The sequence below is a fragment of the Toxorhynchites rutilus genome, chromosome 1 (genome assembly GCF_029784135.1).
Source record: "Toxorhynchites rutilus septentrionalis strain SRP chromosome 1, ASM2978413v1, whole genome shotgun sequence".
Taxonomy (NCBI): Eukaryota; Metazoa; Arthropoda; class Insecta; order Diptera; family Culicidae; genus Toxorhynchites; species Toxorhynchites rutilus.
The window spans coordinates 120,627,732-120,699,820 of NC_073744.1; the positions used below are offsets into that span (position 1 = coordinate 120,627,732).

At 38.1% G+C, this 72,089-nt stretch overlaps 1 protein-coding gene across 2 annotated transcripts; it reads right to left on the reverse strand.

Annotated features, from left to right (window-relative positions):
• Positions 1–1,304: 1,304 nt before the first annotated feature.
• LOC129762968 (protein TsetseEP) lies at positions 1,305–52,799 on the reverse strand. Of its 2 annotated transcripts, none has more exons than XM_055761608.1 (5): positions 52,525–52,799; positions 16,650–16,789; positions 2,256–2,529; positions 1,789–2,190; positions 1,305–1,730 (listed from the first exon to the last, which is right to left on the reverse strand). In XM_055761608.1, the coding sequence occupies exons 1-5, from the start codon at positions 52,540–52,542 to the stop codon at positions 1,542–1,544; spliced, it is 1,023 nt and encodes a 340-aa protein (XP_055617583.1). In that variant the 5' UTR covers positions 52,543–52,799; the 3' UTR covers positions 1,305–1,541. The 2 variants fall into 2 exon arrangements, with proteins under 2 accessions (XP_055617583.1, XP_055617582.1); XM_055761607.1 differs by having other exon boundaries at positions 1,789–2,193.
• Positions 52,800–72,089: the final 19,290 nt, after the last annotated feature.

Genomic DNA, 72,089 nt, shown 5'->3' on the forward strand with positions numbered 1-72,089 from the left:
AAATTAAAAAAAAATTAAAATTTCTGAATTTTATTCACTCAAGAATATACCCTGAGAAGAATATTTCGAAATCTTTATAATTTATCGAGTTTTAGCCATTTCAATGACGCTGTAATCAATCCGGTGCACCCTTGACTCAAAACTTTCAACGCTTTTTCTCGAGACTACTTTTTCAAACCAGCAGATACGATATCTCAAGTTCTATTGAATCGATTTATTTCAATACAACTTCATGAATCTCTCTATCGCATGAACAACAAAAATTTTTTTTTCCGATTTTGCTATTTTTAAAAAAAGACGGGGAAAATGTCGGAGGTGTAATCGAACAGACGTTGGACTACACCAAGGGCTGTGAATGAAAATTAACTTATCAAATATCCAAGTAGTTCTTCTGTATCTTTTAGAAAAATTACATCTCCAACGCTCCGAAAAACACAATTCCCAAAGAAACTACCCACAAATTTTATTATGCAGCACTTTTCGCAGAACGGCAACAGCAAATCCGACATCGACAGTGGAACGAATTTTTACTTCATTACCTATAAACACGGCTCTTACTGTTGGGGAAATTCTTCTTGCCATCCGGCTTCAAATGTGTTGTGCTTTGACGCCATTTTCAACCAGGAAACAATGCACGAATTCGCAAAAATTGAATGGTCGATCGGAAAGTCACTAACCATCAACACACCCAAAAACACATCTGAATTTACACAAGCTCTCCCTCCAGCAGCCGCTCCTGGAAAACAGGAGCAATTAGTGAAGTGTATACATAGATAAACTCTGTCCAACTGAATTTGTTTTGATACTTCTTGCTTCTTGGTCTTCAAATTGAGTCTCTTCATAATTCGCTGGATCATTCTGATGCTGGTACCAAATTTCTTGACTAAGTCACGGATAGAGGCAGAACGATGCTTACGAATATAATTCATGACTTTCTGAGCCAGCTTGGGTTCAGTTTTTTGGCAGATCCTCCAGAGACACTCATTGCCAAACTTTTCAATTATTCGTTTAACATTCCTCAGACAAATATTGGTCTTTTTCGCAGATTTTTCATTTTACAGTGCACCAAATATGCACAACTTTTTTGTTCTCTTCAATTCGATTCGCAGCATCATGAAAACAACTTTGCAAACGTAAACAAGTGACTTGCTGTTATGTTTTTGACAACTAAACAAAACATGCTGTGAATACACTCCCAGAAAATATGCACTCGTTTGTGAGTTATAACGTATAGAATGTTTGAGATTTCATTTCGAAAAACTTCTTAGGAAATCACCAAGTTCTACCATTAAAGATACTCAAACTTATTTGTTTACTGTCTCTTTTTTATTAAAATTATAATAATCAGTTCTATATCACGATTCAGTATTACAAAATTCATTCAATTAGGATCGATTACAAGAAAACTTTCAAAAGGCAAATCTTTCATTTTATACACAATGGCAAAATTTTCTTATTTTTTGGCAAGCTGAGCTACCCGAGGTCTAACTGAGAAGCGGTTGGCTGTTCTTCTCCAACCCTGCTTCCCCTGGAGATTTTTTTCAATAGTATCCGAACGTAATATCGTGCAGCGGAGCGGATCCACCTTGGGGCAGTGCGTAGTCCTTGGCCAGTTGATCCAGGACACTGGTGCTACGTCCCTGGGCAGGCCGTGGTTGGTACGCAGCAGGAGCGGGCCGGGGTTGTGGCGCAAAGGCGGGCTGTGGGGCGTAGGCAGGCTGTGGTGCGGGCTGTAACGAAATATGACAATTGTTATCTAGTTCGGAATCGAATTTTATGTTTTTTTACGGCTGGTTTAGGAAGAGGCGCTGGAGCAGCTCCGGCGAAGGATGGTGCAGAGAAACGAATTTTTGTTTCTGGAGCTGGAGCAGCATTTGGGAAAGTTTGTGGTCTGGTATCGAAACCAATCTCAGGACGAGCTGGGCGTTGCTTTGGCGAGTATACTACATCAAGTGGGGCTCCTCCAGACAGGGCAGCTGAACCGAAGTGAGACTGCTGAACGTACTGAGCTTGTGGGGCAATATTTTGTGGCTGGTATTTTGGCTGTGGTTGCGGGCGGAACTGAGGCTGGGGCTGTGGCTGCGGCTGTTGCTGAGGTTGCTCATCTTCGTAGTCGTAGTACTGTGGCTGAGGACGCGGCTGGGGACGTGGCTGAGGAATATCCTGGAATCGTGGCTTCGATGGACGAAGCTTCTGAAAAATAGAACCGTAAAATAATCGCGCGGTAAACTACTGCTCTACCTCGAGAATCATACCTGTGGTCTCGGAGCAGGGACGTTATCCTCGTAGTCCAACAAGGCATCCTTACCAGTAGTTTCGTCGACTAGGGTTGGAGGTGGCACAGTGATACCTTCGCCGGATGGCTGGAATCCGTACTTGTTGGCTCCGTACTCGACTACTTTAACTTTGCCGCTTTCGTCGACGTATCCATACTTGCCTTTCACTTCACCGGTGGCCAGTTTGGTTTCGATCTTAAATGATCCATCAGCTCCTTCGTAACCGTAAGTGTAAGATCCGTCTTCATTGTGCCTGTAAAACACATGTATTTATTGATTCAATATGAATGTCGTGAAATAATTATTTCGTAGAAACACTATGTCATTACTATCAAAGCAGCAGAAAGAGAATAAATAGAATGGTACTACCACGTGTCTGAACAAGTACTAACAAGTAATAAGTCAAATGTAGACGAGAAAAAAATGTGATAAAATCAAGCCGTTTTCTTTTGGCGGAAGCGGCATCCGGTCTATGATGAATATGATTAGTAATACTTGTTGTTTTAATGTACGTTTATGTAGTTCATTCGTCTTCTCAATATTACTGACGTGTCTTCCTCAATGTGCATTATACGTAATTATTAAACGGTTTTATTTTGCTTGCCCTGTAATCTGTTTGTGTAATATGTTTGTATGTTTGTCTGTAGCGCTGACCCACATTAATAGAAATTTGACCCCGTTCCTGTTGACCGATTGATCTAAAATTTGGAACACACCTTTATCTCTGTAGTCATTATAAAACTGCGTATTTCATGATCTTGAAAATCCAAGATGGCGGTCGCTACAAAATGGCGGATCATATATTTTCTCAAAACCTCATCAATATGGGTATCAAATGAAAGGACTTGATTAGTAGAACACGGTTATTTATGATAAATGTGAATCCAAGATGGCTGCCACTACAAAATGGCGGACTAGATATTTTCTCAAAACCCTATTATTATGGGTATGAAATGAAAGGGCTTGACTAGTAGAACACGGTTATTCATAAAAAATGCAAATCCATCAAAATCCTACCAAATGGCTGACTACATATTATGTCAAAACCCCATTAATATGGGTATCAATTGAAAGGACTTGACTAGTAGAACACAGTTATTTATGAAAAATGCAAATCTATGATGGTTTCCACTATCAAATGACGGGCTGCATATTTTCTCAAAACCCGATTAATATGGGTATCAAATGAAAGGGCTTGAATAGTAGATCACGGTAGATCATGAAAAATCCAAATCAAAGATGACCGTAATCACAAAACAGCAAATTACTTTATTAAACGGTTTAAGACTAAAATAAAATCGTGGAGCACGTTGGATTTCCATTATCCACAATTAGCGACTTCATCATATGTCCCACGATTTTATTTTAGTCTTATCAATGCCCTAGACTAATGAAGGAGAGATGTGATAACTGCTAACTGCTACTTGCCTAATTATTTTCTAGCTTTTAGTACATTATTATGTTTAATCACAATTAAACCGTTTACCTTAAAAAGTTTTTTTTTTACTTATTTTATTTTTCACATCAGCTGCCAAATACAGGAACAATCAAAACACAACCATCAGAATGTGTTTCATCAGTGAGTGCGCCATTTCAGTCAGGCGGGAAATATTCTTCTATTGAAAAGGGCTTGAAGAATATTTCTCTAATGCAAGTTGATCGCGGTCTCGAGCAATCGACCGGGTTTTATTTTTATGCTGGCCTTTGTTCCTAGGAGGCTTCCAAAGGATGAGAGTATTTCCCGAGGAGAAATGACTATGCATCCGTTTTCCTTGTGCTGCTGCTGCCTTGGTGATATACCCTTTTCTGTGCACAAAGACAGGGAAGATTTATGTTGAACAGTCAAATCCAAACGAGGTCAGGTTTTCATTCTTTTATTGCTTCTTCTCTTCGATTTGGCACTTCTCCGGTTTTGAGAAAGCTTAGCGAACCGATCGAATGCTTCAGATAATTTTCTACGATGCTTTGGATGCCTTTCAGCTTGCTAAATGGGAGCGTTCATGATGCTAAGTAAGTGCCTGTGGGAAATCGATATTTTAATTCCCCCTGGGTACCCTTTTTATCCGCTACTCCGCTCGCTTCCTTTATGGCTCGAATTGACCATTGAGACCAGCGGAATTGAAACAATAGAAATTATGTTGCTAATGCTAATACTGGGAGTGTTTGTGTGCTGGCAATCGAACTTGCAATGTAATGTTAGATTTGAAATATACTCTGCAATTCCATCAGGATCAATAAACACAATAGCACATTATTGAATGGAAGGAAAAAATCCTTCGCATGTGTACTGAAATAACATAGGAATAATAAATCTGTAGAAATTCATCAACTATTTTTTTCAATTTCATTCCATCATTTCCAGATGATTAAAAAGACCATTTGATTCAAATTCTACAATAATAAAAAATCTGCTATAGAAAGGCAAACAAACGATTATGTACCTGAATTCTATAAACCTTATAAGACGGGTTATGTTGCTAACATTCTCGTATTTGTCCATGTTCTAATCTAGAGTACTGAAATCCTCATACGATTTAGGATATATAGGTCATCAGTCTTCCCGTGGCCGAGTGGTTAGCGTCAAAACCTAACATGCCGGGGGTTCGGGTTCGATTCCCGTTCTGGTCTGGGGAATTTTTCGTAAAAGAACTTTCCTTCGACTTGCACTGTGGTCACGCGTATTCTAGAGCTTGCCACTCAGAATGCATTCAAGGCGTGTTATTTGGCATAGAAATCTCAACTAAGTACTAATAAAAATGACGCAAGTAATATTACGTTGAGACGGCGAAGTTCCTCTAGGAACGTTGGTGCCATTTAAGAAGAAGAAGAAGGTCATCAGTCTTGACTATAATTATATGATCTTGAATTTTCGCATATGCCTTCAATCTGATACTACAGCTTCTTAAAAAAATACATGGGTCTATCCAACATAGTGTATTATGTATGTATTATGTATAATGTAAATAAAGTCAGTTCCTACAGTCATTCTTTCAAATTGAAAACGTGATTTGAGAGGTTCAAGAACATGTGTCATGGATTTTTTGAGCTAGTTCATTGTCAACTTGTCGTAGCATGTCGTTTTCAGAATTTCACCCAAAAAGTCTTTCCGAAGATTAAATTATTTCCTTATTTAGAATTTTAGTCAGTTCAACCATTGATCGATGTTCCTGACAAACCAGACAAATTAGAACCTCGAAACCATTACACAATGTTGCAGGAAACGCATCTAAGTGGAAATTTTCAACTAGAGATTGTAAGTTAGCCTCTAGACAAAAATTGGCTGCGACAAAATGGTTACATAGGATGGAACACCCATTATCATGTTGTGAAAAATAGGATGGCCAAAGTTTTAGGTGAAATAAAAAATCTTTCTAAATACAATATTATAGCCCCAGTTATCTTTGCAACTTGTAGAAATAGCTTTCTTATATTTTTCAATACAACTTATTTAGCGCTTTTTTTCCTATGGTGTATTTCATGCCAGCTCGTCTTAAGAGTTAGCTTTGTACCTTATCGAACAAAAATTAGACTACTTTATGAAAAGGGACAATTTATTTTTCTTTGTTTAAAAAAAATATTACTCAAAAACTATAATATCTACAAAATTCTGGTCAAAGGATGAAATGTAGGAAATTGTTTTCATAACAAATACCAAAAATTTTTCAAAGAAAAATTGCACTAAAAAAAAAATATTTTAAAAATTAAAACCATTTTTTCCCAAAAACGTGTTTTTTTAAATTCTCAAAAAAAAAATGTAAACAGCCCTTACAGTTTCCAACAAATCATCTGTATATCGAAAGATGGACGTTTTTACAGGGAAAATGTTTTTCCAATAACAATTTTTTCATGTTTTCTTTAAAAAAAAATCAGTGTAACTTTTCTTTAAAACATTTTTGGATTTTTGTTTTATAATTTCAACAATTTCCTATATTTCATCCCTCAATAAGGATTTGGTAGATATTATAATTTTTGAGTCATATTTTTTTGTAAAATACAGAAAAAAATTTTTTTTCCTTTTCAGAAAGTACTCTCATTCTTTTTCGAAGATTTCAATCATACTATGTTGCTTAAATGACCAATGTCTTTACACCCACAACGTTTTACTGCAATCTGAGATGTTTCTGACAATGGTCAGTGGAGTTGACATTTTTCGTCCTATGTTACATTAGGGTCGGACAACGTTTATATCTTATATTTTGCGACGCAGAGCTTATCAAAGCTATTCAAAGTTATGCACATTTTTCCCAAAGAATATGCCCTATTAATTTTGTTGTCGTTCTTCCTGGAGCAAACATAAAAATTGTTTATTGACTGCATTTAAAAGCATTTAAAAGCTCTACATAGCACATTTTGCTCTACATAAAATTTCTAAAATATGTTATTTTTTATTTGAGTGAACTTAACTTATTATCATGAGTTTTTTTGGTAAAGAAAACATCAATAACTTTGAGTAGGATTGAGATATTAACAAATACTGCATGAGAAATGTTTGTTTTGATAAGCTCCAATAGTCGTCCAAAGACAGTTTTGATATTGCATTTGAAATATAAAATTCGTAACTCTGAGCATCGATCGGAAGGAGAACTGCGGTTAGAAAGGATGTTCAATCCATTTGCTGAATAACGTATTTAGTATGATTCCTTGCTGTAGTGGCTGAGAGCAGACAAAAGCAGACCGCAAGAGCTCTTAGCGATCAGGATCACACGCGTGTCGTGAAAGCGTTTTAGTGGAGTCCTAATTCTTCTGTGGACCGAAAAATTGAATCTGTTCAAGTCTTTCGTTCAGAGAGCCAAGTACCGGGAGGAATTGCATACGTACAAAGTGCAGAAGGCTCCAAATCGCGATGGACGGCAAAATACGGTGGAAATGTCACGGGCTCGGAAACTGTACACCCAGATGCTGACGAAGCCTCATTGTATCATCTTGGGTAATGAGACTTACGTCAAGGCGGGCCTGGACTGTAAACGAACAGATCTACCTCGAGGAGTGTCTACAGAAGCGTCTCCTTCCTGTGTTGAAGCAATACAAGCCGGGACGATTTTCTGGCCGGGTCTAGCTTTGTGCCACTATTCAAAGGCTGCTATTTTGCTAGTCGATGCTGCTGTCATTCATTTGACGTCTAACAAACTTACAACTGTGTTCATTCATATTCATTCTGTGCAAGACGGGTCTATGGTACTAGGTGAGGCCGTTTCGTCACTAAGTTGGTTAGGGAAGCGGTATATGAAAACAGTACGGAAGAAAGCAGAAGGGGAGCATGAAAGAGACAGACTGATCACGAGCGAGCTTCGGCACTAGTGTATTGTGTTTTGTTTACAAACAAAGCACAGCAGACTTCCAAGATGGCTGAAGAGAGGTTTTAGCAAGTTGGCCCACCTTAGGATATACTTCTACGCGCCTTGATTCTGTGCTATCTGAGCTTTCGTTAAAGCTCGAGTCATGAGAATTCATTCACATTTATTCATTTCCATTGAAATGTCAGGAATGTTGTGACTGTTCATTTTCAATATCCCGATAAGTGTGTGATTTTCTCATTGAGACAGTGCCTTGCTTATTCAGTTACTTTTGAAATTACTCCGAAATGGCAACGCGAATCGGTGGTGCAAGCGGAAATGCAAACAAAATATTTACTAAGGGTTAAGGGTTTCATATGCTTGAACGGCGGGGTAGCATTCTGAATAATAGATCCGAGTAGCAAGTGCACCCGTGGTCGAGTGGTTAGCATCTCACATTATCATGCCGGGTGTGCGGGTTCGATTCCCGTTCTGGCCGGGGGATTTTTCGTCAGAGAAATTTCCTTCGCTTGCACTGTGGTCACACGTATTCTAGAGCTTGCCCCTCGGAATACATTCAAGGCGTGTTATTTGGCTTAAGAAATCTCAACTAAGTATTAATAAATGACGCTAGTTAATGCATACGTTGAGACGGCAAAAGTTCCACAGGGAACGTTAACGCCATTCAAGAGATCCGAGTAGCGAATTTAAGCTCCGTCAGTTAAAACTGGATGTTGGCATTTTCATCCGCCATTAATATAGCACTGTTTATCCCGTCTGCGAAAAAAGCTTTAATTATTTAAAATGCGGTCGTGTGTTGGACACCACTCTTCTATTCAAATTTTGTTTTGTTCGCGATCTTGCAGCTCTGGTTTTTTTTAACCATTTTGCTGTTGAAATTCCATCATAGAACAAAATATACCTATACCGTTTCCACTCATTTTCCGAACACTCCAAAAAATCATTTCATCAATGAACATCAATGTAATAAATAATTGAATTATGTTGACGATGTGAAGTGCATACCAATTGCATACAATTCATTCCGTTTTCACCGTGAAGTGACGTTCGTGATCAGGCCCATTGTCGACTCCACCACACTCCGCAACGCTATCCTAATCTGTTGCCACTATTATGAATTTTCTGTGCTTCCGTATCTTCCTCAACGAATTTCACCGTTTCGTCAGTGTCTGAGAACGATGTTGATATTGAATGAACTGGTATATTTGTCAATGAACGACATAACTAGGGATATTTCTTTTGCTCACATTCCGTGAACGCAGTGCAAAATGAAAGAGAGAACGAAAGAAAACTGAATGAATGCACTGTGAGTGGCTTGCTGTGATTGCGAGGCTTGGCGTTGGTTCATTTTCGGTAGCCCGAATGCAATGGTGGTCATGAATTTCAGCTGAAAAGACTGATGTGAAACAGATATTTCCAAGCACTGGCAGGGAATGTTTGACAGGCGATTACAAACCGTTTTCAAATGTTTTCTTTTGACGTAGGATTACGTCTTTCGGGAACATATTGGGGTACAAATTGAAAATCGAAAATCGAGGACATCGTGAAAATTGTCCAATTTCAAACGCTTATTGCTCAGTCATTTCATGAAGGATTGATGAAATTTTTGCGTCAATCAATTTCGGCACTCCATAACAATTTTGTATATTGAAGAAAATACTATATGTCATAAAATTAACTATTGAACAATTGAAAAATGTCAACCCCTATCCTAACGGAAATACCCACTTCTGATTGGTCGAAATTGACGACACATGCGGCAGGTCCCTAACAGAGACATCAAAACAAAGCTGCCTGGGGGAAATCGGCATTGCAAATACATAAAAGTAGGGGGAACTTTTGTTCCTAACGAAATGTGTTCCCTAACAGAGACATCAAAAGCAAGCTGCCTGGGGGAAATCGGCATTGCAAATATATGCAAGTCGGGGGCATTTCTGATACGATAAATTCTAGCAAATAAAATTTAAATTTGGACCTTTAATGTTACTTGCTTCGTGAAATTTTATATCAATGACCGATCGTGTATTGTGAAAAATTTAGCACAAGTGTAAGTGTAAAATTGTATATGGTAGCAGTTGTGTTAAAAATGACTTGATATATGACACGATTTATTTCAATTTTCATAAATAAAATCCAAGGTGTATTCCCGCTCGAGAACGGGTCATTTGGTTTATGTCTGTTTTGTTGAGTTCATTTCACCCAAGCAAAATGTATATGGCGAGAATAATTGGAAAAGCGAAGAAATTCTAGAAAAAAGATTCCCCATATGATCTACACACAGTATTAGGTGTTATTAGTCCAATTAAAATTCACATTGGGTAACACCCAGAAAGTAAAAATTATAAAATAACATTACCTTTTCCATTTCAAATATGTTTTCTCCATATTAAAGTAACATGTTTTTACTGACGAGAAAAATTAATAATTTTGTTAATAATTATAATTATCTTATATTGGTGAGTTTTTTTTTATTTCATCCACAGGAGCATCTCGTCTAGGATCACAAAGGGCGGTTTTCGTCATATCTCGTGTCTTTTATATGATACGCACCATCCAACGACTGTTTACCATCCTTCTGTCATCATCACTCGGTAAACACTGGTGGAGACAACACCAACAACCCAACAACCAAACAAAACGGCAATTTTCAGGGCCACCAAATCATTATCAAAGAGTTTAACGATGTAATTCTTAAAACATATTCTAAATCAACAGATAGCCTAACGGAATCCTACGTCAACTATGCGGTCGTGTCTCAGACACAACCCTCCTATGACTTTTTTCAACAATGGACAATGCTCCTCCACACAATGCACTATCCGATAATTCTAACTGGTGATATATTGCTTGATTAATCGCGTTCAATATCCTTTCTAATCAATGTTATATTTCAATACGCATCAGAACAGGTTGCTTCAGAGCAACATGAAGTCGCACCCAAGAACTCTTCTAGCGTAATTCAGAACACTGTAATAACTTCGTAATTCTTCGCTTCCCCGATCAATGGAACTGAATTTGATACTCAGGATGAAGAAAGTAAATGCAATGAAAACAATCGAGAGAACCAATGTACAGTGGAAGTTATTCTGAGAGTCAAGTCGACATAAGTGAGATTTTGCCATTCGGGGTTATATGACAATTCTTACCGAATTCTAAGAGTCAGGCGAATCGGAAGTACAATGACAAAAGAACAGAGTGCAGTCATTGTACCTATCATTTTTTTTATTTGCACTGATTCTCTGAGTACCGACATGTGCGCGAATAGAATGTCACATCGTGAAGCGACTCTTGGAATAGATTCCAGTAAATCGGTTCTATTTCGAGACGTCAACTAAGGAACTAACTAAGAAGAACCTGAGATGATAATGTATATATGGTATGCTTACTTTTTGTTCCGTAACACATCACAGATGTAAATCTCTCAACTTTTATATATTTGCATGTATAAAACACTATTCTTTCTCTAACTTATCAGGTGAGAGATCAGGATTTATCAATGGAAACTGGAAAAAGACACATAAGCTTTTAGATATACAAGTACATCGTACGGAACCACATATGTATACCGCTTAGTCCACAAGTTTTAAATTATTCTGGACATTGTTCCATGAACATGTTGTCTTGGCGTTGTCATGCTGTAAAATCACCTTGTTATCTGTTCTCCCATTCCGTTCGTCCTACAGAGCTTAGTTCAAACGTAATAATTGTAGTTGGTAATAAATACTAGTGATAATTTCAGATGGTGAGTGCTCTCAGTTGTGTCTTGAAGTTTTTCGGTGGCTTTACATGTTTTATCATCCAAATCAAAATCATTAATTATGAATCGTTTAGATCAGGTTAAGTATAAACCATGTTTCAGTTCCAATTTGATCGCATAAAGTAGGACATTTCTCTGCATAGAAATGACGCACAAACAAGGAAAAGATGTCATTTTGTAGGTTTTCTAATGAACTTTAAAGAAAAAATACATGAAAATTATTCGTTAGCTGTTCTGATGTGTTCTGGCCTGACTTGGCAAGCTGCCATTATAGCCGTGATGCCGTCAAGTGGTATAAGAATCGAGAGATATTGGACAATTATCGAAGGCAAACTGAAGAAATCCGACAGAACCATAAAAAACCAGCTCAAATGGAAAAGTGGTGAAACAAGATAGAAAATACCATCCATATCGGTTAAAACATCGCGTTAATTAGAAAATCCGCGTAAAAAACCTGGTTGTATATGATTCGTCTCATTGTACTGGTCTGTGATCTACGAGCGAGCGAGAATATAATAATGCGTGCGGTTCAAAGCAGTATGCAACCATTACTAATAATAATCATGATGATGGTCCCACCACATTACCCTACAATGATTTGAGCGGGACGAGTTATCTTATTGAATTACTGTATTTCTTTATTACATCATACTAATCAGTGCGCACACTAAATTCAAAGGAAACGAACTGGTTATCCCACAGACATAGATTACCAATCGAAAGAACAACTTAAGCCTTTTTTTTTTATTTATCCCTTTTGTTTATTTTAGGCTCATTGGCATTTTAGTTGTAACAGAGCCGAATTTTAATCGTGTACATGTCACATATTTATCATATCTATAATTAGCACATTACACAGTTGCCATTTTTCGGCGTAAGAGTATTCCCTTCTATACCATTGCAAATGGTACAAATTTACACAGTAGCCATTTAGGCGTAAGAGTTTTCTATCTGTTCTTCCATTATCCAGTTAAGACTGGACAGCGGAGACAGTCGTTGATCCATTGTTGAGTTATTTATAGAACAGCAGCCCGATGTTTCTTGCAGAGCAGAGCAGTTGTATGGATGAATCGATCTTATTTCGACCGTGGATCGATCTCCATCGCTGATGATTGTTGCGTGGACGTAGTTATTCTGTAACAACACAAAGATGGTCAATGGGGGCCCTGAGTTTTGAACTCACGATCGATCGCTTACTAAGCGAACGCGCAACCAATGTGGCTACGGAGACCCCCCTAAGCCTTTATCCAAAGTATTTATTCCATGGCATGTCGAGAGAATCTCCAACCCGGGAAGACCTTATCCCGATCGGGGTTTGAACCCAATGTCTATGTCAGTATGAGCCATGAATTTACAAGAGAAATATCGCTTTATCAGATCCCCAGCAACGGCTCAAGCTCAAGTTATTGCAATCTACAGGTTTCGTTTATTCACTTGGTGTAACAAAATGAATACCCCCATTCGTTCACGTGTCTGCATCATTCATTTATGTTCAGTAATATATTCGTGACTAGTAAGTAGCATGACACATTGTGGCTCATTGGATATTGACGATTTTCCGAACACTGCCGCTCGCTAGCTGTATGTTCATAATAAAATCTATACAGATAACAGGTTTTGTTCGTTTTAGACGGCAAAACTAGGGGAACAAAGGCCGCTCAGAACGTCGTATCTTTGTTTAGATGAGGTTTGATATTTTACAATCGTTCGATGTCTTGTTTCAATATTAATTATATTAAATGGAACTAACGATCCCAGAGGAACTTTTGCCATCTAAACGTGGGTATTATTTGCGTCATTTTTTATAAATACACAATTGAGATTTCTTATGTCAAATAATAGCGAAAGCTTTTGGAAATTCATGGTGACTTTTCACCATCAGATAGATTTGGTGATAAAATTGATCATTGAAAATGATTGATGAAATGATGATTCAAAAGTGATTTTAGATTGATTAGAATGATTGTGATTTTTTTAGGGTTTCATCCTCTATGAGCTGATAAAACCTGGTCATACGGTCAATGGAGACTTCTACAGTCAACAATTGGTCATCTCAGAATACGCGACCAGACACGAGTCGATAGTATTCCATCATGACAACGCTCAGTTTCATATTGCTGTTCGAGTTAAAAAGCATTTGGAAAATAGCGGATGATAAATTCTGGCCCATCAGCCTTAAGGCGCGTCCACATTATGTTGAATGGTACCGATCGGCCTGAGCCAGGCGGCATATTCCGTTCGTTATGTAATGTGGACGCCCCATCGGATGCATGAAGCCGAAGACCCATCGGGTGCACGAAGCCGTCACGAACACACGAAGCACAATTGCGTCAACGCGAATTTACTTCGTTTTGTTTTGGTTCGACTTTATTTGATCCGGATGCGAATTATGCCGAACCCGGTTGGGTTCGGCATAATTCGGCACGTCAGCAAGCCCGGGCGCAGGGTTGCCATTCATATTTTTCAATAAACTGATAGATTGCTCTTATAAAAACTGGAAGAAAACTGGATCCTGTAAAACCTTTTTATTCTAAAAAGTTAGGTTTTGATTTATCTAAAATGATTTTTTACCTATTCCAATGCTTGAGAAAAGGACTTACTGTGTAGCTTCGTGTAGTATTTATATGTAGTTCATAGAATTGCGAAATAAACCATTCATCAACCGTTCGAGCAAATCAAAATAACATTTCCCACCACTCGAACATTACTGTGAAACAATATTTCATAGGGTTTTATTTTGATAAAACTTGAAAAATATCATATTTATTGCTCGACAATGAAGGTGCATGGCCAAACCAATCCTCAATCCTTTGTTTTTTTCCTTCAAACTCGAATTTTAACATTTCTGTAGTATTTGTTTTGACAACTTCATTGTTATGTTTTTCGCATTTACGAAGAATGTGAAATGAAAAAAACTCCACCTGACGGATCTCTATAGAAGCATGCCAAAACAACTTGAAACTATTGAGAACCAGAGCAGGAGGTCGAAAGCCCCTAAGGTGGACGGTTTTAATAGTTGTTATTTTTAGCTATTACGCAAAAAAAGATAACTCTCCGCCGTCGCGATTGAAGTTCGATATAGATGGATAACGGAATATATCGAAGGTCCGATTGGTTTTAGAGTTTTTCCGGTTATCTTTTGAGATTTCCCAAAGAGAACTTTCCGTCGTCACGAATTGAGTACTATAAAGGTCTCAGGTTTCCCACAATAAACTTTCCACCGTCGTGATTAGATTTCGATTGAAAAAATGCGATAAATAATGGAATATATAGCTGGTCCTATTAATTATACAGGATTATACAGGCCGCTACATGTTGTGACACATGAGATTTTCGGGTTTTCATTTCGTCGAATGGTCGATTAATGTAAATGAACGTAAACAGAAGCAAGATTACTTAGGTTTTATATTCATATCAATTAATGTCAATGGAACACATTGACCATTGACTAAACTTTAGAATGATTTAGAGGACCTAGGGAAAATAATATTTATATAAACTCAAAGACAATGTAGCACGTTGTTACATGGGTTAGCAATGCGCGCTAACCGTATTGAATTTGGAAGTGTAAGCAGAAGAAAAATAACACTGAGAGTGTGCAAGAAAAGAATAATCGATCCAAGGTGAATATACCTTGGATCGATCGAACGAAAGTGTCAAAAAATAAAAATTTGTCAAGGAAGAGTGAACGAAGAATAATATTTATGCATTGTGAATTTATTTTACATAAAATTAGTGAAACTGAAGCACACAAATGAAAAAAACTGGATAAAACTGGACAATATTTAAAAAAAAACTGGAATATTTTAAGACTTAACCGTTTGACTGGATCGAGGAAAAAAATTGGCAAAATCCACTTTAAACTGGAACATCGGCAACGCTGTCCGGTCGGCACGTCCACACTTATTTGGCTTTACCGGGCGGCCAAGGCCGATTGGCGTAATGTGGACGCATCTATATATCCCCAGCCTCACCAGCCTTATATTTCAATCGATGCAGGACGCTTTGAGTTGAAAACGCCTTACTTCAGAACATGGTATCAAAAATTGACTGAATTGGTATTCGTATAAAAAGCCATTACACAAAAGTATGCGAGAAATTCGTAGATTCGAATTACGTTTTAAGATGGAAAGATTGTTTATAGCGATCGTAAATGCCACAATCTACTTTTTTCCTCAATTTAATTTCGATTTAAAATTTGCTCTTCCGGAAGATACTTAATCAGGACGAGTATGAGTATTTCATTAATCGTTAGTATACTGAGGGAAATATAGAAAATGTGTGTTCCCACATTGTAAACATAATCCTAGATACAAAGACAACAACGCACCCATGACACTTACCATGCTCAAATTACTAAGAAATGATAAAATTTAAAATGGAACCAAAAATGATATCATGAATAATTTGTGAAGTAATTGAAAAAATAAAATGAGAACCGGAAATAAATATTCAGTTTTGTTAGAATGTTTGTGGTTGTATAATCATTACTAGATAAAAATGCAACAATTTCTAAATTACTCTTAAACTTAACACTGCACATGAACACAACAGTTAATTCTTTTTAAACAACTTCTTAGGCTTAACCAAATTCGCCGAAGATCCGCTGCTAACACTTCCTCCTCCGTTCTGATTCCGAGCCTGCTGTTGAAGCTGCTCCTGCTGCTGATACTGTGCCTGTTGATTTCCATTGGCTCCATTGGCACCGAAATTCAACGCTTTCGGGTTGTATTTCGAGCGAATTTTCTCACCCGAACGCAGTTTGCAGTTGTTCCGAGCTGCCGTGAAACAGCGCTTCCGATAGTACCCCTCACGGTCACTTTCGGTTGAAGGATGGTATCGAAAATGGAGGTAAGAGAACAGAAAAAAGTTGAGTTTAGGCAGCGGCAGCCGATGAATCGAACCATATTGCCCACTTAAGGTATTTCGGAACCGAGATTAGTGTTGTTGGTGTGATTCGTGCAAACAAACCGAACCAGAACATAATTGTATCCATCGAGATTTGTGAGAAAGGGAGGAGGAGGAGTGTCAGCAAGCGGGCTCGACATGCAATGAAAAGGTTAGACAGACCTGCGAATTCAAACTGAAGATTCAATTAAGATATATATACATTGTATAACTTGGTGGAAGAATTCTCGTGTTTCCTCTCTGTTCGCTCACATTGCAAATAATCATATCAATCTGCACAATGGAGCCGGGTAATTAATCTATTCCGTTGGATAAAGCATAATTATTCACGTTTAGTGGTCAAAGTGTGTTGATTAGGCGTGCCACCACCGGGAGATCCAACAAAAAAAGGATACCACAATGTTCATTAATTACCTATTGATCTGCTTGAGAATGGGGATCGGAGTTGGTTTGACCTCCGCCGCATTCGTTCCGATTCTTAGTGGTGCCGGGCGATATTCCTGCTGGTAGTCCTGCTGACCAAGCGCGACTCCTATCAGACACGCTACCGAGAGCTGCGGAATAATGAAAAAAGAGAGATGGTGAGGAAACTTCAAGTTGTGGAACTGTAGAATTCGTAACATGATACGATGAGGAGTGGATGTAGAAATGCACGGACATGGTACTGAGAAATTAATGGGAGCGAGAGCACTGCGAATTGATTACTTGTATAAATTCAATCGTTGTTTGTGGAATGAAAACTATGAATATTGATATCGATTGATCTGGTGTAAATTTATTCGCAGCCTATAAAGTACAGAATGCATCCATTGTGGATGTTACTGACCATCCCAAAGAACATTCGGAATCAGTGGTGTACTCTGTCGACAAATTGACAAGATGACATTATACAACGAGTACCAACTAAGTTACGGAAAACTATATCTTAGCGGCCAGGTGTGTCAGGTATGGAATTTTCCCACCTGACTAAACGGTTACTGGATGACATTTTCCCAGAGTTTTATAGCATTTGATGACCAAAATTCAGAAAGTTGGGCTCTTCTACATGAAAATGCGCGTAGTCACAAGTCACTGATTGTGCGTCAATTATGTGATTGGAATCACTGTCTGTTTCCTAATTAATTCATCGTATTCTCATGATTTGGTTCCTGTGACTGTTATTTTTTTTTCCAAAACTTAAGGCAAAATTAAAACGAAATTATTGACGATTCAAGGGCCATTCCATTAGAGTGGATTATTCAAAAGTTCATTTTAGCTACCAGTCCTGGAACTGGGATGATAAGCTGTGTGCATCAATATAAAAACATCAAAGCTTCATTGTGTTTCGATACGCTTACCATCTTTATGTAATAATCAAGTTAGAATATCAATAAGTTGGAACCAATCTAAAATCACTAAACATCTTTAAAATTGCTCTACTCGACCGACCATGAGTGTATAAATAACACCCTTCGAGTGAATATAATCGAACACGAAAGGATAGAATCGATCTGATTTTGAAATAATTATTCCATGTCCATCCATACCCACCAAGAGAGAGAGGGACATAGAGGGATGAAAACACTCATAAATTATTCATGAGTTTGCTATCGCATAAATTTATTGTAACACAAAGGAGAGCAGTTTGTACTATTTATGTCGGTTACCAGATGTGAACTGTTGGGTATAACTTTAACGTTATTGTTCGCTGGCATTCCTGGGATGAAGGGAACCTGCGCCCAAGTGCTTCCTACATCGTTTATGATTGTCAACATCACACGGCCGTAATCAATCACCGAGCTGACTGTATCAAAAGTTCTATCGTAACTCCAGCAGACAGTGGCATGTATTAATCAGTGAGCGTTATATATTTTATTCTGCAGATTTTTTGTGCAAAATATAAATTGGAAACCGATACATGAATGTTTCATAAAACGGTAGTAAGTGACACTCTCAACGACTTGATAACATAACGAGATTCAGAGCGACTCGGAAGCCGAAAACTGTCACAAGGACCGACTCCACTTTGCGCTCACCACTGAAAACTTCCGGGAAACGGTGGAACTTTTCTCGTGACACAATAATTTGCATAATTGTCACGAGGGGCTGTCCATCGCCAGTTCGCTGATCCACTCTTCATTAGGAGAGACAAGGGGCGAAAACGAAGGATTTCGGTGCGATTAGATGCGCCAAGTCTTGCAATCGCTAGCGAGTTGTCACAGTTATGACACCATCCAGATTAAGGGATTTATCTCAATGGCCCGTGATGATAAACTGGACTTGAATCTGAATTTTGCTCGGTTGAACTTTTTGTGGTGTGCTTGGTTTGGATGCTGCCGGTGAATAAGAGGCAGTAATCAAGAGTTGTATTATTTTTTCAAAAACGTCTTCCGTGACCAAGTGGTCATCGGCATCAATGTTATTAAAATCTTAGGAGAAGAATCAGGTTCGATATACGTTCAAACGAGCGTGTAGTTTTCAACATTCCACTCGAATATACAATAAAGTCAAACGAATCTCAGTCAAATTCTTATAAGAAGGTTTGTGCTATTTAGGAAAACGAGTTCGGTTTGGCATGGAATGGCTGTTTTATTACTTGGATATGTCTTTGGAACGCATCGTATTGTATTGCAAATAACTTTTAACAACCCTTTTGTGAAAGGTTTGGTGGTTCTGAAAAGTGCCAGTGAATCTATCTCTTTTCTCGCGATGGCGAAATTTATGTTGTCATTTTGACAATGCACTTCCACACATCATCAATGTGTGCTGGATCGATTACACGAATTGGAGGAGCACAAATTGGACCAACCAAAATGAGACGCAATGGACAATGCTTAACACTCTCAAACGATGTATTAAGAAATGCTCGAGTTATAAGCGTTTGAAATATTTCATTTTTTACTCGTTCAGTGCCTAGATTTCCTTTTTACCCCCATATCTTTCGGTTAGACGTAGTTCTCACGTAGGGGAACCGCGGGTAACACGGACAGTGGGGGTAATATGGACAGGTGGTCGATTTGTATAGTTACATTTTGAATTTCCGATTTCTGTTTATGAGAACACCTTCTACATGTTACTCTATAATATTTAAGCCACCCTATGGTAATGAATACTCATCAAAAGTGGAAAAGGGAAACAAAAACCGAAAATCATACATGATTCCGCGTGAGTATGTAATTGTAGCTTCTTCGATATTAAGCATTTTGAGTGGTTTAATATCAAAATTTAATTCGCTGATGTGTTATATTTCGGTTTGTGAGTTAACAGAGAAGCGATATTAGGTATGTACGGAAAAGTAAATTCATTTTTGAGTGGAAATATTTAAATTATTGGAATAATTGTACTGGTGGGGTAAAACGGACAATTGCCAGTGGGAGTGAGATGAACTGTGAAAAGTCTGTTTAATCTATTCCTAAGGAATGCCATGTTTATAAATGGAAATCAAATCGCCAAATGTGGACTGTTTAAAGCTGACTGGAGCCAAAAGCAAAATAGTTGAGAGTCTGTCCGTTTATTCTGCCGACCGTTTTCATCATTTAACGGACAACGGGGCGCTACCATACAGATGAAGCATAAGTTTCTGCATAACTCAAGAACTAATCAAGCAAATGGAACCAATTTTGGTACAGCCCGGACTCGATCATATACAGTTTTTAATTTCTTTTCACTGTATATAATCGAGTAAAGAAAAGAAAAATTTATTTGTTTTTATGCATGTATTTTTCAATTTTTGAAAATAAAAGAGGAATTTGATTTTTTATTCATCCCCTTAAAGTCAGAAATCACCTTTCTCACGTGAAAAAAATAAATTTATCCAGATTATCTCAGGAGGTGATAGAAATTCATATTTGATGAAAAAAAGTCACAGGAGGGTTGTGTCCAAGACACGACCGCATAGTTGACGTAGGATTCCGTTAGGCTATCTGCTGCACGCTGATTTGGATATGTTTGAAGAATTACATTGTTAAACTCTTCGATAATGATTTGGCTCCGTTTTGTCTGGTTGTTAGGCATTGTTTGTTCACTCCACCAGTGTCCATAACCGAGTGATAATGATAGAAGGATGGTGATTAGTCATTAGATGGTGCGTATCACGTACCAAAGCCGCCCTCTGTGGTCCTGGACGAGATGGTATGGATGAAATAAAGAAAAAAAAGCTCATCAAAGCAATATAAGATAATTATCATTATCGAACCCAATTTTTCTCACCAGAAAAAAAGTGTTACTTTAGTATAGAAAAAATATATTTGAAATGGAAAAGTAATTTCATTCATAACTTTTTATTTTCTGAGTATTTATTCAACCCATTTCCTTTTCACTTTAAACCAAACGGAACACGATGCTACATGCCTCAATGCGAATTTCAATTGGGCTAACAGCACCCAATACGTATGTAGAGCATATGTGAAATCACTTTTTCGAATTTTTTCTTCATTTTTCTAATTTTCCTCGTCGCATGAACTTTCCATGGGAGAAAAAAAATCGTTTCATATTTCAAGTCATTTTAACACAATAACTACCATACATACCATACACAATTTTACACTTACAGTTGTGCTAAAAGTTTTACGAAGCATCCAACATAAAAATTCCAAATTTAAATTTTATTTATTACTATCAAGCATAAGTTCTATTTAGTTCATTGAAACATCATTCTTCAATCAAAAGATTCTTATAGGAACGAAAAAACACTTGTTCATCGCTCCCAACTTATTCGCCAGCACGTATCCAATCAGCAATGCCCACGCTAGTTACAATGAGCACTATCCATTTGTGCGCGTCGTTAGTTAAACTATCGAGGGTATTTACATGCTGATTTCTCCCAGACACCATGAATTTGAAATCTCTGTTAGGCAATACATGTCGGTGGGAAAAAAAATCTCCCCCTACTTTCATGTATCTGCAATGCCAATTTCCCCTAGGCAGCTTGGTTTTGATGTCTCTGTTTGGGACTCGCCGCATATGTCGTCAATTTCGACCTATCAGAAGTGGGTATTTCTGTTAGGATAGGGGTTGAGATTTTTCAATTGTTCGATAGTTAGTTTCATGACATATATTATTTCATTCAATGTAAAAAATTGTTATGGAGTGCCGAAAATGATTGCCGCAAAAATCTCATCAATCCATCATGAAATGACTGAGCAATAAGCATTTGAAAATTTTCAATTTGTACCCCAATATGTTCCCGAAAGACGTAATCCTACGTCAAAATCCTCCTACTCATATGTTCGAATTTCAACAACGACATAGCTATAGAACTTTTTTTTTGTTTCGGACTCTGTTGCTTCAATCTAGCTCTACATTAAAAAGTATGCTACGGAAGTCGATTGTGATGCTTTCATTTGAAAGATGAGAAAATTTATTACAGGATATAGTAGTGGAACAACTAAATTAGTGGATTTTAATAACATTTTGGAAGTGAAAAACTTGAAAGTTAATAATTTTTATTGCGTTATTATTAATTTTATTCCAAAAATTTATATTAAACTGGATTGTTTCTATCAATTAAATTAAAGTTCTTTGACCGCTCTACAGTTTGTTCTTTGACGCCCAACTTATATCATTCTTAATTTGACTGTAATATCGATATAAACAATTCCTGGTAAAAAGTCAAGCAAAATCTTCAAAAATCACGATGTTTTCCCCACTGTACATGTAATAGACACTTAAACTTCACATTAACGCTGAAAGGGTACATTTGTTCTAGAAATAAGCCATACTTGAAATATAAAAAAATATATTTTATTCCAAACTGTATATAATCGAATCCAAAATTGTATATAATCGAATCGAATCACATATAATCGAGTTGGTATATAATCGAGTCCAACCTGTATATGGAGGTTGTAGGGGGCAATACACGTTTCTATGGTGGTTTGACACTCCTCCCCCCCTCCCGAAGGGGGGCTGCATTACTCGAGAATCAATCATGCGAACAGAACCAAATTTGGGATGTGACGGTTTCTGGGTACGAGAAATGTTTTTATGATGATATGACACCCCTCCGTCCGCTAGAATGTAGGGGGGGGTTCCAACAAATTAAATCACATATTTCAATCAAACATATTCCAACCAAACATGACAATTGAAAATTTTCGGAAAACTCTGAAGAAAATGGGAAAATTTGCAAAAATTCAATTCTCATATGTTCTTCAATTTCATAGTGACAAGCGTTGTTAGCCCATTTGATGTTTGCGCTAACGAAATTGATCTTTGTTCGAGAGTGGAAATTGTTTTTAATGTGATAAAACTCACTCCTATAGCTTCTTCTTTCTTTGTAAACACTACTGTAAAGAGCTGAAAGATGAACTTTAGCAAACCTTGCAAAAGATGGTACTGCTTAGAGTATAATGACTACCAAACGTAGGAAACGTGATTGGGATCCATTCGAAATGTTTTCGCATAACAGTCGATTTCGTTAGCAATGGCATTTTTTCCTGAAGATGACTATCATTTTCATTTGCCAAAAGGTGTCGTGAGTTTTGCATATCAGGTCTGATTCAGTTTCGTCTTTTTTGCTTCGTTTAGCTTGATTTGAGTCGAAGTAAGTGTACCGTCTCTCAGATTATCATCCCTGAGGACAGTTCCAAGTTTTTTTTTATTCTTGAATGAAAATGATTAAATGTGTTCAATATTCTATGTGTTTAATATTCCTTGCAGAAAACTTGATACTCTATTAAGGGATAATAATTCTTACGGAAAATTTAATCATAGGTCATTATTCTTAAGTAAATATGTGTATATTACTCCCTAAAATTTAATCTTTTATGAGCTTCTTGCACATATGCAGTTCCTCCCAGTTTCGTATTCGCAAATAAAGAGCCGAATATCCGGCTTCGAAGCATGCCAGATATCCGGTACCCGGTATCCGGCCAAACTACTATCCATATCATCACTAGAATAGAATATGGTTTTACTAAATGAAAAAAATACAAATTTAGAAACAAACAATAGTACACAAGAATAGATTAATAAAGCCATAAGTGGAGCCGATCTGGCGTGGAGGTAACATCCATACTTCTCACGCTCAAGATCACGAGTTCAATTCTCACTCCCGACACTCTTCCAAAATGGAAGGAAAAGTGACGAACCAGCCAGAAGCGTTGAAAGTCACTATAATACAGAAAAAAAAAATGAGAATGTTTGGTTCTCAAATGGGGATCAACACTAGGGTAGGAGCCTTCCCGTTGGTCTCAAATGTTCCTATCTCACGCCTCCACGAAGATCATATGACGACATTTTTAGATCGGGCGTGAACTGGAAACACACACCTGGTCTTGGCTCCGAGAACGGGTGTCGAAAGTGGCTAAGTGAGGGGGTGCGAGCGAGTCAGAGCGCTATATCTCTCCCGGGGAAGGCCTCCCGGGTCATGGAGGCCTTGCCAACCCGCTGTCTCCCGGGCAACGGAGATACACCCAGAAAATGGAGCTACGTTCACGAAGAATACTTAGAATGCGATCGCCCGAGGAGGGTCCCCGAACTGGAGCTGGTCCTGGAACGGGAGTAAGAGCGAGCGGCCAGCGGCTGGAGGGCGAGGTGCAAGAGCGGGCCACCAGCCGGGTTCAACCCGAAGAGCTACCGCCACACGGAAACAGCAGCCATCGACATCACCAACGAAACGCTGCGCCTACGAGGCGTGTTGCGACTGTCAGACGACAGTCGTCCACACTTGTGGGTACTACTAGGCGACGGATCATGTGGACACACGAAATGAACGAATTCGTGATCCGCGCCTATTACATCTGCACTGCTTTGGAGACGGACATGAGTGGTCGCCCTCGAATACTAACAATGTTCGAGGAAGCGTATCCAGAGTTCGTCGGGAGGCTTGACCAAAACGCGATGAACGCGAGGCGTAGAGCGATTGTACGCAACAATATGCTCTCCCAAACGCAAGTCGACGAGATCAAGCAGCAGGTGCAGAGAGAACTAAGCTCCAGAACAAGCAGAGCAAGCGATGTGTCGAGACGAAGTTCAGTACGGCTGAGCAATTCATTCGCGAGTGGGGCACGCGAATCAGCACCAGTGGAGGCCACAGTACAACACCCCCTGAGCCGGAAGACCCACAGCCAGATCAACAACTACTACGCGATCTGGTCTTCCATTACGACGAGGCGATCTCACAGTTCCGCGACACGGACCCTTTGTCGCGCCCCAGGATCCCGAAGTTACAGCATTCCCGCAGGCTGACAAGTGCAGTAAAGCTCATGAACGAGCACGTTCTTCCGCTGCACTTGGTTGATGCTGAGAACATGGAGGAGCTGCAACTGAAAGTTTACTGTGCTGCTGTGGCGACCGCCAAAAGTTTAGGATACCGTATTAGGCCAAGAGGCAGACTGCTCCAACATCTCCGTGAAAGGCGTGAGCCTCCATGGCGAAGGAGATTGGAGCAACGGATCCTAAACAAGCGCGCCGCAATTGGAAGACTGATGGCGTACAAAAGAGGCAGCAGATCGGCGAAATTATGTCGCCAAGTTGCTGTGATCGTGCGGCCTACTGAACTTCGCCAGCTGGGAGCTCACCAGCTGACGGAAAAAGCGTCCTTACAAAACGGCTGAAACGTTACTCTGACTCTGCAAAGCGCCAGGAACAAAATCGGATGTTCAGAGATAACGAGAAAGCGTTCTACGACCACATTAGCGACGAGAAGCCCGACTACCGCGAAGGTTTGCCAGATATTAGCGATGTGACGAACTTCTGGGCTGGTATCTGGGAGACCCCAGTAGAACATCGCGACGGGCAAATGTGGTTAAGACGGGAGGAGGAGAGTTGTGGTGAAATTGGAGAGATGCCAGCTATCATCGTCGGAGAGAACGATGTCTGCGAAGCCTCGCGGTACCTGAAGAACTGGGCAGCACCGGGCCCCGATGGTGTCCAGAACTTTTGGCACAAGAAGCTGACCGTCGCACATCCAAAGATAGCTGAGTGCTTCAACAAGGTGCTACGTGACCCACACAACCTTCCTGAATTCGCCACCCGTGGCGTCACCTTCCTCCTCCCGAAAGACAGCAACACATTGAACCTATCAAAGTACAGACCGATAACGTGCCTATCGAGTCTGTACAAAATACTGAGCAGCATAATTACCGCCAAAGTTTCTGCTCACTGCGAACAGCATCACATCATCGCAGAAGAGCAGAAAGGATGCAGGAAAAATACGCATGGCTGCAAAGACCAGGCCATCATCGACGCAGCCATAGTCGGCCAGGCGGTATATAACCAGCGGAACCTAAGTATGGCCTACATCGATTACAGGAAGGCTTATGACTCCATACCTCACTCGTTTCTCGTCCGGGTATTGGAGCTCTACAAGATTGATCCCGTCGTCGTTAGGTTCCTGCAGCATGCGATGAGGCAGTGGAGCACGTCTCTGCACCTCAGTGATGGGGAAAATGTGTTGCAGTCTAGAACGCTGCAGATAAAGAGGGGGTTATTCCAAGGCGACTCTTTCAGCCCGCTTTGGTTTTGTCTGGCACTGAACCCCCTCAGTAGGACGCTCAATAGAAACTGTCATGGCTATAAAATAAGGTATGGCGACGGCGCCCACGAAGAAGTGACCCATACCTTCTACATGGATGATCTCAAGGTCTACGCTGATTCACGTCAGCGTCTAGGTGTAGCTATCCGGGTTGTCGAAGACATAAGCAGGGACATCTGCATGGAGTTCGGCCTCGACAAGTGCCGCTGTGTCCATCTGCTGAAAGGGCAGCTTACCGAATCCGGAGGTTACGAGGTCTATGACGGCGAGTTCATAAGAGACATGGTTTGTGGCGAATCCTATAAATATCTTGGATTCCGACAGCTCACCGGGATTCGCCACTCCGACATCAAGACGGAGCTGCGAGACAAGTTCTTGAGTCGAGTGAACTGTGTCCTGAGGACTTTCCTCAACGCGGGGAACAAGGTACGCGCGATCAACACATTCGCGGTTCCCCTGCTGACCTTCAGTTTTGGTGTAGTCAAATGGAGCAAAACTGACGTAGAGGACCTTGAGAGGAGGATGAGGAAAGCATTTAAAGAGGCCGGAATGCACCATCCTCAATCGGCACTGGAGAGAGTTTCACTGCCACGCAAAGAAGGGGGACTTGGAATAGTCGACATATCTGCACTGTGTGTTGCCCAGGTACGACAACTGCGCGAGTACTTCGCAGAACGCGCCAACCAAAACGCGCTATACCGGGCTGTCTGCGCCGCCGACAGAGGATACAGCGCTCTGTACTTGGCGCAAGCGGAGTACCAACTCAACTGCAATCTGCAGACAGTGGAGGAGAAGATTGCAGCTTGGAAGCAGAAGGCAGTGCATGGTGCCCACCCCCATCAACTGGACCGGCCACACGTCGACAAGGCCGCATCTAATCTGTGGCTAACGCGTGGTGAACTCTCTTCAGTAGTAGAAGCCGACATGATAGCCATCCAGGACAGGATAATGCCGACGAGAAACTGCAGGCGGTACGTCTGGCATCAAGACGTTGATGACATTTGCCGGATGTGCCATCAACCAGGTGAAAACATAGAGCACATTATGGGAGGCTGTCCCGTTTTGGCCAACGCAGCCTACACCGAGCGCCACAACAACGTGGCCCGTATTGTCCATCGACAACTGGCGCTCCAAAGTGCTCTACTGGAAGACAACGTACCAAACTACCGGTACCTGCCTGCACCTGTCCTGGAAAATGACCGTTTCAAGCTGTACTGGGATCGCACTGTTCTGACCGACCTCTCGATCCACCACAACCGCCCAGATATAATGGTTTACGACAAGAGCGATCGCAAAGTCACCATCATCGATGTCGCTATTCCACTGAATCAGAATCTGGAGGAGACCCACGGTCGCAAAATCTGCAAGTACCGACCATTGGCCGTGGAGCTCAAGGAACTGTGGGGGCTAAGGGAGGTCCCAAGAATTGTTCCAGTCGTTCTCTCTGGAACTGGAATTATCCCGAAGACACTTCTGGAAGCGCTAAAGGTGTTGAACATGGAGAAGGAATTGGCCGGCATCCAAAAGTCGGTCATCCTTAGCACCTGCGCGATTGTCCGACAATTTCTCGGTCAGGACTGAAACAGCACGAGCATGCAGATACGTGCATTCCGCAGAGCCTAGTCCCCCTTTGGCATTCAGAAGCCCGGGGGCAGGTGAAAATTCTGGCTAGGTTCGCCTAGTTAAGAAGTGAGATAAGTCTGCCAAAAAAAAAAATAAAGCCATAAAACTTATATACACAGGCCTAGTGAAAACAATTTGGATATATAGCGAAACAAATTTTTTTATTGTAAACGCAAGCTCAGAGGGTATAATCTTTCTTTATCTTATTCCGAATGGTTCTACCATTCTCCTAAAGGGCATCACATGTAGCATCACAAGCTAAACTGAATTCCTTTTTCTCCATGAGCAACTTTCTTATTAACACAGTTAAGCGAACGCTTCCGCATGTAACATTCATGAGATTCCGCCAACTAACAATATAAACAACACCCAGCGTTACAAACATTTCCTTTTTTTGGCAAAAAAATGAACTTTCGAATAATGACAAATAATTTATCTATTTGTCTAAATTATGTTATCTAAATATTTAAAATGGATGGGTTATATCTATGATATAACCGCAGGGTTGACGTGGAGCTACCGTTGGCTTAGTAAACATTCGTTTGTATCGATTAAATTATTGATCGTATGAAACAATTTTCGAATTCAAAATTCGAATTCCCACATGTTTGCTTTGCTTTGTAAGTAAAGAGTTTGATCGAATTCCATGTAAGATCAATTCATGCATTGAAATAAATTATTCGCGTTATAAGCGTTCTTCGCTTCAAGTAAATTTGATCACCGTCCTTTTACGTTTGGTACGATGCCTAGGACTTCCAAAATATGTGAACGGAAGAATTGTCAAACGATCATTGTGTTTTACATTTTCCTCTGAAATCATTGCATCTCATTTGTACGTAGTTCTCGAACCGCGAAATTGCTCGATTTGATATACTTCACGCACTCAGTTTCGATTTTGAACGTCCAACGCATATTGTTGAATCAATCGACGTTATCGCAGAAAATATTTTCATATTTTCCATATTTTGCATAATTTCCAATGCAGTTTTGAAGTACCCTCACAACTTAAACTTCTACGTTTCATACTAAAGAGGTTTTAAACTAGAAAGTTCATTCGTCTCTAGTACCTGAAATGACGATTTTCCTAGGCTTCTCAGTTTAGAAGTGCGTGTTAGGTAAATATATTTCGATCTGTACAAAGGCAAGCGAGTACAAAGGTACTCGCAGCTTTCATATATTTACAAAGCCGATTTCCCCAAACTCCACGGTTTTGAAGTCTGTGTTGGGGAAACCGTAGATCGGCCAATCAAAACGGGGCAGTTCACATTCAACAATTATTCAATTGTTTATCTCACGAAAAATAACATTTTATTCGTTGTGATCAGAGTTGCCAACCTTCCTGATTTTTCAGGATTTCCCAGACTTTTTGGCGCGCTCCCTGATATCCTGACTTACACTCAAATTATCCTGATTTTTCTAAAATGATCCTGATTTTTCCTGATTTTGTACTCTTTAAATTATTCGTAATAAATATACTGGTTTCCATGCCAAAGTTTTTTGTCATGATAGTTCACTGGTTCGCACTTGTATATTTCTTACATTAAGTTAAACTGTGTGCTTAACTTTTTTTATCTCTACCCTCAATTGTTTCGTGGCTCCCTAAAGTAGTACTAGAAAATTTCAAGAATCCAGATTGTCTGACAAATTTATGAAATTACAACGAGATTAAGTTTGAGGAACAACATTGCTTTATTGAAGATAATGTGTATGTAGATGTATCCCGTTATTAATGTAGGAATACGTTTCAGAGTGTAAAATGACTCAAGAGAAAAATTTTGAATCCTCAGTCAATATAAAAAGATTTTATATGTAATTTGTTCGTCTGATTCAAAGTAGAATAAACTTTAATGATGGGACTACGGAAAATATGTCTATAACCGTACTGAATATCATAAAAATAAGGAAAAATTCAACAAGTCTTCCACTGCTGATATGCTTTCCTTATTTTTGAGTAAAGATTTATTTCAAAGAATGGATGATGAATTCAGTGAAAATTTGAATATTGATATCTCTGCAATTGAATTTATCGATGCTTTAGGTTTTTCGGAAAAAATATAAACGATCAAAAAGTCAGGCGAACCATTAGCGTTTCCGCTTATGCGAGGGTTTATACCATGCTCATAATTTTTTTTTACATATCCGGTCTTCGCCCGCAGGAAGATATACTGGTGGGATTTGGAATAGATTCTGTATTATGAGCTACTACCAAGCAACCTGTTTCTCACATGTATGGCTCACAGCAGTTTTCGACGAGGAAGCAAACATGTTCTGGAAGGATAGAATATTTAAGCTGTGTGAAAGATGGCGAAAGATTGTAAACCGAACTTAAAAATATATAAAATATAAAAATATAAAAATATGAAAATATAAAATTGAAATATAATGCTTTGATTGAAAATGATGTTTTTTGTTTTTTTTTTTTGAAAATTATGTTTTTTGTTTTTGTTTTTTTTTCGGACAATCCAATATGAGCTATCCTGATTTATCGTGATTTTTAGTTTCATTCTTCCTGATTTTTTCAAATTATAGTTGGCAACCCTGATTATGATAGATGCGTAGAAATATCTCCAATCAATGGATGCAAATATCTTTCCGATCTATTAGGATATGTTCGAGTAATAGGTATCCGAAATCTTTCATTTTTTCCTGCATGTTCTGTGTTTAGGCATTTATTTTACCCCCCATGTATTCCGGTTAGACGTAGTCCCACGTCAAAAAACTAAATTAATATTACATTTCAGCCAGTCTCAAGTTGAACAGTCCCGAGAATGTTTTCTCTCACCTGCAGTGAATCAGCATGAGACAGTCCGTGCAGGCTACACGGGGCGTTTACAAGAGCATAATTCTGCTCCGTCGAAAATTAATTTTCTCTTCTGCTCATTACAATTTCCTCCATTGATAGAGCTTAAGTGAATCAACATTATTCATACATTTGTTCTAAAAATATTCTTCCCCCGGCGCTGCACATTAATATTTTATTCATGCGATCATAATGAGAAACGCTCACTGCGTGAATCTCCTCCGCCCATCCGTTTCAGAGCACTTTTCGTGTGCTATAGATTCATACTTTGAAGATAAGAGCTCTTCTGCATAATTTCCGAGTAAATCTATTCATGGCTGCTCGTGACGTTCTAGCAGGAATGTAATATGGCGTGTGTTATTAAAACATTTGGATTAACGCTCTGGATCACACCTTGTGAAGAATTATTTGACCGGAAAAAACAGACGTGAGAATCTTACCTCGTCAACCCTAATACTGCTTGATGCAGTTGAACGTAATATAACCTCATAAGATGAACTCACAAGCTGAACCAATAATCCCGTCGACTAAAAATCCCATATTCTCCCTTAAACCCCAAATTCAATTTCTGCTGGCAGTTTGGTAGCTCCGATATAAAGTTTTCCGTTCGCCTTCCGCTAAAAGCACTAAAAGTTGCTCTTCTCCCGTGGATTAAATCCAACCGGTAGTAAATTTCCGCGCTCAGCAAGCTAGAGGAGGGAGTGGGGGGGGACCCGCCACGTCGTCGAAATCTTTCCCAATCTCACAGCCGCATCCCGCTGACACTCGGTGGGTGGGTGGATGGTATGCATGCAGCATATGAAGTCGACACGTATTGCAGACACACATGATGATGCTGAGCTTCTGAACTGCTGTTAAAGGCAAAAGCAAATGAGCTGATCCCGATTAGTGGTGCAATGTGAGCAAAATTTATGTCATATAGAAGGTCTAATACACCGAGGTTGAAAGTTAGAATCATACTTTATCAGTTTGATTGGATTGCGTCTGCGACAAAGCGCAGATAAAACTATTATTGAATGGCTGCACTTAATGAATTGCTCTGCTCGTTTTGTGAGCATAATAGTAAGGCAGAAAGGAGCAGAAATTATTATTCGTACCTTCTTTCTCTTATCTGTATGATTATTGAATTATTTCCATTCGTTTTCAAATTTAAAAAACGCGGAATGGAAGAAGATCGTCGTGAAAATTTTAATTTCAAACCGTCAATATCTTCAGCATATACAATGGTTATGTGAACAAATTTTAATGAAAGCACAAAATATTCCTAGTTATAGGTCCAAAGCCTTCAAAAAACAAACACAAGGTTGCGCTTGAGTTTCACTCGAACCATGGCTAAAAAAGTTTAAAAGGCAGATGCTCATTGTAAGTCCCTTTTGATACAGTGAATGTTACTAAAGCATATACAAGTATGAAACCAAAAATCTTTTATACCGAACTACGAAGGAACCAAACTTTCAGTCTATTCATTTCAAGATTGAATAACACACCAAAAGATCCTCGGAATATGAAACGTATAACATCGTTTTTCCTACCAACTGGTCTTCGTTCATAGAATGCTGTCTCTAAGGGAAAAACCACTCTCGAACAATACGCGCCAAACATTGCGCACAGAATCCCTGCTCCTCAGCAAAAATCGATCCTATACCATCTGCCAATAGTGTGTCTACCGCGATACTTTTATTGCCATTCGTCGCGGTTGATCCGACAAAATGAAAATGTCGAAATCAACAAGACTTAGTTCGTGTCAATAACATTTTCCGATCATTTTCCACCGATGGTGGCCACCACCAGTAGTAGCGGGTCAGGAGGATGGTGATGAGTGGAAGCTGAGTGCCCCGTTGACACAAACAGCAAGCCGAGGGCCCGCCAAAGCTCGGGACCTGTTGCTGTTGTCTACGCTGAAATCGAGGGATAGCTCGAGTTTCAACGGCTACGGACCGAGTTGAATCACGGCAGCATATTCAGCTGTCAATAAATAATGATTCAGTGGGATTTGTGTAGCTACTATGGTAGCATCGCAAGTAGTCGCTGTTGGCGAACGAGGAGGGCTCGAGATGAAGTCGGTTATGGTTAAGCAAATTTAAATATTGGCACTCTAAGCGTCATGGATGTGGAAACGAGAGCACGAACCGAGATGGAGGGGTTAAGCTGTGAACGTGACGGAGTAAATGAAGTTTGTTGATGTCATACGGTCTTAAATGAGAAATTTTCATTTACTCATCAATGAAAAATGTTGCAATATTAACATGCGATGGCATGCGATGTATGAGTTTATCCAAACAGTTGAACGTGGTTGATTGCGTTTTTCAAGCGTGATACTAATGTTGATTCTCGCTATACGTGACGTAGCTTGATTCTTCTCAACGAAGACACTTTTTTGCAAAGTTGGGTTTATGTACATTCATGTAATATTACGCACTGACTGGTTCGCGGTATCGCACAACACGTCCGAATGTGTACACAAATCGCAGATACGATTCGTGACCAGAATGTGTTTTGCGTTAAATTCGGCATGTAGATTGAACATTAACTCAATCTTGGTGATGATTCTTGGTTGATGCGTTACTATTGTTGCCATGAACAATAGTGTCTCTTATATGCGATGCATATTTCTTTTTTTTTTTTTAAATTCAGTGCCAGCGAAATTTTTCTTCTTTTTATTGAACCCATAGCCGCCTTCTTATTGCCCGGTATCCAGGAATATCCAGAAACTCAGCAAAAACTACATGTATTAGGACTCTCATGTTCAAATGACCTCATGCTACTCGCAAAATCAGTGAAGATCACCATTGGTTCATTCGGATATACCATTCTTTGTAGTTCCTCCCAGATATCAAACGCTTCATCTGGAAAAGCATCCATCCGGAAGGCGATACGCTTCTTTACTCTTTTTGCTCCAGTATGCACAACTAACTCTTGTCTACCGATCCATCCGTTTAAATTCTTCTGTAATGTGAGCGCCAAACACCTGTATCGCCACAGCCCAACTCGTTCCGGCGGGAATACTTTTCTCCAAACTACAATCCGAGCAGGACCTTGGAGTAAACCAATCTCGGAACCTTTACGTTACTTTCTTGCAATTGGTGGTTTTTCGTATCCTGTTAACTCCTAGTAAATGACACTTTAACCCGCCTAACCATCGGGTAGGATTCACAGGAGATTGATCCTACGCTAGGCACAATTAGTCATGTTAGGTACTAATTGACTAATGTCACAGCCGCAGCAAATTTCATAGACAACTACCCAAATCCCCCATCATAGATAGGACCGACTAGTGCTTATGACTCAAATACAGTTCCGGATCGCGTCATTATACAGAGTGGGCCATTTAAAGTGGAAGGATTTGTTCTTGCAATAGCAAAGTAAAGAAGTGGAATTTTAAATTTTTTTTTTTGAAATTCATTTATTTTGGTCCAAGGAGATTTGTTCTAACTACTTTTTGATTATGATATCTCTTAAATGACCGCCTCTGGCCTTGACCGCAAAATGTGCCCTTTTTTCGGCATTTTCCATCACTTTGCCCAATGTTTCGGCCGATATGGCAGCAATTTCTTGTCGGATATTGTCTTTCAGCGTAGCCAGGGCCCTTGGTTTACCAGTGTATACCTTGGATTTTAAATATCCCCATAAAAAGTCACAGGAGGGTTGTGTCCGAGACACGACCGCACAGTTGACGTAGGATTCCGTTAGGCTATCTGTTACATGCTGATTTTGGATATGTTTGAAGAATAACATTGTTAATCTCTTCGATAATGATTTGGTGGCCCTGAAAATGACCGTTTTGTCTTGTTGTTAGGTATTGTTTGTTCATTCCACCAGTGTCCATAACCGAATGATAATAATAGAAGTATTAGTTATTAGTCATTGGATGGTGCGTATCACGATAGAAGATGCCAAAGTGGAATGAGATATGATGAAAGCCGCCTCCTGTGGCCCTGGACGAGATGGCTCATGTGTTATGTATGGATGAAATAAAGAAAGAAAAAGCATCAATGTAATATAAGATAATTATCATTATCGAACACAATTATCAAGTTTTCTCACTAAAAAAAAATGTTACTTCATTATAGAGAAAGTATATTTGAAAAGGAAAAGGTAATTGCATTTATAGTTTTTACTTTCTGAGTGTTAATTCAACCCATTTCCATTTTCACTTTAAACCCAACGTAACACGATGCTACATGCCTCAATGCGAATTTCAATTGGACTAACAGCACCTAATACGATATGTAAAGCATATGGGAAAGCACTTTTTGAATATTCCTTCAATTTTCTAATTTTGCTCTTCGCATGAACTTTCCTTGAGATAAAAAATCGTTACATATTTAAAATAATTTTAACACAACAGCTATCATATACAATTTTACACTTACAGTACAGGTCATTGATATGTAATTTCACAAAGCAACCAACATAAAAGTTCCAAGTTTAAATTTTATTCATGTTCAATCAAACATAAACTCTATTCAGTTTATTGAAACATCATTCTTCAATCAATCCATCGAAAGATTCTTATTGCAACGAAAATAAAAAAAAGTTCATCGTTCCCAACCTATTCGCCAGCACGTATGCAATCAGCACTATTCATTTGGGTGCGTCGTTATTTAAACTACCGACCACAAGGGTATGCTGATTTCCCCAGATACCTTGGATTTGAAATCTCTGTTAGAGAATTGACGAATTTACGTTGGATTTACAACCAGATGGCGCAGCGAGTAAAATGAGGATGTTTTGTTTTTTTGGTATGAAATTCGTTCAAATTTTCTAGACAAATCAGAATTTATCTTCAAATTTCCCGGTTTCATGTATTCTTTCCACGCTGAAAAAGTTAGAAAATCATCATTTTACAATGTGCTATGTATATTACGAAGAATGGCTTGTTATAAGTATTGTAACTTTATTTTTTTTCAACTAAGTAAACGATGAATGGAGTGTTTTGCGCTAAAAATACTGCAAATCCTTCTCGTATCGACCCCTATATAATCAATGATATTAGCCAATTTGATATGATATCGATTTCATCGCAATTATCCATGGTATCAATAACCGGTATGCATTATCAAACTAAAATTTTTCGAAGATTATCTATGACTTTGGTCAAATCGCGTGTTGAAACCATCGTAAATATACAAAACTCCAACTTTCTTACCATATACTGACGACATTCAATGGCTGAAATGAATCTAAAATGAAATAAAATAAATAATCACCACCGAATCTTGCTTTTCAGTGCGTAAAATAAACAAACACCCTCACTTTTATGGTGCTGAGTTCTAATGTAGATGTCGCATGAGCTGATTCAGCTTTGCGTAAATTCGTCAATACAAAAGCTCCCTCTCCTTTCATGTGTTTACAATGCTGATTTCCCCCAGACAGCTTGGTTCTGATGTCTCTGTTAGGGAACAGAATTCGGTGGGCACAAAAGTTCCCTCTACTTTGATGTATTTTCAATGCCGATTTCTCCGTATTTTAAATTTCGAACAATCAGAACGAGGTATTTCCGTTTGGAGATTTTTCGATTGTTTGATAGTTAGTTTCATATGACATATTATTTTATCCATTGTGATGAATTGTTATGGAGTGCTCAGATTGATGCAAAAATCTCGTAAATCCATCAGGAAATAGCTGACCAATAGTTGTAAGCACATCAGCCGCGGCATGTGTCGTCAATTTCGACCAATCAGAAGAGGGTATTTCCACCAGGATAAGGGTCGAGATTTTTTACTTGTTCGATAGTTAGTTTCATGACACATATTATTATATTCAATTTAAAAAATTGTTATGGAGTGCCGAAATTGATTGACGCGAAAATCTCATCAATCCATCATGAAATGACTGAGCAATAAGCGTTTGAAATTGGACAATTTTCACGATGTGCTCGATTTTCGATTTTCAATTTGTACCCCAATATGTTCCCGAAAGACGTAATCCTACGTCAAAAAAAGTCAGGAGGCGTCAAATCAGGTGATCTCGGTGGCCAGTCATAATCGCCGTTTTTCGATATTAATCTTCTGGGGAACATTTCGCGCAATAATTTGGTCGTGGCAGCCGCTGTATGGCATGTAGCGCCGTCCTGTTGGAACCAGTAATTGTCCAATTCATTTCACGAACAAATGGCAATAAAAAATCGGTTATCATTGTCCGATAACGCTCCCCATTTTATTTCAATTTAGATTCATTTCAGCCATTGAATGTCGTCAGTTCAATGGCTGAAATGAATCTAAATTGAAATAAAATGAATAATCACCACCGAATCTTGCTTTTCAGTGCGTAAAATAAACAAACACCCTCACTTTTGTGATTCTGAGCTCTAATATAGATGTCGCATGAGCTGATTCAGCTTTGCGTAAATTCGTCAATATTATCTTCGACACTTCACTAACTTGTCAAACGTAGTTCAATGGCGTGCCGTTTATTTCGTTTCCACCGTGAAGTGTATTCGAGAATCAGGCCCAATAATTTTACGTTTCCACGTGGACCACCGATTAATTTCAATACATTCACACATCTAACGGTTTCATCTTCATGCAAATGGATCTTAACTCCCTTCGATGTGTGGATGAAGATCTGTTGCAATGCCACTAGGAACAACCGACAAAGCAGCTCCCTGCGGCTCGCCATTCGGCTGGTTACGTGACGACGACAGTTTTTCTTCCACTGCCACTTGGAAACGCCTTCGGTCTAGCTGGCCACAATCTGTTTGCTTTCTGCCTTCCAGTGTTTGGAGATGGGAGTTTCTGTTCGTTTGGGAGCTATAGATGGCTCGCTATATCGTACCGGCCAACATGCACTTAAAAATTCACAACGAAATTCGTAACAGTTTGATCGGTATAGAACCAAGCTTAGAATACCGACTTGATATTGAAAATTTGAGACATGAATGATGTTTTAAAATATATTCAGAACCAGCATTAGCTATGTAGATATTACGCGGGGATGATGGTTTCAAGGGTATTATTCTAGTACCCTGTAATACCCAGTATCCGAGAATAATCTTTATCGTGATAAGAACCGTCTGCAGGCGTGAAAACCATTACCGTTTACCATTTTTTTGTCCCGCGCTAGAAATGTACATTTTACAGTTTTACCAACCGATGATCCACTGCTCTGCGAAAATATATACAGGTCAGACTTGGTTATATACAGTTGAAAAAAATATTTTTTATATTATTTTTATTTCAAGAAAAAATGTAATATTTCAACGTAAAGGTGAAGTTTAATTGGCTATTACAAGTACACTGGAGTAAGTATCGAAGATTTTTTATTGAATTCTCACTAGGAATTATTTATAACGATATTGCAGCGAAATTAAGAAAGATAAAAGTTAAGCAGTTAGTTGGGAAGAAGAATGCAGCCAGAGCGAAAATGCTGCAGCACCGTACGAGAGCTAACGTGGAACGATACAGACAGGCGAGGAACAGGCAAAACTCGATCTTCCGCACGAAAAAGCGCCAGCAGGAAGACAGGGATCGCGAAGCGATGGAACACCTGTACCACGCAAACGATGCACGGAAGTTTTACGAGAAGCTTAACCTCTCGCGCAAAGGCTATGTGCCACAAGCCGATATGTGTCGAGATTTGGAGGGTAATCTTCTCACTAACGAGTGTGAGGTGGTTGAAAGGTGGGAACAACATTATGACGAACATCTCAACGGCGATGCAGTAGTGGATGGAAGCGGTAAGACGATACAGTTAGGAGCACGTGCAGTCGATGACCGTTTTTCGGCCCCTGATCTCCAAGAAGTAGAGAAAGAGATTAGACGGCTGAAAAACAATAAAGCCGCTGGTATCAACAATTTACCGAGCGAGCTACTAAAATGCGGTGGTGATGCACTAGTTAGAGCACTGCACTGGGTAATCGTCAAGATTTGGGAGGATGAGCGCTTACCGAAGGAGTGGATGGAAGGGATCGTGTGTCCAATCTACAAAAATATTGCGGTAATTACCGTACGATCACGTTACTAAGCGCCGCCTACAAGGTACTCTCTCAGATACTTTACCGCCGCCTATCACCGTTTGCAAAGGAGTTCGTGGGACAATATCAAGCGGGATTTATGGGTGCCCGAGCCACCACGGACCAGATTTTTGCGATACGACAGGTTCTGCAGAAAGGTCGCGAGTTAAACGTAGCCACACATCACCTTTTCATCGACTTCAAATCAGCCTATGATACAATCGATCGGGACAAGCTATGGCAAATTATGCACGAACACGGTTTTCCGGATAAACTGACACGAATGATCAAGGCGACGATGGACCGAGTAATGTGTGTGGTTCGAGTATCGGGGATCCTCTCGAGTCCCTTCGAACCTCGGAGAGGGCTACGGCAAGGTGATGGGCTTTCCTGCTTGCTATTTAATATCGCTTTAGAAGGTGTGATCAGAAGAGTGGGGATAGACACGAGTGGCACGATTTCTCGAAAGTCAGTCCAGCTTTACGGCTTCGCAGACGACATTGACATTGTGACACGAAACTTTGAGACGATGAAGGAGACCTACATCAGACTGAAGACTGATGCCAGTAGGATTGGACTTGTCATCAATACGTCGAAGATAAAATACATGCGAGGAAGAGGCTGCAAGGAGACAAATGTTAGCCACCCACCAAGAATTCAGATTGGCGGTGACTAAATCGAAGTGGTAGATGAATTCGTGTACTTGGGCTCACTGGTGACCGTCGCCGATAATGACACCAGCAGAGAAATACAAAGACGCATTATGGTAAGAAATCGGGCTTACTTAGGACTCTGGAAGACGCTACGGTCGAGTAAAATTCGCCGCATCACGAAGTTAACCGTCTATAAAACACTGATTAGACCGGTAGTCCTCTACGGCCACGAGACATGGGTTATGCTCGCGGAGGACCAGCGCGCCCTTAGTGTATTCGAACGGAAGGTGTTGCGCACCATCTACGGTGGAGTGCAAATGGATGACGGAATGTGGAGAAGCCGAAGAAACCATGAGCTGCACCAATTGCTGGGAGAACCACCCAAAACGTTTTTAGGCATGAGAATAGGTCGTAAACGATATTACATACCACTAGGATACCGATAACCGTATAATTAATACCGATTACGCGTATTTTTTTGTGCATTTTTTTTTAAATTTGGTTTCAGAAAAAACATAAGAACCCCAATTTTTATTCTTTAAATCCTGTCTTTTGTTATTTATTTCGCGATTTTAGTATTTTTGTGAACACAATATCCAAATATATATAAAAATGAAGAGTCTGCCTGACTTTCTGATTCTTATGGACTCGGAAACTACTGAGCCAATCGGCTCTTGTCTCTACAAGAGCTGCCATACAAATGAAACACAAATTTCTGCATTACGCGAGAATTAATCAAGTAAATGAAACAAAATTTTGCATGTGAAGGTTTTAGGGTGCAATAAATGTTTCTATGATGGTTAGACTCTCCACCCCTCTCTCTAAGGGGGGGGAGGCTGCCATACAAATGGAACACAAATTTCTGCATTACTCGAGAATTAATCAAGCAAATGAAACCAAACTTGGCATGCAATAAATATTTTACGGTGGTTAGATACTCCTCCCTCTTCTCTAAGGGGGGGATGCCACACAAATGAAACACAAATTGCTGCATAACTCGAGAACTAATCAAGCAAATGGAGCCAAATTTGGCATGTGAAGGTTTTACGGAGTACGAAACGTTTCTATGGTGAATACACTCCTCCCCCCTCTCTAAGGAGGGCTGCCATACAAACGAAATACAAACTTCTGCATAACTCGAGAACTAATCAAGCACAATTTTGGATGTGAGGGTTTTTGGGTATGAGAAGTGTTTCTATAATGGTATGACACCCCTCCCTCCTCTGGAATGGAGAGAGGGTCCCATAAAAATATTACACATATTTCAACCAAAAATATTCCAACCAAACATGACAACTGAAAATTTTCGGATAACTCTGAAGGAAAAAGGGAAAATTCGGAAAATTAAATTCCCATACGTTCTACAATTACATAGTGACAAGTGCTGTTAGTCCATTTGATGTTTGCGCTAGCGAAATTGATCTTTGCTCGAAACTGGAAATGGATTTTAATGTGATGAAACGCATTCCTATATCTTCTTCTTTCTATACCAAAAAAAGGATCGCTGGATGTGTTGATAAGAGCAAAACTCGAGGAAGGAATTGTCCGATTTAGGGCTGTCTTTATTCTATCATATTTTCTGTATAAAACATTTATTCCAAACATTCTAAACGCGCATCTCTATCGCATTGGGCTCGCAGCAAACAATCTTTGTGATTGTGGCGATGGCTACCACGACATCGAGCATGTTGTCTGGTCGTGTATCCGGTTCCATGCTGCTCGCTCTCAGCTCTCTAGAGCACTAAGAGCACAAGGCAGACAATCGGATATCCCCGTCCGGGATATCTTAGGTAGCCGTGATCCTGATCTTCTGCTTCATCTATACCTGTTCCTCAGAAACGCCGATGTCAACGTTTAATGATGTTTCCTTCGTTGTGTCCCCGTTTCATATCCCTCCTATCCGATCGATAAACTTTTACTTAGTCGCGGCAATACATACACACACTCTTTACAGACACACGGGCCAAAGGTTGTGCAGTCCACTGATCATTCAACAAGAGCCAAAGGTTGTACCGCTCATGACAACTCTACACGAACTGATGATTGCGCCGGCTAGTGACCATTCTATCCTGGATTCCTCGAGTCGAGAAAGACGCACCACGCTAGATATGAAGTACAGACTAGGGGGGCGTTGCTGATTAATGGTCAGCTGCATCCCAAAAAGAAGTATCCCGTGTCGGGCACACGTACAGAGCATTGGAGACAGCAACATCCCAATTACGAAAACACTTGTAATACTAACCTCGAGCCAACCGCGAGTAATCGGTTACATATTACTAACATAGATAATAAGAAAAATTGTATTGAACTCCCGGCCCCGTGAGGCTAACGCCATATGAGCCTTTATAAAAATATATATTTTGGAAAAAAAAAATTTATTCCATGTAACGGAGAAACATGTTATTTGCAAGTGGTTGAAAAATCTTGAACGAGAACGAGAATAATCGACCCGTAGATTGTTTTTCAAAGAGAACGAAGGTCATCCGACCTTGAAACGCAATGCGTATAGACGTCATTGAACTTCGTGTTCCATTTCTGTGAAGCGTAAATTGTTATGAATTTTCGAGTGAAATAAACACGCTTTTAAAACAAAACATTTTAAATGAACTATGGCTCTATTGTGTGTTCTGTGTAACAGAATAACACATTCTTTACAGGTAGGGGAAATATCGGACGAAAATAGTCTTTGATAATTGTTTTATATTACGGATAATATTTTGGCTGAAATGCAAGGAGATTTATAGAAACATAGTTGAGTTAGGATCAAGGCTATGTCTACTAAGTATTCAAACAACATCGAATAAACATTTTCATTCAAATTTCAACAATTTAAATTGCTTTCGGGTCTGCTAATGACGAAATATAGGTGATCGTTCGATATTGTTACCACAAACATAGCCTTTTTTATAGCCTTGCATGACAGATGGAAACTGTACAATTTCTTAATTATTTCTTAAAGATTTCATCAACGACACGACCGCAAGCCTAGGTGGATGTCCAATATATCAACGAATAAAAACTGATAATGACGGACAATCATTCATAAAAATTAACAACGCAGACATTGACATGGAAAACCGTTCAGTAGTGCCATATTCGCCTCAGCTGAGCAAAACATTCGATGAAAAGCAACAAATTTCCAACAACGAAATTTATTCCTTTTTTCAATTTACATTTAACGTTCAAGAGAACAAACATGTCAGATTCGTGAATGAAATACATCGGGAATGGAATACTAGGAATGTTTTGTGTGCTTTTACATTTTTGTCATCGACTTGGCGCTCTATACCTCGGTATGTCAAACACAAGTATGAAAGAAAGAGTAACAAACGTTTCAAGTATGTGTAGATCTTTAAAACATTTAAATACACTTACAATACATTGGTTATTTTTTATTTTACAATCAACATATTCACTAGATATAATTTTTATGGCGGAACAACGTTTGCAGGGTCAGCTAGTAATCTGATGTTATAATGATGAGTTTTGTTAGAAATACATAGAATTTTATAGTGAAAGGTAAATTCAACGGGGTCGAATAGAAGACCAATTAATGAACAGTTCTGCGATTGGACCCATGAAGTTGCTCATAGTGAGGAAACGTGAATGTTTGAAGGTATTGATAACAAAAACAAATTTTGGGCGGGACGAAGTTTGACGGGTCAGCTAGTACTAAATATAAATTAATAAAAAGTTTTTCTATACATTCTAGATTTATTCTAGGTGTCAAATTCCCTTTAAACCCCTATTCAATTTGAACAAGGAAAGTGGTACCCATATCTGGGTGACGGTGCGACAACGTGTTAAGAATGAAATTTTAAACATAATGAATTTTGTCCAACTAAAAAAAATGTTATTATTTTACACAAAAAAAACACAGTCGATACGCACAAAACTCTTGTCGAGACTTACGGCTCCTCTTTCGGAAATAACACACCGAAATTCACCATGCAATCATCAAATTTCAGTATATACAGTAAACCATTCTGTATAAAAAAATAATATATTTAATGCATAGATGTTGTACAAAGTTATGATTTTGGAAAACATAAAAGATGAACATGCCTATTCATTTTCAAATCAACGAAGAATATTCTCTGTATCTTTGTTTCAAAAAACAAAGAAACATCTCACACCGTTAGCGGTTGGTGATGATGGCTGTACAACACGGATGATGTCGAACCCACGGATATAGCTCGTAAAAATTGAATGTCAAGTACACATTCGTTCACCGTCTGGGTGTTGTCCAAATGTGAAAGGATTTATACGGTGATTGTGCAAATGAGTCATTTCAAATTGGTTTATTCATTGTGTGGATGTTGAATGGGAAGGGCTCAGAAGGAGAATTATTCCGGTTCCACACTAGGGTTCACCATGCACATAAATAGAGTGGGTATTCAAAATGACTTCATAACAATGCTAAGCATTACATGGAACGAGATTATGATAGAAAGCTTAAATTATTACTAGGTCCAAAGTGACCCGGATTGATTGTTGGGTATTGTTTGTTCACTCCGTCAGTGCATACAACCGAGTGATGATGACAGAAGGATGATAATTAGTCGTTAGATGATGCGTATCAGATAGAAGATGCCGAAGTGGAATGAGATACGATGAAAAGTGGAATGAGATATGATGAAACTTCACGAAGCAACCAACATTTAAGTTTCAAATTCAAATTTTATTTGCTCAAATTAATCGTGTCAATCACCTCTCTTGCAATATACAAAATGCCCCCAACATGCATATTTTTGCAATGCCGATTTCCCCCAGGCAGCTTGGTTCTGATGTCTCTGTTGGGGAACACATTTCGGTGGGAACAATAGCTCCCCCTACTTTTATATATTTGCTATGCCGATTTCCCCCAGGCAGCTTGATTTTGATGTCTCTGTCAGGGAACCGCCGCATAGGTCGTCAATTTCGACCAATCAGTTGTGGGTACTTGCATTAGAATAGGGGTTGAGATTTTTCAATTATTCGATAGTTAATTTCATGACATATATTATTTTATTCAATGTAAAAAATAGTTTTGGAGTGCCGAAATCGATTGACGCAAAAATTTCATCAATTCATCATGAAATTACTGAGCAATACGCGTTTGAAATTAGACAATTTTCAAGATGTGCTCGATTTTCGATTTTCAATTTGTACCCCAATATGTCTCGGAAAGACGTAATCCTACGTCAAAACTTCTACCATAATTTCATAGAATTGTATATTAACTATTACTCTTTCAAGTAATGAATATGTTTTGCCATTTTTGTAGGATTTTGTTTACTTCCTCACGTGACTTCCTCAAATTGTGCAAATATGCGATGACAAAATTAAAAGCCCACCGCCAAAAAAATAATATTAAAATCATTCAATAGCTTTGATTAACCCCTCGTTTTCACATGTTATGAAACCTAGGGCTGTGCGATACTATTTACAACCTTCAGTGATTCAGTGTTGTTTACTTTGGCACATAAAAATCAATTGTTGTTGTCTGCACAGCTTCAGCTTCGTTTTCCAACAGAATAACGGACCGAAGGATACTACTAAAAAGACCAAAGTTTGTATCCGATCACGCCCCTTGAATGGCCACCACAAAGTCCTGACCTCAACCAGACTGACAACCTGTGGGCCATTCTAAACAACAAAGTGGTGAAAGATTGTGACACTAAAAGGGACTCTTATTTCACGGTTTTCCACAAAGCGTGGAACAAAATCGACCATCAGCACCTTCAGAACTTGGTCGATAGTATGCCCAAACGGCCACACTTAATATTGATGCTTTCAACTTTATTGCTTTTATTGTGTGATTTGTTGTTTCTCGAACTGGGGCTTTCATACTTGTTTTCTATTTTTATTTTGAGTGCCATTGAAATAAAATGTTTGGTTTAAGTTTTATCAATTGAATCCAGCAAAATATGATGGAAATGCAGTGAAAAATGTTGTTTTCATGATAAAGACTCACGAAATTACTAGCTTTACTGACCAAAATTATTTTATATTCAAACAAAATTGAGTAAAACGTTATCTAATGCTGTTTTAATTACAATGTAAACAACACTTGATATCGCTTCAATATCGATTGCTAACAAGACCGCACGGCTCTAACTGTCATAACATGAAGAAAAGAGGGGTTACTCAAAGTTATTGAGTAACTTTAATATTTTTTTTTAGGGTGAGCTCTTCCTTTGTCAACGCATATTAGCACACATTAAGGGAGTAAACAAAATTCAACAAAAGTGACAAAACATGTTAACACATTGACGTCCACACGTTTCGTAAAATTTATATTCGCTTGGTGCCGGCAGCGCTAATTCGGATTATTTGGCTTGTCGCCGCCTGTTCTTGACATTATCGGGAAATTATTAATTGTTAAATTTTACTAATATCATCGTAAGTTTTCATAAATTCTCAACCCTGTTCCCCTACTTTCATGAGATTTCGAAGATATACATACGTAAATATTACAAACCTGTCCATATTCCCCCCACTATATGTCCATGAGGGTAATCATCGAAAAATGTTCTAATTTTCGGTCTGTTTTAATTTTAGTAAAAACATTAATAAACATTCGGTCGATTAATTCGAAAAACAGTATATTGAAATGCAAGAAACGGCATTACATGAGAGAAACATGAGTTTCGAGAGATATAATTGAAGTTCTTCTTGATATGTCCGTATTTCCCCACCTCCCCTACTTACAAAAACATAAAACTTGTTGGCGTGTGTATGTTATTGTTACCTAAACAAAACCCCAACAGAATGCAATCCTGAAGTGATGTCGCCGGACGCCAAAGTGTTAATTACTTGAAAGAGTAATAGTTAATATACCATTCTATAAAATTACAGTAGTAGTTTTTGATAAAATAGTCCAAAAATTTTCTCAACATCCAAGGTGGGCTTTTTTATGCCTATCACTGTAGCAGATTCCGCTTTTTTCGTATCTAACTAACAGGACTTTACAAAAATCGAAGCTCTTTACTCGGGATAAGCTAGAAACAATACGAACTGCTCGGTATACATTGAAATAATTGATATAAATCAAGCAGTACGTTTGATCGATAGCTTTTATATCCTTTGAGTGAATAGCGTTTTATCAGAACAATGCTACACAAAAGCGAAGCAACCAAACAGTGGATCAAATACTAGCAAAAAAAAAAAAGGTTTTCTGGACTGGGTAACTCATCCAATGGGTCGTTGTTCATGGTTCATGAATCCATTGGAGAATCATTCGAAGGATTTAGATCGAAGGATTTAGCGGGCAGCATTCCTCTGTAGGTAAGCTTAAGATTGTGCTCTTGAAGAAATGGATAGATATCGAGAACCTTTTCTGCAAACCTCCGGTGAGGAATATCCCCAACCGAATTTGTCAAGTAGGGTAGATGATCTTGGTTTGTCCAATTTAGGATGTTTTCACGCAACTAGTAAATGCAAATCGATTTTTCTTCATGAAAATAACATATAAACGATACGAGTTTGGGTTTGCCCCAAGTCTCTAGTTGCTAATACTACCATAAGGTGTTGAAATTATTCAAATTTTTATGTTTTTTAACGATTTTTCTCAAAGAGAAATTATAATCATGGTTTGACCACCTCTGATCATAGTTTGTCAAAAAAATGATCATGGTTTGACCGGTTTTAGAAATCACTATTTTTGAATGAAAAAAAATATTGAATTTTCAAGTAGATGTTGCATTTATCATTGTTTGAGTTTACTGTCATCATATTGATCCACTCATAATTTAGGCTCAGAAAGTGTTCACCTCAACACATTCAACATAGAGAAACTTTATTTCTGCGAAGAAGGGTAAATGATCTTGGTTTGTCCAATTTTGGGTGTTTTTACGCAACTAGTAAATGCAAATCGAGTTTTCTTCATGAAAATCACACATAATCGATACGATATTATATTGGGTTTGTTTAAAAGCCCCAAGTCTCTAGTTGCTAATACTACCATAAGGTGTTGAAATTATTCAAATTTTGATGTTTTTTAACGATTTTCCTTAAAGAAGAATTATGATCATGGTTTGACCACCTCTGATCATGGTTTGCCCAAAAAAATGATCATGGTTTGTCCGTTTTTAGAAATCTCCATTTTTGAATGAAAACATTCGAATTCACAATCAAATATTGCATTTATCATTGCTTGAGTTTACTGTCATCATATTGATTCATTCATAATTTAGGCTTTCTTCAAAATATTGCCTTTTCTTGGGCATTTTAGAAGTGTTCACCTCAACACAATCAACACAGAAAAACCATACTTCTGCTATGCGCGAAGCACACCATAAACAAACATAAACAAACTGCAGCGCGCCAAGCGGTTGCCATAGAAATCATGTGGACAAAACAACATTATTGAATTGGACAACTCTCGCGTAACTTTTGAAAAGGTCCTATGTAACAAATGTAAACAAATCGAGTTAATGGATGCACGCTATTAGTTTTCAATCATTGAATGTATTACAAAAACAATCGTTCACGTATCTATCTTCTTCATCTTTTTGTCGCCGATACAAAAAATATCCAATGTACAGATTCGAATTTTAAGCAGCCGGCTGTTACTTCGGACGCCACTTTCCTCCGACGGCCGAAACGTCCGAAGTAACAAAGCAGCCAAAACAACTCGCAGTCGTACTTCGGTCGTTTTGGAATTTGTTTCTTACAGGTGTCGTTATCGATTTCAGTGCAATTCAACGAGTGATAACAATAATAATCAGTCTTTAGAACGAAATGCTGATATTTGGATTGTTGTTTATTAGTTAGTTTCAAATTTTTATAGTGCAACGTAATATGTCCAATGTGCAAACGCGGGCAGTCAAAACGTCCAATGTAACATTTTTCGCTCCGAGACTTCAACCTTAATCTCAAATCACGGAACAATAGTTACGATTGGTTTTACGGAATTATTCTTGACAGCTAGTGGTGGAAACAGTGATAAAGATTGATAGCTTTTAAGACAATTCGCGAAATAATGTTCGGGTCTTCAACTACGTTTTTCTCGAGTTGGTTATAATCCTTTAAAACATGTGATTTCGTAAAAATATACTATCAAACTACTATAAATCATGTAAAAGGCAATTTCATTTATATATTTCGAAACATTCGAAGGCCTTATTTGACACAGGAGCGCTGAATTAGAGCATTCAAAAAAGTGGGCAAACCATGATCATATTTTCGACTGGACAAACCAAGATCATTTTCCCTACAACAATAAACAAACTGCAGCGCGCCAAGCGGTTGCCATAGAAATCATGTGGAAAAACAACATTAATTAATTGGACAACTCATGATCAGATGGTTTAGCTCTGAAAATCTGACACAAATGGTGTGCAAGCATGATGTTTACAATATTTGTGAGTGTTATAATCCAGAAAAGGTCTGAATACGTGCCAAATAATCATCTGGTGATTGATTAAAAGTTAGCTCAAATGAGGGGCGCATTGACATCAATAGAAAATGTATTTTATCATCCTTTAAAATATGTGAATCCGTAAAAATATACTATAAAACTACTGTAAATCATGGAAAAAAATATTTTATTTATATGTTTTGCAACATTCGAATACCTGATTTGACAAAGGTATGCTGAATTGCAGCATTCAAAATAGTGGACAAACCATGATCATAGTTTCGACTTGACAAACCAAAATCATTTACCTTAATCAACCGAAACGGTAAGATAAATGAAATTATTACTATTGAAATCTGAAATAAAGCGTAAGGTTCAAAATTGTCTTACAGCAAAAATAAGTATATTCAAGTATCAAAAGATACTACATCCACAGGACAGATTTGTTTTGATTACACCTCTTTCTGGGCTATATTCGATCAATTTTATAAATTTTAGATGTACGCAAAAATCTATACATATAAATAAATGGATTTCTGTCTGTCTGTCTGTCTGTCTGTCAGATTCTTATGGGCTCGGAAACTACTGAACCGATCAACATGAAAATTTGTATGTAGGGGTTTTTGGAGCCGGGGGAGGTTTTCGTGATAGTTTGAGACCCCTCTCCTCTCTCTAAGGGGGGGGCTGCCATACAAATGAAACACAAATTTCTGCATTACTCGGAAATTATTCAAGCAAACGAAACCAAAGTTGGCAGGGTTTTAGGGTGCAATAAATGTTTCTATAGTAGTAAGACACTCCTCCCCCCTCTCTAAGGGGTGGCTGCCATACATATGATACACAAATTTCTGCATTACTCGGAAATGCCATACAAATGAAACACCAATTGCTGCATTACTCGAGAATTAATCAAACAAACGAAACCAGATTTGGCATGTGCAGTTTTTAAGGGGCAATAAATGTTTCTATAGTAGTTACACACTTCTCCCCCTCTCTAAAGGGGAGCTACCATACAAATGAAACACAAATTTTCGCATTGCTCGGAAATTAGCCAAACAAACCAAACTAAAGTTGGCATGTGGAGGTTTTAGGATGCAGTAAATGTTTCTATAGTAGTTAAACACTCCTCCCCCCTCTCTAAAGGGGGGCTGCCATACAAATGAAACACAAAGTTCTGCATTACTAGGGAACTAATCAAGCAAACGAAACCAAAGTTAACATGAGAAGGTTTTAGGGTGCAATAAATGTGTCTATAGCAGTTAGACACCCCTCCTCCCTCTCTAAGGGGAGGCTGCCATACAAATGAAACACAAATTTCTGCATTACTCGGAAACTAATCAAGTAAATGAAGCCAAATTCGGCATGTGAAGGTTTTAGGGGGCAAGAAATGTTTCTATGGTGAATAGACACTCCTCCCCTCTCGATAAGGGGTAGCTGCCATACAAATAAAACACAAACTTCTGTATAACTCGAGAAATAATCAAGCAAATGGAGCAAAATTTGGGATGTTGGGGATGTGACAATTGAAAATTTTCGGAAAACTCTGAAAAAAATGGAAAAGTTCGAAAAATTCAACTCGCATATGTTCTACAATTACATATTGACAAGCGTTATTAGTCCATTTGATGTTTGCGCTAATGAAATTGATCTTCGTTCGAAAGTGGAAATGGATTTTTAAACATGTGATAAAACACACTCCTATATCGACTTTCAGCTATATATATAAATTAAAATGGATCACCGAATGTGTTGATGAGAGCAAAACTCTAGAAAGGAATTGTCCGATTTAGGGCTGTCTTTATTCTATCATATTTTCTGTATCAAACATTTATTCCATGTAACGGAGAAACATGTTATTTGCAAGTGGTTGAAAAATCTTGAACGAGAATTGTGTCTGAAAATAATCTGATTTTATAATGACGAGTTTTGGTAGAAGTACTAGGAATTTTATAGTAAAAGGTAATTTTAAAGGGTAGACTAAAGATCAATCAGTGAATATTTTGGCGATTGAACCCATTAACGTGCGCTTAATAAGAAAACGTGGATGTGACAACGAAAAATAAATTTTGGGCGAGGCGAAGTTTGCCGGGTCAGCTAGTATTAAATATAACTACTCTGCCGTTCTACGCATAGTTGTCCCATGTTCCAAAATCAGCAACTGAGAAAAACGCAATCAAAGTTTTCTCGCATGTTTGTCTACCAAAAGCTTTAACACGTTAAGCCCCGACCGAAATAGGGGACCGACAATGAACTTTCCATCAGGCTCGTGTCGGTTCCAGGGAATCGATGGGGGACTTTTCTAAACATCATTTTGTAACTTTGTTGTTGCCGTTCCCAAAGCCGACACTCTCCGAAAGAAACTGTCTACTGTCGGTCCGGTGAGATCGGCGCGAAAAAGATGAAAAATTCAGTATCAGTCCCTAGGGACCGGTGCGGGGCTCAACGTGTTGAGCATTTCAAATTAGGAATGCACCGGGTTTTTTTATAAGCACTATACTATTGTTTAATGAAATCTGATGAGATCCCCTCACTGGATCAATCATGCTTGATTACGGGTTTAAAAATTCATGGTGGGACTGTTATGCCTAGAATATCAACATGAGACAATTGAACTTGATGTTGTTTTTTTATATACAATAATTTTTTTTGTGTTTTTCCGAAAGATTATGCATAGAAACATCATTTTATGAAGAAATGAGGGATCTGCAACACCTTCGCAGAATATAAATCTCATTGTTATTAGACATTCGCTAACAAGGTGTACACATGTTCTGGTAAACTGGCCCTGCTGAAAGTGTGACATGAAATTCTTGTATTTGAACCGATTTATTCGATATGGACCTACAAAAATTACATGGTGGGACAGTTATGAATAGAATATACACATGGGACAATTGAGCTTGATGTTGGTTTTTTAAAAGCTGGGAACAAACTATATGTTTTTTGTGTTTTTCCGTAACATTATGGTCGGCAGTACTATAAACCAGAAACATTGCATTTCTAACATTAGAACCACCAAGAATAAAAAAATGTGTACCAGTTCAAGGTTGAACAAGGATCGTTATCTACAACTAATGCCAAACGAAGTGACATAATCGTGAATGTCGTAAGGATTGCGATAAATCTACACAAATCAACCGTGTGGGAAATAATCACAACGAAAAACCATAAAGGAAACAAAACTTAGATTCAACCTTATGACGATTGGAATAGGATATGGTGGGTGATAGAGAAAACTAAAAAAACTAAATGCTAGATTTGTAGATTGATTTTATGAGAACGGCATACAAAATGTCACTCTCCGACTTCATTTCCTTAGAGACGAATGAACTCTCAGAGTTTAAAGTCTCTCTAATTCAATACCTTCCTTCCTTCCTTCATTTCCTGCCGTTAAAGGTCAATTACAGTCATGACGAAACTGATCGATGGGATTACCGTTCTATGCCACGAATTTGTTCGTAGTTGTATGGGTGGCGTTAATGTTGAACGAAACATTGGAAAGGTAACGTTGACTTTAGCAGAAAATTGCTTCCTGAATTTGGGGCTCATACTTGTTTGTCATTAGAGTGGTTTGAGAATACCATTATATTGATATAGTTGCCAAAGCGGAGGTCAAATCCGCAACCTGTCCATCAAGGTAACAATCAGACTAAATCAATGGTAAGAGCCTACATATAACGTAAGGAACTAGACAAGTATGGCAGGAAGTTGTCGAATGAATCAATTTCAGACAAATTTCGGTACTAATTGGCGTATGCAACACTATTAAAACTAACCTCGAAACTAGCTCATTAGTTTCGGCTCATTCACGCCAACAAAAACTAAACAACTAGATAGGGGTTGAACAAAAAAGAGTGAGCGCAAAGTGGCAACACCTACATCACCTAAAAGTACCAACTGCAGCATAGACAACAGCACACATTATACGTTTAAATATACAACGCTCGCCCAGTCTTTCGAGGCGAGCTGGCTTTATCAATTCGATGACAATCTAAGCGTAGCAAACCTTTAAAGGACAACGAGTGCGGCACAAGCAAAACTATTCTGAAAAGTGAAAGTTGAATAACTGCCCAACAGCAACGTCCACTCAAGCAAGCCTCAAAGAAGCTGACACAGTTTTTTTTGCTCTCTCACTACAGTGCACTGCTGGTAATTCACTAAAAACGTAAACAGCTTCTAAACAGCTCATTTAATATCATACATCAACCTAGTAATTTGCACCGTAATTTATTTAAGATAGAATTAGTTTCCTTGAGCAATGTGAACTATTCGAAGTATGCATGGTTATATTGAAGCTGCGCCAAGTCTCGCATCATATTGGCGAACCCAAACTTTTCATATGAACAATTCTCACACATCCAACAGTCCTCAGTTTGAACTGTCCTACACTTTCTTCCTCGAATGATGTTCCAATGATTGTAATCATGTTGATGATGATGGAGGGATATTATTCACATACCAATTTAAATCCAATCATGATTGCTTCACACTATTCGATTGTTTCTCTTCTTATATAGCCACCAAAGCACTGCCACAGGTGACGATAGATTTGCTCGTCTAATATCCACTGGTTAGCCTGGGGATTCAACACAACTGGCCTCGATACCTTCCCAGGGCACACACTGGCGGAATCGGAAATTGACGATCGCGATCGAATCTATATCCTCCCGGCAAGGAACAACCGGCGACACACACGATGATCTCGGAGTTATACGATACTGAGCGTGGTTGCACCCCGCTGGAAAGCTTTTATATGGCAACCACATGCAACATACCTCACCCCCAGGTCGTCTAGGGGGTTGCTATGCGAATGTTCTACCACTCAAACACATTGCCTTTTTTTTTTCTTTTTTTTTCGTTCGTTCACTGTTCAATGCATACAACCCCCGAACGGGGGAGCAACAGAGAGAAACAGATCGCTGCCGCCTGTCATGATCGATGTTGCCCACCATGAAAACCGAGAGAACCGCGAACCATTGTGGCTCCAACTGCCAAACCGTGCCAAACTTTTGCTTCATTTGGCTTTGTTTGTGCTATTTTGTAGCCAGGGTCCACAACGAGGTTTACGTGCCTTGAAAGGTGTGAAATGCGATCGAGATCGAGCTGGAGAGCCGGATTGGGCACGTTTTGGTGCATTTAATAGATACAAACAGTGATCGGTGGTAGTGCCAGGGTTCGTTGGTTTATAACTATACTTCCAGTGCGTTGATATGGTGTGTTAGTGATATTTTTTACTAACATATTACTGAGACATTTTATGTCTCGTTGAGGTGAACCAATAAAGATGATTTCCTGCATCTTGCTTAATACATCTTCGTTTACATAGTTAACACAAGAAACTATTTGTTCTAAAATTGACACCCCTACTGCGAGATGCATCGTTAAAACCACTACATGCATTCTCGTGCTGAATAGTTTGTGATTTTCCCATCAATGGAAGTATGAGAATAAATGTTCGATGATGCGAAGCATAAAATTTAGACAATTCATGTATCTCATACAGCTGAATTTAGTGGAAGATTATTGATAGCTCCATTTCAAGGGTCTTCGTCTAGGATGTAGGGGAAAGGTGGTAAAGACGAACATCTTAAGTAAGCGTTGATTATATACACTCTGTCCAACTTCTATAAGACCGCCCCGATTCTATTTCGTTGCAACACAAACAGTTAGAATTTCAACAAGGTTCATTCATACATTGTTGAATGCTTAGAATAAAGTATACTCAACGTCAATTTCGTTCAAAAGAGTTGTTTGTTTATTCATTTTGCTTAAATATGATAATTTCAGCTATCCAGTTTTTATAAGACCACATAAAAATTCATAAGTATTATCAATGAAAAATTCAAAACAATCGGTTGATTTACATGTCAAATATTGGCAACCTTGCCATTTCGACTAATAACCTGGAAAATTCGTGTTCGACATCCACGCAAAAACGGTAGGAGAGAGGATTCCAGAATCCTTGAATGATGTGAAAGCTATCTTGAGCTTTCCGGTTGCACAGAATCCCACCCAAACCATGCACGAGCCTCCACCAAAATTCCTGGTTGAAAAATACTGTTCCTTCTTCCGTAAATCACGCCAGTATCCGTTGAAACCATCAGGACCATCCAAATTGAACCTTATTTCGTCAGTGAAGATAACCTAAACATTGAAGAACTTTTCGTTATGGTATATAGCAAAATGTATTATTTTGGAAACATTCTTTATCACAACATATCATGTCCCACTGTTCATGTGAGCTTTGGTAAAACTCAGACGTCTTCCGATGTGAGATGGTGTAAGATGAGGATCTTTAACCTTTCAAGCCCTCTTTATGTGAGGATTTTTCACCAAAACTTAACGAATTGTCACCCGAGTAACATTTAAATTGAAATATTGCTTTATTTGCATAAACGATTTTGAAGTATTCGAAGCTGTTCTAACTATTTCCCGTTTATCACGATCAGAGAACTTCGATTTACGCGGAACTCTCCTTCCTACCGTATTCGTCTACTCCTTCCTTGAGGATTCGTCAAATAATTGAGCACTACTGTATGGGATCGTCCAATCCGACGAGCAATTTCTCTGATACCAACATTTTCTTGGTGAAATGCATCGAGTTGTCTTCCTTCTTTCTCCGTGAGCACTTTTCCCTTCGGAATTTTCCAGATTTATTGATCAAAACAACAAAAAAACAATGGAAAATGTAACTGGTCTTATAGAAATTTGACAGTTGAAAAATACAAAAACATTATTTACGCTCAGCGCTTGTACACACACATATGAAAATCATACAGTGCATGGTAGTCACCAATACCTACACACTAGAATATAAATTGAAGCATTGTTTGTTTACAATGACACAAAGCAGCAAGATCATACCCTGGTCTTATAGAAGTTGGACAGAGTGTATAGCTATTTCACCGCAAATTGATAGTCTACTTCTTCTTCTCAAATGGCTCTCATGTTCCTAGAGGAACTTCGCCGTCTCAACGTAGTATTACTTGCGTCATTTCTATTAGTATCTACTTGAGATTTCTATGCCGAATAACACACCTTGAATGCATTCTAAGTGGCAATACGCGTGACCACAGTGCAAGTCGGCGTAAATTTCTTTAATGAAAAATTCTCCCGACCAGAACGGGAATTGAACCCGAAATCCCGCTATGTTAGGTGTGACGCTAACCACTCGACCACGGGAGCAACCAAAATTGATAGTCTAGGTCTCTTTTTATAATAAAATTTGTCTTTGAGGTATACATATAGCAAAATGAATGTGTCCGGCATCTTTAAAAAAATAAAATTGAGTCGGGAAAGACGGACACTAACTGAAAATTCAAGTTTATTCACTCTATAAGTTTTGGAGGTCTTCAAATATGCCTTCAAAATGATCGAACAAAAAAAATAGACTAAACATTTTTTCATGTCTAAAATAGCTCTCGGCATTCGGAATGACAAATTCGGATTACATTTTTAACACCGCTCTGCTGATTCGTCCATGATATCTAGTTGCAATCGCAAACGTAATTAGTAGGCATCTGTTAAAAAAGAAGGAAGAAATTGTTTTCAAAACAAAATGTTTGTCTTTACCTTCAGTGAAGTGTCCGTCTTACCCGACTTGATTGGTATTTTATTTTCATCAGCATTTCTGATGAAATTGAAATTATTTTCATCAATAAAAATGAGAAAACTTTACCGCTAATTCGACAAACTGGAAGAGAAATTTTATGAATTTTCTCTTCATGGATTACTTTTTTTTTATTTACAATTTTAACAGGAAGCTAAGGTGTACACAGTAAGTGTGAAGGTGTTGATACATGATTAGGGGATTATTTTCAGACACAATTCTCGTTCAAGATTTTCCGACCACTTGCGAATAACATGTTTCTCCGTTACATGGAATAAATGTTTGATACAGAAAATATGATAGAATAAAGACAGTTTCGAGGTTTGCTCTTATCAACACATTCGGGAATCCAATTTTATTTATATAGATAGAAAAAGCTATAGGAGTGAGTTTTGTCACATTAAAATCAATTTCCACTTTCGAACAAAGATCAATTTCGTTAGCGCATACATCCAATGGACTAACACCGTTTGTCACTATGAAATTGTAGAACATATGGGAATTGAATTTTTGCAAATTTTACAATTTTCTTCAGAGTTTTCCGAAAATTTTCAATTGTCATGTTTGGTTGGAATATGTTAGATTGAAATATGTGTCTTAAATTTTTGGAACCCTCCCCCACCCCGCCCTTCTTTCCAGAGGACGGAGGGGTGTCATACCATCATAGAAACATTTCTCGTACCCAAAAACCCTCACATCCCAAATTTGGTTCCACATGCCAAATTTGGCTCGATTTGCTTAATTAGATCTCGAGTTATGCAGAAATTTATGTTTCATTTGTATGGCAGCTTCCCCTTAGAGAGGGGGAGGAGTATAGAATATATAGAATCATTCATCGATCCCTAAAACCTCTATATGCCAAGTTTGATTCCATTTTCTTGATTAGTTAATGAGTTATGCTGAAATTTATGCTTCATTTGTATGGCAGCCTCCCCCTTAGAGAGAGGGGAAGGAGTCTACCAACCATAGAAGCGTTTCTAACCTAAAACCCCTAAATTCCTTGATTGGCTTTCGAGTTATGCTGAAATTTGTGTTTCATTCGTATGGCAGTCCCCCCCTTAGAGAGGGAGAATGTCTAAATGTCTAACGACCATAGAAATATTTATTGCACCCTAAAACCTCTACATGCCAAATTTGGTTTCGTTTATTTGATTAGTTCTCGAATTATGCAGAAATTTGTGTTTCATTTGTGTGGCAGCTTCCCCTTAGAGAAGGGGGAGTAGTGTCTACTTACCATTGAATCGTATCTTGTCCCCTAAAACCTTCACATGCCAAATTTGGCGTCAATTTCTTGATTGGTTTTCGAGGTATGCAGAAATTTGTGTTTCATTCGTATGTCAGCCCCCCTCCTTAGAAAAGGGGGAGGAGTGTCTAACCACCTTAGAAACATTTATTGCCCCCTAAAACCTTCAAATGCCAAATTTGGTTTCGTTTGCTTGATTAGTTCTTGAGTTATGCAGATATGTATGCTTCATTTGTTTGGCATTGAACCCCCTTCCTGTTGACCGATTGATCTGAAATTTGGAACACAGATTTTCATTATCTACAGTTAGTTGTTTCATTACATGCCCCTCGATTGGCTATACAGTACCTGATTGCTAGCTGTTGTCGGACTGAATTAAAAAAAAAAAGATAAACTGATTAATCTTCATCGAAAAACGAATAAATAAGTCTTTAATACGACAGAAAAACACGGAAGATTATAGATGCGGAAAACTACACAGTCTTGTAATGATCACAATTTATTTGTTGTGGTTGTTAACCGCCACGTACCGTACGAACACATCATAAGGATCACCAGCAGTTTCGTTCGATTTATAATATTCGCTCTTAAATTAAATATTAGAGCCTTGAGGTACACAAATACCATCACCGTCAAAGTTCCTCTCTGACCTTCCCGAATTGGGTGATCAATCATTTGGAGCATAATCGATGACGTCGTGAAAACAACGGCTTTGTTGATATATTCCGAACAATTAATTGAATGTACAAACTGGAAATTAATTTTCTAACCACCCCAAAGCAATAATGCACACAGCGCTATATGGTGAATAGCTAGTATCGATTCGATACTGTTTCATGGGCGTTAAACTAAATAGCTATATCCGTGGCCGCTTAATTAAGTGGAACCGCCTGAATGCATGTACGCTATCACACTCCTAATTATTAGTTGGTAAAATTATTTTACTCGAATTGATACATGTATCTGGAGTGAGCACAAATAGTTTCATTTGATGTCCACCGCAGTGTTTAAATTTTTCTGGTCAATCTTTGGTTGCTCCTGCCCGGTGCACCACCGATAGTGGCCATTCGTTACCCCAACCAAATCGATAATTCACAATACGTTACATTTCACAGACCAGAATGATACCATACCATCTGCAATTTGTATGCAGTGGATGAGGCTAGAGCAATATGCGCGGCACGTCCAATGCATTTTGTGCATTCCATTTGTTATGCAATTCAGCTAAAATCGATACTGTTTTGATGCATTTTGGAGCATTATGCAGAAATTTAATACTGCTTTCCGTAACCCAATTCCCTCCTGCACTACTTTTGGAAACCGTTTGTGATCACTTGAACATGGTATTTTTTTTTGACGTAGGACTACGTCTTTCATTTCTATACCGGGTTGTAAAATCATAGTTTCGAAAACGAAAGCGTTACACCGGAGACCGAGATTTTGAGCGTTAATAGCTCCTAAACAACTAAACGAAATGGTATGATAAACACTTCATTCGAAAGATAAAATGTCTACGCGTTCTATACTTGTTACTTTTTGATCCAAATGTTGTCGCTGTTGTGGTGAAGCTCTTCGTTTATCATGAAAGCGCGGATGAACGGTGTCACCAAGAGCCTGTTTGTGCACCCTAGGCCAGAAGGGAATCCATCAGGAGGAGAGTGATGCCACAAACGGTTCCCCGGGAAGACATCGCTACACACATATACACGCGCGGAATTCTTTCCGTTTGGATGCCATTCAGCATCGAGAAAGTTCCGGAAAGATCTAATCGTTACTGAAAATAATCTGCCAGTTCCTCTGGGAATTTAAAAATACATTCATGTGAGAGAGTTTATTTGAATGTTTTCTATCCATGTAACACTGTGACCAAATACATTTGGTTTTGTGATTTTTCAATCAATCGCAATTAACAGGATAGCTTCTGAAGATTATTCTTCCTCATCAGTAGGATATTTCCGTATCCAATATTGTATGCGCCCGCAATCGATTATTGCTCAGTCGCCGAAAGTTCCGAGCTCAGAGAGTTCATTCCCCTCTAGTTTGCCTTCCAAATTGCCGTCGTAAACCACGCCTTCTCTCGATTCAATCACGCACAAAAAGCATACTTAAGCGATATTCTGGTGGTGAGACGCATTCATTTTTCGTGAGGACATCGACAAGACAACATTGTTGCTGACGGTGCTGGACAGCGAAGGATCTAGATCTGTCCTGAAACGCAAGCAGTTTGTTTGAAACTGTGAGGGAACACAGAGAAGCCGATCCTTCAGGAGAAGAGAAGGTGACCATCGAAGCAGCCGCTACACACACACATACACGCACGGAACTCTTTCCGTTTGGATGCCATTTAGCATCGAGAAAGATCCGGAAAATAATCTGCCAGTTCCTCTGGGAATTTTAAAATACATTCATGTGAAAGAGTTTTATTTTAATTTTTTCTATCCATGTAACACTGTGATCAAATATGTTTCAATCAAGTGCTATTAACAGGTGGTTATCGAATTAGCATTAACAACTGGTGGGCTTCCAGTATCGAGGAAAATGTGGAAATATCTAATCGTTGCTGGAAAATAATCTGCCAGTTCCCCTTGGAATTGAAAATTACATTCAAGCGAAAGAGTTTATTTTAATGTTTTCTATCCATTAAATATCCATATAATACATTTGGGTTTGTGATTTGTCAATCAAGTACAGTTAGCAGGAAAGCTTCTGAAGATTATTCTTCAGAACAAGATTTTTCGTATCCTATATTGGAAGCATAAAACCTTTTACCTCCAACGTAACGCTCTCGTTTTCGAAGTCCCCCAAATATTCATTTATTCATTCATTCAGAATGGATTTAGATTCAACTTCAAACAAATGATCTCTAAATCAACGATAGTCCTACGTCACCCTTGCGGTTATATCATTGATATAACCCACTTCCTGTTTTTCCAATGTGTAGGAACGCAGGAAACCAATTTCGCAGATGAATGGACAAAAATGTGACCTTGGATAGAGCCAATAGGATACTTTCAATTTATAAAATGTTCCACTCTTGTAATATTTTTAACATTTATGCAATAGAAATGTGCTTTGATATATGACAAAATGTTTTTTTTTATCATTTTTTTGAAAACAGTTGATACAAATGATGATGGATCATGCTCGAGGAACAATGGGTTATGTTAAGATAATGATCTTACAATGAGCATGAAACCCTGTAATGTATACTCGACACATTGAGACACACAAATAATATCATTTTACTCTAACGAAACCATCGTGACCGAATTGTTCCGTCTCAAAACTTTCAATGGTTGAGTAACAAAGCTTGGGAAAAAAATCATTTTCACATTACATGTTCAATTTTTAGATTGTCATTTTACACCCAATATCTTCCTGTTGAACGTAATTCTACGTTTGTAAAACAACATATGAACGGGGTCGAGTTTTAGTATAAAATCTCCTAATATATAAAAACACCTCAAACATTTATGGTTGTGATAAGATCGCTAAAAGTTAGAGCCCGAAAATAAATGATTTCAACATACTTTTTTCGCGTGCGCTATTCATCATGTCATATCTCCGAGATATCGAAACATTTGAGCGCTCGTAAGCCTCGATCAGATTATCGGCATCATTATACCACTTTCATAGGCGGAAAATAACAGGAAAAACATAAAAGATAAACCCTTTTGCATTATTTTTACTTCGTCGTTCTGACCTATCTTAACGTTTTCAGCAACTCCAATTTCTCGGCAAGAGAAAGCTTTCGCTATCGTGTTCAATTCCAGCAAATTGGAAGCATTTTTTTCCCTTTTGATAAATTAATTCACACTAATATCGACATAGGTGACTGGAAACCTGTTTCAAACTAGATTTTCGCCTGCCTGTGATATTTTGTATCCCAAAAAGGTTCTCATAATAAAAATATATTTCACTCTAAATTTGTTGTCAGTTATCGCAATATTGAGACACGGGTTATCATTTCAATGCCTTTAAGGAATATGGGACAATACAGCGCGGACTCGATTATACAGATTTTGATTTCTTTCCACTGTATATAATCGAATCCTGTATATAATCGAGTAGAAATTTTTTTTTGTTTTTTTTGCATGTATTTTTCGTGTTTTGAAAATCAAAGAGGAATTTGATTTTTGATTCATCCCCTTCAAGTCAGAAAACACTATTCTCGCATGAAAAAAAAAATTATCCAGATTCTCTCAGAAGGTCAGAAGGCTCAGAAGTCCTACATCCTCCTGTTCGAATTTCAACAATGACAGCACAGCAGTGGAACTCCGTACAATTCACTGACTAAAAATTGTCCAGATTTTCAATCCTTGTTTACATGGAGAATAAAAATTTTCAGGCATACTTGATTTGAGAGTGTATCGATTTCTAGCTGTCTTGACGCGAGGTCTTTAATCAAGAATGGCATGATGGGAAGGTTTATATTAACATGATCATAATTACATAAGTTTATTCAAATATTAATCAAAACCTCTATAATTCATCACGTTCGTTCGTTTCAAATACATGCAAGTCGGAGGGATTTTTTGGTGTTAAACTCGCTTGTCGTTGTGCAGAACGGAATATGTTACCATAGAACGTAGTTTTCAACTGAGAAGCCTGTGAAAATCATCATTTCAGATACTAGAGGTGAATGAACTTTCACGGTTCGAGAACTACGTAAACATGATATTATTATTATAATAATATTCAGTGTAGATTCTGCGTACAAGGATCCCCCATAAGATATTCAACAGGATTCAAGTCTGGAGAGCGAGCCGGTCAGTCCAAAAAAATAAGTTTTTGGTCCTTAATCTATTGCTTAGATTCCATGCTGGTATGAATACACGTTTCACAACTATAGAACCACTCCATTTTTCTGAATTTCCAAAGATATGTGAGCAGTCGGTTGAATTGAAGTATATAGTGTGGGATATAATAACTATCTTCATTGATAAGATTGGCTATTTGAACTTCATTGTTAAGTCCAGGCGCGAAACTTTCAAAATTCTAAAATTCCAGTGTTTAATAGCTATAGAACCAGATGGAAAAACTCTCACTCCTTTACAAAATAAATGCCTATTTCACATGAATTACCATAATTTTCTAAATCGTATGTCATCTTTAGTTCTCAAACAGTTCAAATAACCCATTCGGGGTAGTTTCGACCAAGCTACGCCATGTTGTATTGTGTGCAATATTTTCAGAGGAAAATGTAAAGTACAATGATCGATTGAAAATTCTTCCGTTCATATAGTTTGGTAGTCCTAGACATCGTATCAAACGTAAAAGGACGTTCAGCAAATTTATTTGTAACGAAGAACATAATCTATTACAAAAAATTCGATGCTTTCTAAAATAATATTCAAAGTGGTGAACAAGTGGATTGCACAAGTAATTGCGTAGTTCTACGTCGAAAATATGCGGTCATGTCCTACATACAATCCCTTACAATTTTTGACATAGAACTACGTCTTTCATTGAGGGTGCCATATCAGAAAACAGGTCACGTTTTTATGAAATAATGTTAACGTTAATAACTATTTTTGCCGCGCACGGATTTTTGTGATTTACATATCAAACGAATCGGAAATTTCCTAAGATTTGTTTGATATGCTATACATTACAACCCTATGGTGTGTAAATAGTTAAAATTCATGAAAACTTTAAGCGTTTCCATTTTACCACACATTTGTTCTGTCCATTTGTGTGCTTTCCTGAACAGAGCTGTCAATAACGGACGAGCAACGAAGGGGAAATCGTAAGACTTAAAGTCTAAAACAAAGGAAACAAAGGAAAAGAAGAAGAACGAAGAGGATTTGCTCAGAGTATAAGCAGTGGATCTCGCTGAGGCAAACCTTCATTCTTCGTGAGGACACCGACTGAACAACATCGTTGCTGGGCGAGCTGGACGGTGAGGGATCGAATGCCTTTCTCAAGGCAATGAGGGTGGAGGAGTCATACGAGGAAAAAGTTAAGTTTTCCAAGAGACTTTTTGAAGGTTAGAGACGAATGAACTGAATAAGTTTAAAGTCTCACATGTCTTAGTTTCGGATTGAGCTGTGGACGCGACCAAATTACTGACTGATCATTGCATCAAACTGACGCCATTGCATTAAGGTTCTGAACTACACAATTATGTGAGGAATCATAAAACTTGGCTATCGTCAGCTCACCAAGAAAATAAATGTTCTGGAATTTTGTCTGTGATTTGGTTTCGCATGACGGTAGCAAAACTCCCTCCACAAAGGATGACAGCTAAGCTGATCTGGACCGGCAATATCAACAAAAAGGGCTTCTGTTGAGAAGAACGCAAAACGGAGATAAGTGTGTGTATATTTAATAGCTTCAAGCCACCGTGTGCGTACCGTGCGTGCGTTTTAACGTATTGTGCGGTTACGGGTGAACATGTCGATCCGAACGTGGTGACAACGAGGGGAGATAGCGGGAGGGAAATATTTGCGTTTGGATATTACTAATGAATCTCTGTGTGCGCCAATGAATCTTGTGTGCACCATTGGCCGAGTGGTTAGCGTCTCACATTATCATGCCGGGTGTTCGGGTTCGATTCCCGTTCTGGCTGGCCGGGGGATTTTTCGTCAAAGAAATTTCCTTCGACTTGCACTGTGGTCACGCGTATTCAAGAACTTGCCCCTCGGAATACATTCAAGGCGTGTTATTTGGCTTAAGAAATCTCAACTCAGTATTGATAAATGAAGCTGGTTAATGCCATACGTTGAGACGGCAAAAGTTCCACAGGGGGAACGTTAACGCCATTCAAGAAGTAGAATGAATCTCTGCTGGAGCAAATATTCAGCCTTTCTCCTAGCAGTTGACATTGTTTGTTTTCCGTCATCATAGAGGCTTCGTTGGTGCCTTTGACATTGCATCAATGCATTGAACTGACGCTATGGTGAATCAGGTGTTAAGGTTGTGCACCAAAAAATTATTTGGGGAATACCAAGTTATTCAAGTTATAATAAGTTATTATTAAGTTATTATTTTATTTGGGTTCGCGTGTCGGTTGCAAAACTTCCTTCAACTAGGAATGCATTTGCGCTAATCTTGATCATAATGAAGCAGTGCTACTCTTTTCGAGAATATTGAGGTAAAGAGAAAGAGTTTATTTCGTTTATTCAGTCACCAAGAAAGTAAATGTCGTTCTGAAATGTTGTATGTAATTTGGTTTCTCTTGCCAGTAGCAAAACATTTTCCACTAAGGATGATAACTGCGCTTATCTCGAGCATGTATTGTTCATCGAGGACAAGAATGAATCATCAAACCATAATCGTCAAATGATTTCACGAGAAAAAAAATATTTCAGGGCGACCAAAATGGCAGAATGGTTATTTCTAAATTTTCGTAGCATTATAAAATATTATTCACAATTATAAACAAGCGACTTGAATCAAACTACAGCGTAGTTCTACACCAACAATGCGGTCGTGTCTTGGACACAACCTCCTATATATATTTTTTTTGCTTCTCGTTTTTGACCTATCGTTTTGACAGTTCAATTTGAGAGGATTAAAATTGCGACAAGATAGAAATAGAAAAAAACGAATTGTGGAAAATGAAGTCACAAATTTTCTTAGCTTTATAATTTAAGTTTTTCTGTAGTCCTAAATTTCTGAGTTTGTTGAATGACAAATTGAAGTTGATTTATAGAAGAATAAGTTTTCATTTGATTTGTTGATTTTTGAAATGGTGGAAAAATTATGAATTTTTGGAGAAAATCATGAGTTTTATGTGCTTTTTAAAATTCTTAACTTTCAAACCATCGAGCTTATTTTAAGGATCTACATATCAAATGGAATCTTATCTGTGTATGAATCCGCAAACATGCCGAGTAGTAATTTAAAAAACCTAACTTAAAACGACAGAAAGTGTCTTAGATTGTAGGATATGTAGTGAGAGAAAAATATTTTATGATAAAATTCAATTATATATAAAAATATTACACTTGCGATGGTGATATCCGAAAAAATATAAATACACATACAGTACACATTCGCCTATGCATTTTTGATGTTGGAGTACTTTTTAATTGGCGTTTCGATAGTTTGAGTGGAGCACGCGCCAATCGAAAAGCAATCATCCTTCATAATTGTACGTCGGTTTTACTCTGTATTTTCAATGCCGTTTTTTTTTGAAGAGTCTTTGAATGTTAAACTCAAAAATTTTAAGCACAATATAGAATGTTTTAGTTTTGCAGTTCATTTTGCGAAAAATCTATTTTTTCCACTTTTTCCCAAAAATGACTTTTTTTCAAAAATTCATAACATTTGAACCACTGAACAGATTCAGATGATCGACATATCAAATTGAAGCTAATGAACCATCTTTTTGAATCAAGAGATTATTGAACATTGAACCCGAAAAAATGGATTTTATTTCCGTAATTATTGATTGAAGTCGTTTTTCATTGTTTTCATGGCTATGGGCCAGAGGGCGCTTTTTTATATTTTTTCTAGATAGCTGAGGATTTTTTGCATAACATATCTTTTTTTCGTCTTCAAGATATTAACCGATGGGTCAAAAAACATTTTTCCCCCTTTTTTTCACTACAAAAATTCATAACTTTTGAATTATTGGACCGATTCAGAAGATCGACAAATCAAATTGAAGTTATGAGTTTCGTGTATAATATTACTTTTTCGAAAAATTTTCGGATTTTCGATTTTGTATTTATTGTTTGAGTTAGTTTCTCATAGTTTTCTCGATTAAATATATATGGCGCTATATTTTTTTTTATATTTTTCTGGAAAGCTGGATTCTTTTACATAAAATATCCGAAAATCAAAGATGTGTTATTTTCGTTTTTAAGTTATAATGTTATAATCTTCGTTCAATATTCCTATGTGACTAGAATAGACCTATGCGACTAGACTCCCTTCTTTCCGCAAGTGTGATATTTTTTTCAAATAAGCTTAGCTTATTGGCTTTAGTTTTATTATTCCTTTCATTTAAATCGGTTTAGTAGTTCAAATGTTATAAATGTTTGCAAAAAGTCATTTTTGGATAAAAGAGGAAAAATGATTCTTGACGGAACGTAGATGTTCTTTTCCGTAACGTTCTATTTGAATCGCACAATAATCACCGTATCGCCTTCGAAGGCAATTATGTTGAATAATAAAATTGAATTTTGCATAAAAAAACTTATTTTACTGTGTCACCTTATAAACTTTTCAGCCGAACTGTTACATTGTTCAGTAGTATAATTATTTAATCATTCATCAGTTCGATGAAAGTACTTTACCATTTTTTTTCACAACTGATGCTCTTACCACGTTTTGATTTTTTATTCAATGTCCAGTTTCTATAGTGAAGTTTTATTCATGAATTACGACATATTTGTCAACATTGGTGGAATACGACCAACAACATTATATAGCACAACGAGTTAAAATTACAATACAGATGCGTTTATTTTGATAATGCAAATATTAACGACAATATACATAAAACGATAAAAATGCGTTATCATATTATATTTGTCCCCAGCTCTTCCAGCGTCTATATGAATGTTTTATTCAATGTTCAGATCGTAATTTCTATCTCATTCGCCGTGTCTATCATGATTATGCTAACATTAATAACATTATACGAGCCTCCCACCTTATATATGATGTCTTTCACCGTTTTAGAGACATCTTAACATTCTGTTAAATTTTTAGAGCGTAAACCATCTGTCAATTTTTTCACTGTTTACATTTTCTTACCACAAATCTTTACCACTTTTTTCTCTCAAGTTCCACTTCTCTTCTCTGATGACAGAGTTATAGCATTTTTTTCTTGTTTCGGAATCTGTTGCCTCAAACTGACTCTACATTAAAAAGTACGCTACGGGAGACGATTTTAATGCTTTCATTTGAGAGATGAGAAAATTTAGTACAGGATATAGTAGTGAAACAACTAAATTAGAGAATTTTAATAACATTTCGGAGGTGAAACACTTAAAAGTTAATAATTTTTAATGTGTTATTATTAATTTGATCCTAAACATTTATATTAAACTAGTTTGTTTCTATCAATTAAATTGAAACCGCAATTAACCGCTCTACAATTTGTTTTTTGACGCACAACTTCTATCTTTCTTAATTTGGCTGCAACATCGATGCAAACAATTCCTGGTGAAAATTCAAGCAAAATCTTCAAAAATCACGATTTTTACCCTACTGTACATGTAATAGCCACTTAAACATCAGCTTAACGTTGAAAGGTTACATTTCTTCGTGAAATAAGCCAAATTTGAAATTAAAAAAAAATCCAAACTGTATATAATCGAGTCCAAAATTGTATATGATCGAATCACATATAATCGAGTATGTATATAATCGAGACCGACCTGTAATTCCAAAATTCTAATTTAAGTAATGAAATTCTACCGAATATGCTTTTACTGTGTCATGAATTCTTTTGCTCGTGCAACTGATCTCACCACCAGCTCTCAATTTCTTCACAGCATTCAACCTTGCCCACGATTCTCTGTTTGCTTCAATTGATGTCATTATTTGCTGCTTCAGTTTTTCACTCAAAACGATGGAAAATTAATATGCAATCAAATTTCCAATAACAATAGAACCGTTTACGGTATGCGCAACAAACTCTAACTCGCTTTCCCAATCTGCCGATGGCCTTCACAAATGATTAGCATTCGCAATCATGCCGCCCAATTTGGAGTTGTGCAGAAAATTGCAAGTCAGAAATAGAAGCACTCTTTTTTTCCGCCGAAAAAAAAACGCAACCAAACAGTGCCAGAGCATTTCTTGAGACGCTGTCTTCGCTTCGCAGGTGGTTAGCGAAGCGTTGGATTCTTTGCAGCCTCTAGCTGCCGGAATTCAACCGTGTTGCTTTGCAGGAAACAAGGTCCCGTCGAAGTATGTGAAGGCCGAAATGGTTCGCCGGTGAAATATTGTCTCTTGATTTTTTTTCTGCCACTGTATGTAGTATTTACTTATTGCAAAGAGGAGAAACCAGTAAAATAAACGACAACGATTGACTTTGGACGAATCGAACAAATTGGGTCGATTTATTTCGGTTCGGTTTGGAAATTGAAATTCAAGAACGGTTTCGTTGGAGGCGGGAGGGTAAAGCTTTCCGATTGATTGTACTATTTTTCATCAGGGCACAACAATCTAAAGCGACATCCGCTCAATATTGTTTTTTTTTTGCGTGAATGAATGAGGAATTTATAATTTGATGTCTCCTGTGAAAGGTGAAGGTAGTTTGTGCTAGATTTAAGGTAGACTAGTTGGCTTCGTAGTCATCGAAATATACAGAAAATAATTTAGAATCGAAATAGGTGTTTGATTCAATTTTGGAGTTTCGGTGTAAACAGAATTACTCATCACTAGCTGACCCGGCAAACTTCTTCTCGCCCAAAATTAATTTTTCGTTATCACATTCTCGTTTTCTTACTAAGCGCACGTTCATGGGTCCGATCGCAGAACTGTTCATTGATTGATCTTCTAAGCTACCCTTCAAAATAACCTTTTACTTTAAAAATTCTAGTACTTCACCAAAACTTGTCATTATTATATTACTTATATGGAACAAATGTTTGATACAGAAAATATGATAGAATAAAGACAGCCCTAAATCGGAGATTTCCTTTCTCGAGTTTTGATCTTATCTACACATTCAGGGATCCATTTTTATTTATCTAGACAGGAGAAGATATAGGACTAACAATCCATATAATCATACCATCATAGAAACATTTCTCGTACCCAAAAACCCTCGCATCCCAAATTTGGGTTTGTTTGCTTGATTAATTCTCGAATTATAAAAAAATTGTGTTTCATTTGTATGGTTGTATTGAATGTAACATGTTTGCTGTGCAAGTAAAGAATTTGAACAAACGCCATGTAATGTAAGGCACCTTGGTTTTGATGGGTGTTTTAGGGAACGCATTTTGGTGGGAAAAAACCGCCTGTGACCGAGTGTGTGTAGACTAGGATTGGACGATTTTGGGTCGATATTTAGAAGATCGATTTTTCCACTCCGATTTCCCGTTTTTTTTTGGATCGATTCTTTGTAAAAAAAATAAATTTGAACTTTTTTTATCTTCTCGATCGCATTGATCGATTGTGACGAAATTGGATGGTTACATCCAGAGTTGTCAGCTATAAATTTCAAAAATCAGGAAGATCGGAAATAAAAATCAGGAAGAAATCCGAATGGTGCATATTGGGTTCTCCAGAAATTTTGTGCTGATTTCAGGGAAAACACAAGCACAAATTCAATTTTACATGTGAAATTTTCTTCCACATTCTTTCGCCATCCTGCTAGAACATGTTTGCTTTCTCGTCGAAAGATGTTCAATCTGTGTTTTATGGTGTCCATAGAGTCCCCATAGGGTTTCCCATGAGAAACCTTTGCCGGAACCTAAGCCTGTGATCATCTGAAGATGAAATGTCTAGTTAGTTTAGCTGGTGGCAAGCACATTCCAGCCAGACTATAAAATAATTTGTCGTGTTGCCAAAGAGACATGAAGTTTGGCATTGCCCTGATGGAACAAGACCTCTGATGAAATAAAAAGTACAAAAATCAGGAAAAATCAGGAATTATTCCAGTAAAATCCGGCAAGATAGAGTGATTATCAGGATATCATGGATCGTGATATCCTGTAATCCTGAAAAATCCGGAAGGTTGGCATCTCTGGTGACATCAGTTCCAGTCGAAACGTCATTTTCTAAAACTGGCGCTTCAACCAAGAATCGGTTTCGACTAAATGCTAATTAAATGATTTCGTGACAGCACCATGGAAAATACTTTTTTTTTTCTTTAAAGTGTTTTTTTGTTTGTGGCTATTGTGTTTTCATGCTGATAAACAAAACAAAATACTCTTTTCTTTGAATAGAAATGTGAAACTTTTATTTCCTGTTCATAGAAAAGACGACACTCACATAGAATAAGTAAATATATTGGAGAAAGGATTCGATTTTTCAAAGATCGAGTCGGTAGAGATCGATTATCTGGTACCAATTTAATCAGTAAATCGAATCCTACGTCGTTTAGAAAATCGATTTGTCAAGATTGGTCTTTTTCTAAAGATCGCCCAATCCTAGTGTCAACTGCGGAAAAACCGCCACAACCGGATTCGTGTTTAATATACTTAGTGCAATGCGTACATTGCCATGAAATAAATTGTGCCACAGCTTGTGTATCGTTCTCAGCAGGGCAAAAATTAATCATCATTCAATAATTTTCAGCTGGTTCTAAAAAACAACACAAACCATTGGCCCTATTCAGGGTCACCAAAACTTTTTACTAAGATGTTCATAAAATTTTATAAAAATACTAGCTGACCCGGCAAACTTCGTCCCGCCCAAAATTTATTTTTCGTTATCACATCTACGTTTACTTACTAAGCGCTGCTCATGTCCAATCGCAGAATTATTCATTGATTGATCTTCGAATCCTTTTACAGTAAAATTCGTAGTACTTCTACTAAAACTCGATATTATAATATCAGATTATTTTCAGACACGATTCTCGTTCAAGATTTTTCAACTACTTGCAAATAACATGTTTCTCCGTTACATGTAATGCCAAATTTGGTTTTATTTGCATGATTAATTCTCGAGTAATGCAGAAATTTGTGTTTCTTTTATACGGCAGCCTCCCCCTTAGAGAGGGGGGGTGGAGTGACTAAATTATTTATTGCACCCTTAAACCTCCGTATGCTTAATTTGGTTTCATTTGCTTGATTAATTCTCGAATAATGCAGGAATTTGTGCTTCATTTGTATGGCACACTAACCCACAACCCCTTTAGGGGGGTTAGAGAGGGTTAGAGAGGGGGTGGAGAGTCTTACCACCATAGAAACATTCATTGCACCCTAAAACTTCAATATGCCTAATTTGGTTGCATTCGCTTGAATAATTTTTAAGTAATGCAGAAATTTGTGTTTAATTTGTATGGCAGCCCCCCCTTAGAGAGAGAGGAGGGGTCTCAAACTATCACGAAAACCTTCCCCGGCCCCAAAAACCCCTACGTACCAATTTTCATGTTCATCGACTCAGTAGTTTCCGAGTCCATAAGAATCAGACAGACAGACAGACAGGAATTCATTTTTATATGCAGAGATAAAATGTTTATAAAAGTTTATAAAAAATTATAAAATCTAAAATAATGCTCGGAGTGATAAACAAGCGAATTGAATAAAATAATATCGTACTTTTACATTAAAAACGCTGTCGTGTCTTGGGCATAACCCTTCACATTTTTTATCATTTAAATACTGAATCGTTTTCATGATGATGTTTAATACATCTTTAGTGCTAATGCACTATTCTGTGGCAACGTGTTCAAACGACGCGAGATTTAATTCATAACAGAAAATACGAGCGAAATTCGATGAGAAATTCTGTTCTCGTCAGATACACTTTTAAAGGTTGTCTGGAAACAAAATTGATAGAGAGATTTAGTAACGCAGAAAAAATATATGTTACAAAAATATCTTAAGCACTACCGGTTTGGGATTTGTTTTGTTCAGGACCGAAATCATCTTTTTACTATCTTCATTACAGTTTCATCTGTTGAATAATCTATGCCGGTTCATTTTCCTGTTAATTCAAATCCACAATACGTAGGTTCTACCCAATTAACATTGGCAGTTGCCGAACATATGTTATTGTTTTTGTGTGTTACAGTGTATGGTTTACATGAAGGTACATGTTTTTTAACAATTTGTGACAATTTTTTGTATGTATACTATACAGGACCCATCTATACAAACCCATCCCGTTCTCTAAAAAACTACAAAAAACTGTAAAAGCCATCCCATTCAGAAATGAATGAAGTTTTATTGCCGATGATATTAAAGGCCTCGAGATATAAATAAAATGTGATACATTCATGTTGATCGTTAGTTTACTATATTTTAAGGTACAACTTGAACTCGTTCATGATTTCGTTATATGTAGTAAAGGAATATTAGTTTTAATCTCCATATTTTCCCAACCGTTCCGAAACGTTATCGATGTAGAGCATATTTCATACAAAAAAAAACCTTATTCCAGAGTATTCACCAAAATATGTTCATAAAAATATATTCGCAAATCAAAGGAGAAAAAAAAACGTTTAAATGGATTTCTATGTATGTTGCACTTCTTACATACATATATTAATCGATATCTTTAAAAATTTTAACACCAGCGCAAAAAAAAAGTTGCT

Excerpts from the sequence above, each read along its gene's own strand:
- LOC129762968 (XM_055761607.1), bottom strand. Across the intron at positions 2,194-2,255 it reads TCCCTGCTCCGAGACCACAG|AAGCTTCGTCCATCGAAGCC; the intron begins GTATGATTCTCG and ends TCTATTTTTCAG. Across the intron at positions 1,731-1,788 it reads CGCCTCTTCCTAAACCAGCC|CCCGCACCACAGCCTGCCTA; the intron begins GTAAAAAAACAT and ends ATTTCGTTACAG.